Below are 72,089 nucleotides of genomic sequence, written 5' to 3' on the forward strand. Positions count from 1 at the left end.
ACTGTTTGGCTCACTTCTGTTCTCAGCTGTACCCGTTACAGATCGAGCTCCCAAAATCGTCCCTGTGATTGTTACCACGTCCCATCCGTGCATTCCTCCAAATCCCTGTAAAGTCCTCCCATTCCTAAAACCCTCAGTGTATATGTCACCTGTTCCAGCTTCCACAAACCACCCTATCTCTGTAAGACATCCCTCCCCCACAACCCCAACCACCCATCCCAGTTGCTACAGCCCGCTGTATCACTAAATGCCAGTAGTCACTATAATATCAGAGTAAGTGTGAAAGCAGGAATACTGTACTGGGTTAGATGATCAGTCCTGATCATATTAAATGGTGGGACCGACTCTGTAGTCAAATGGTCGATACCTGCTCTTCTCTATAAACGTACGATCTATATAACCTCCTTCAGTCCCCACAGCTCTCCCTATGTCCATAAATTCCTTCAGTCCCCACGACTCTTCCTATCTATGTACCCTGAATCATTCACGACAAACCTCCCTAACTCCATAACCTCCAATATACACCACGGCCCTCCCTATCTCCATAATCTCATCCAGACCCGACGACCCTCCCATTCAGAGTAACCTCCTTCAGTCCCCATGATCCTCCTGATCTGTGCAACCTCCTTCAGGCCCAACAGCCCCCCAGATCTCTTTGGCCTCTTTCAGGCCCCACATCACTCCCTATCTCCATCATGTCCTTCAGTCACCACGGCACTCTCTATGTCGATAATCTCATACAGTCCACACATTACTGCCTATCTCCATAATGTCCTTCAGTGACCATGAACCTCCCGACTTCCAAAACGTCTATGACCTGTTGACCCTGTAAGCTACCTTTTTCAGATTGAGAAACAAGAACGCCCATAACCCTTTCTGCTATCAGTCTGAAACCAAACCGTGTTAGCCTGACAGTCAGTCGGGATCTGGAATGTGTTAGAAAGGGTATGTCAATAGAAACGCATTTAATAAAAAGTGAACGTGGTTTTGAGCCTGTTGGATTGTATTTTTATTGTTGTGAGTATAAATGGAAGAATAGATACGGTTGTCGGAGTGGCTGTGCCAAGGATACGGTTTATTTGAATTTTTGGAAACATTTACACAAGTTTCAAGAAGGGCTATCGATTAACTTGGTAGAGAAAAGGGCACCTTAACTATCGGAAGGTGGTTGAGAAATTAGACAAAGTAGTGTTGTCAGAATTTACTGTGTAGAAAGACATGGAAGCTCGGGGAAATAAATAGCGATGTCTTGGAAAGAATTGTAAGGATATTAGATTACTTACAGTGTGGAAACAGGCCCTTCGGCCCTACAAGCCCACACCAACCCTCCGAAGCACAACCCACCCATACCCCTAACCTAACACTACGGGCAATTTAGCATGGCCAGTTCACCTGACCCGCACATCTTTGGCTGGTGGGAGGAAACCCACGCAGACACCACACAAACTCCACTCATTCAGTTGCCTGAGGCGGTGAATTGAACCCGGGTCTCTGGGGTTGTTAGGCAGTACTGCTCATCACTGTGCCACCGTGCCGCTCACTAATCCTCAACAGAGAAGACAAATTGCAAGAATCTTAAAATAATTAAAGGTAGATCAATCCTCAATAGCTCATTCGATCTATCCTAGAATATTGTGGGAAGCTAGGGAAGAGATTGCAGTGTCCCTAACAGAGATATTTATATTATCAACAGACACAATGAGTTACCAGAAGACTGCAGGGCAGCTAATGCTGTTCCATCACTTCAGGGTTGCAGGGAAACCGCAGGAAATTACAACCCCGTGAGCCCAGTGCTGGATAACTTGTTGGTGGAGATTCTGAGGGAAAGGAGCTGCATGTATTTGGAAAGGCAAGCGCTGACTTGAGATAGTCAGCATGGCTTTGTGAGTGGGAAACCATGTTTCACAAACTGGATTGACTCTTTGAGGAGTTGGTCAAGCGACAGATGAAGGCAGAGCAGTCAATGTTGTCTATATGGACTTCAGCAAAGCATTTGACAAGGTTCCAAGGGATGTAAAACATCTCGTCAAGATGAAGAGGAACCAAGGAGCAGAAACAGGGCTTCAGCGAGTTACATGGGCCAGCACGGCGGCTCAGTGGGTTGCTCTGCTGCCTCACAGTACCAGGGACGCGAATTCCATTCCAGCCCCAGGCGACTGTCTGTGTGGAGGTTGCACATTCTCTCCATGTCTGCATGGGTTCCCCGACAGGTGCTTCGGTTTCCACGCACCAACTGAAGACGAGCAGGTTAGGTGAATCAGCCATACGTTTTTCAAGAAAGGGAATAGAGATAATCCTGGGAACTACAGACCTGTCAGTCTTCTGTTTGTGATGTGCAGATTATTGGAGAGGACGCTGAGAGACAGGATTCATGATTTCTTGGCAAACCATAGTTTGATTACAGAGAGTCAGCATGGCTTTGTAAGGGACAGATCATGCCTCACAAATCTTATTGAGCCCTTTGAGAATGTGACAAAATGCATTTATGGCTCATTGAAAAAGTACAGAGCGTGGGATACAGGGATACCTGTCTGTCTGGATACAGAATTCCTGGCCCATTGAAGACAGAGGGTGATGACAGATGGAAAGCTTTCATCCTGGAGCTCGGTGACCAGTGGTTTTCTATAGGGAGAGATCACAGGATCACAGGTCTTTGTGACCTTACGAATGACTTGGATGTCTGAGTGGAAGAGTGGGATAGAAACTTTGCCAATGAGACGAAGGTTGGTGGAGTGGTGAGTAGTGTGGAAGTCTGTTGGAGGTTGCAATGGGACATTGACAGGATGTAGAGCTGGGCTGAGAAGTGGCAGATGAAGTCAAATCTGGAAAATTGTGAAGTGATTCATTTTGTCGAATACGGTGAAAAATACAGAATACTGGATAGTGTGGAGGAACAGATCGATCTTGGATTCATGACCAGATATCTGTCAAATTTTCCACCCAAGCTGATAACGTTGTTCAGAAGACATATGTTTTATTGGCTTTAATTAGCTGGGGGATTGAGTTTTAAAGCCATGAGGTTATGCTGCGGTTCTAGAGAGCCCTGTTTAGACGCCACTGAGAATATTATGTTCAGTTCAGATCCCCTTATTACAGGAAGGATGTGGAAGCTTCAGAGAAGGTGAAGAGGTGATTTACCAGGATATTGCCTGGACTGGAGAGCATGTTTTATGAAGAAAGGTTGAGTGAGCTTAGGGTGTTCTCATTGGGGTGAAGAAGGGTTGAGGGGCGAATTGGTACAGGTGAATAAGAGGGTGTGAGGCAAAGATAGAGTGAATAGTGAGAAACCTCTTTATCCCATGGCATGCATGGTACAAGGGGGAATAATTTTAAGGTGATTGGAGGATGTGTATGGGGAGATTTCAGATCGAGGTTCTTTACACAGAGAGTGGTCGATGGGTGTAATGGTGCATTTGATAGAATCTTGGTTAGGCACATGGATGATAGTAAAATGAAGGGTGTGTATGTTAGTTTGATCTTTCAGTCGGGTAAAAAGTTGGTATGGCATCATGGCCGAAGGGTCTTGTGCTGTACTGTTCTGTGTTCTATGTTCCGTATGGTAAACTGGATAATAAGCTGGGTAATAAATTCCTGAAGCAGGGCTCATGCTCGAAACATCGACTCTCCTGCTCCTTGGATGCTGCGCTTTTCCAGCAACACATTTTCAGCTCTGAACTCCAGCATCTGCAGTCCTCACTTTCTCCTTATAAGCTCAGATCAGTGTAAAAGGATATGGCATTCAGGAGGAGCTAATCAACTGGATACAAATTGGCTTGATGGTAGGCAACAGAGGGTGGTGGGAGACTTGTCGTTTTTCTGACTGGAGGCATGTGACCAGCGGTGTAGTGGGTCCAATATTGTTTGTCATTTGGATACAAAGTTTAATCGGGAATATTGGTTTCCTGGTAAGTAAGTGTTTTGGGTGATACTGCAATTGGTGGTAAAATGGACAGTGCAGAAGGTTGTCTGTGGTTCAACAGGATGGACAATACTGCTGGGATAGTGGGCTGAAGAATAGCAGATGGAGTTTAGTTAGATAAATGCAAAATGTTCCATTTTGGTAAAATAACCCAGAGTGGGATTTGTAAAGTTAATGTTCGGGTCCTGGGTAGTGTTGTCTGTCAGAGACCCATGGATGAGGTACACAGTTCTTTGAAAGTGGTGTCACAGGTAGACAGGCTGGTGAAACAGGCATTTGGGATGGTTACCTTCTTTGGGCAGAGCATTGAAAGTAAGAGCTGGGATGTCAAGATGCTGCCTGACCTGCTGTGCTTTTCCAGTACCACGATTATCTAGACTCTGGTTTCCAGCATCTGCTGCCCTTGTTTTTACCATGTTACATCTGTACAAGAGGTCACCGTAAAAGCATTGCTGATATGTAGAAAGAACTCATCAGGTTCACTTACCTCCTTTAGTGAAGGATATCTGACATTCTAACCTGGTCTGGCTAATATGTGACTCCAGACCCACAGCAATATGGCTGATCCTGTGCTATCTCTGGGCAATTCGCAGTGGGACAAGGAATGCTGGTCCAATCAGTGACACCCACATCCCATCAATGAATAAATTAAAATACACATGTCCCTCCCTATCTCTGCAAACTCCTCCATCTTCAGCAATCTGTAACGAATCATTCTCTGTAACACTCTCACCACCTCCAGCAACTTCACTTCTCCCTGTTCCTGTGGTATCATTAAACCCTGATCATGATTCCCATTCAAACTGCCCTCCTCCTGGTAGCAGACCCTTTGCAATCCCTTTAACACTTTCTCCTCAAATATTCTCTTACTTCATGATGTTAAGACGTTTTTGGTGATCGTCTTAGCCTCATAATCTAATATGATCCATTTTGCCCTGAGTGAGGGATGGGTGGGAATTTCTTGTTGAGGTTTCATGTTTCAATGGAATGTCGTTTTGTTGAGTATTTTTCACTGTCCCTCAAATGTTTTCCACTGTTCATTTACAGACACATTTGTCAGTTTGTTTAGCTTGTTTATCTTGGTCAGTTCTCCTCTCAACTTCATGTAACTGGCTATTTTTGTTTCTAGTTGTAATTTGTCCTTTCTGTAATTCACTTCAAAAGTTTAAATTCCTTTAAACTGCACTTTATCACAATTTCCCAGAGGATCTCACCAGGTGACATTACTTAGTCATTAAGTTCCATCACACAACGGTCGATCTGACATCGTTACATCCCTAGCCAGTTGCACAATCTGTTATTCAAAAACACACTGAAAAAAATCTCCCAACCCCTCTTCCAATATCACTGTTGTCAGTGTGATTGACAAGATTATTCGAAAATTGAAATTTCACTGAATGATCCCCTTGTACATCAGCAATGGTCTCACATTTATTTGTGGATTGTTAATTACTATTTTTAAAATTATTGAGTTCAAATTCCACCATTTCTGATGGTGGGATTCCAGCCTGCATCCCTTGAACTTTAGCTGAGCTTTTGGATACATGCTCTAGCAATAATACTACGAGGCCATCACTTCATCTGCTCACAGGTTGCTCATTCCTGACCGGTTATATCAGTGCATGATGAAGCAAAACCTGTTCTTCCAACACAGTTATGTTTTCCTGATATCTTCCAGAACTCTGGTGATATCACTTAGTATCTCACTCTTGCTCTTGCTCTCGCTTTCTCTCTGTCTCTCTGTCTCTCTTCTCTCTCTCCAGATTTTCCAGATCTCTATGTCTTCAATAATTTGTAACTCCTATAACAGTTCCTATCTCTGTAACCTCGTCCTAGCCCAATAGTCCCTCCACATATTTGAAATGTACTGCATTCCGGACTACCATCCCTTGTGCTGTAACTTGCTTCAGTGTTTACAACATTCCTTATCTCGGTAGTCTCCTCCTCCAATAACTGGAGACAGAGGCATGCAGCACGGAAACTGTTCCTTCAACCAACTAGTCCATGCTGACCAGAGTCCATGAACGAGTTGCGTTTCCCTGTATTTGACCCGTATCCCTTCAAACCTTCTCCTCCCCATGTACCTGCCCAACTTTTACATGATGTAATTGTACTGTTTTCTATCATTTCCCCTGGAAGCTCATTCCATAACTGCACCATTCACTGTGTAGAAAGTTTTCTCCTAAAATCTCTTTTAAGTATTTCCTCTCCCATCTCATATTTATGCCCACTAGAACACAGAACATGACAGCCCAATACAGCCCCTTCTCTCTTCGATTTTGCGCCAACCTGTAGACCCAATCTGAAGCCAATCGAACCAACACCATTCCAATTCTTGTCCGTATACCTACCCAAAGACCGTTTAAATGCCTTTAGAGTTGACCCCGACTGTTCTTAGTAAAGAACCTACCGCTGGCATCTATCCCATATCTATTTATTCATATTAATATCTGCCTCAATTTAAAGCTATCTCTCCTCGTGCTAGGCATCGCCATCCGAGAGAAAAAGCTCTCACTGTCCAACCCATCTCTCCTGCTGATTATCTTATATATCTCAATTAATTGACCTCAAACACATTCTCTTGAACAAAACAGCTTAAAGTCCCTCAGCCTTTCCTCATAAGACCTTCCCTCCATACCAGCTAACTTCCTAGTAAATGTCCTCTAAACCATTTCCAAAGCTTACACATCCATCCTGGATGACCTGAACAAATGTGGCCCTCGATCCCCCTCGATAATTGTATTCCCTGCGCACTATAACCCGTGTTCTATCTGGACTTTCATCAACAAACTTTTTAACAATGACTCCTATGCTCTTACCGAAATAATTTCTGTAAATGATGCATAACAGTGAATCTAGTAATGTTCCTTATTGCACACCGCTAGCGATAGGTCCGTTGTCTGCACAACAAGCCTCTCCCACCACCCTCTGTCTCCTACTGTCAAGCCAATTTTGTATCCAGTTGGATAGCTCTCCCTGTGATCTAACCTTACTAACCAGTGTTCCACGCAAAACCCTGTCCAAGGCTTTGCTGTGGTCAGTATAGACAACGACTCCTGTTCTGTCACCATGTATATTCTTAGTCACCTCTTCAACAAACTCATCGATGAGAAAGTGAGGTCTGCAGATGCTGGAGATCAGAGCTTAAAATGTGTTGCTGGAAAAGCGCAGCAGGTCAGGCAGCATCCAAGGAGCAGAAGATTCGACGTTTCGGGCAGAAGCTCGAATCTTCTGTTCCTTGGATGCTACCTGACCGGATGCGCTTTTCCAGCAACACATTTTCAGCTCTTCAACAAACTCAGTCAAATTTGTAAGACACTACTTGTGCAGGCTTCCAGCCCATCCCCCGTGGCTATCACTGATATGAATACCTCTTTAAGGGGCACTTCCTCCTGAGTTACCCCCAATGTCCTCAGATATACATGATTAGCTCCAGGGATTTGTCTATTTTTTACGCATTTTAAAATCTCCAACAACTCTTGTTCTGATATGCAGAGTCTTTTGAAGACTTTAATTCCCTGACTTCCCCAGTCTTTAAGTTCTGATGTGAAATTTTCGTCAAGGATCTCACTCATTTCTTCTGGCTCCACAAATGGATTATCCCATTGATCTTCAAGGGGACACAATCTGTGCCTAGTTTATCGTCTCTCGTTAATATTCATGTAGAATCCCTTTGAATTTTCCTCAGCATTACCAGCCAAAGTTTTCTCAGGTCTCCTTTTTGCCCTCCCGCTATCCCACTTCAGTGTATTACTGTACCCACAATGTTCTTTGAGGAATCCAGCTGGCCATATATGACATGGACTGCCTTTTTCCTTGACCAGAACCTCAATAACCCCAGTCATCCAGAATTTTCTACTTGTAATCAGCCTTGTCCTTCATACTAACAGAAATATCCTCACCCTGAACTCTCATTTTATCTTTCTTTTGAAAGCTTCCCACCTGCCTGAGGTCCATTTACCTGCAAATAATCTCCACAATCAACTGTTAAAAGCTCTTGACCAATACCTTCTGGATTGGGGCAGGCCAATGTTGATGTTTCACTTATGGACCAAGCCTGTCCTTTTCCATAACTGTTTTCAAACTAATATAGTTGTGGTCACTTTGTCAAAGTGCTCCCCAACTAACACCTCAGTCCCTTTCCCTACCTTGTTTCCCAAGGGGAGGTCGGATTTTGCCGTTTTCTCCAGAGGGAGGGCAATTACCCGGTGGTAATTGTGCACATCAGTACACATGACATGGAGGTCTATACAACATTCATCATCTCTGTAATCTGATCCATTCCCTAAATAGTCCCTGTCAGTGTAAACCAGCACTGTCCTCCCACTATCCTTATCCCTGTAAACTGCTCCATCCCCACCCCCCAACCTCCCCATCTCCATGAACTCCTGCGGGTCCTACAGCTCTCCACATTCCTGTAACCTCCTGTGAGCCTATGGTCCTCCCTCCCTGTCAAACCACCTGCAGTCCCCATATCCCTCCCAATCTGGCTCCTCTGCTCCAGATCAGACTATTGCTGTCTCTATGAACACCTCCACTCCTGACAACTCTTCCCATTTGTGTAACCTCGGTCCGACCCCATACTCTCCAGCTTCCTGAATCCTCTTCCTGCCATTGCATTCAAATTCATGTTTATGTAAAATTACTGAATCCTCCTTTTGGCACTGCAAGCCTCCGAATGCGTGCAAAATCCTCCTGTCCTGATATCCCTCCCTGTCTCTATAACCCCAACCCTCCAGTGCCATTTTGGGGAACGTGGCAGAGGAGGGAAGATTTGTAGATACCGGGCCATGTTACAGAGGGAGAGTCCTGGGAATTACAGATTTGGTCTAATGTCTGTGGTGTGCAGATTATTGGAGAGGACTCTGACAGACAGAATTTATGACTACTTGGAAAACCATAGTTAAATTTTAGACAGACAGCACGGGTTTGTGAGGGGTCGGTCATGCCTCACAAACCTTATTGAATTCTTTGAAGATATGACAGAATATGTTGAAGCTCATATAGAAAATAAGGAGGCATGGGATACAGGGAAATCAGTCTGTATGGATGCATGATTGGATGGCCCAGAGAAGACAGAGTATGGCAGCAGATAGACAGTATTGAGTCTGGAGCTCAGTGACCAGTGGTGTTCTGTAACAGTTGGCTTTGGGACTCTGCTCTGCTCTCTGTGATATTTATAAATGACTTGGATGTGGATGTTGGAGAGTGGGTTAGTAAGCTTGCCATTCTGGAAGGGGGAATTTGTGTACAGAATGCAGGGAGAAAGGCAGAATGCTTGGCTGTATGAAGGATCAGAGAGATTAAGGGGTCCATGTTCATAGATTCCTCAAAGTTGCCACGCACGTTGATAGGGTTGCTAAAAATGCATATGTTGTGTTTGCGTTCCTTAGCAAGGGGATTTATTTGAAGAACAGTGAGGTTTTACTGCATCTTTATAGCATCCTGGTGAGACCAGACTTGGAATATTGTGTTCAGTTCTGGTCCCCTCTATACAGGAAGGATGTGCAAGTTTTAGAGAGCGTACACAGGAGATTTACCATTTTGCTGCCTGGAATGGAGGGCATTTCTTATGAAGAAAGGTTGAGGGAGCTAAGACTTTTCTCATTGGCGTGAAGAAAGGGGTGGGCCAATGTGGTAGAGGTGAACAAGATGATGAGAGGCACAGAGAGAGTGAATTGTCAGAGACTTTTTCTCCTTTGGCATAAATGGATATTACAAGGGGGTGTAATTTTAAGGTGAATGGAGGATGGATAAAAGGAGAGAGAATGGTAGGTGGCTGGAATGCACTGACAGTGGTGGTAGTAAAATTAGATACTTTCGGGACATTTAATAGACTCTTGGATAAGCACATGGATGATAGTAAAATTAAGCTTATGGAAGTTAGTTTGATCTTACAGTCGGATAAAATGTTGGCATGGCATCATGGCCAAAGTGTCTTGTGCTGTACTGTTCTGTGTTCTACGTTCCGTATGGTAAATGGGTGATAAGCTCTGATCAGTGTAAAAGGATATGGCATTCAGGAGAAGCTAGTCAACTGGGTACAAAATTGGCTTAATGGTAGGAGACAGAGGGTGATGGGAGACATGTTGTTTTTCTGACTGGAGGCATGTGACCAGCGGTGTCGTGGGTCCCCTGTTGTTTGTCATTTAGGTAAATGGTTTCCTGGTAAGTAAGGTTTTTGGATGATACTGAAATTGGTGGTAAACTGGACAGTGATGAAGGTTATCTGTGATACAACAGGATGAACAGTACTGCTGGGAGAGTGGGCTGAAGAATAGCAGATGGAGTTGAATTAGATAAATGTGATGTGTTCCATTGTGGTGAAACAAACCAGGGTGGGACTTGTACAGCTGATGTTCGGGCCCTGGTTAGTGTTGTCAGTCAGAGACACGGGGATGCAGGTACACAATTCTTTGGAAGTTGCATCACAGGCAGGCAGGCTGGTGAAGCAGGCGTTTGGGATGTCTACCTTCATTGGGCTGAGCATGGAGAGTAGGAGTTGGGATGTCATGTTGTATCTGTACAAGACATTGGCGAGGCCACCATAAATGCATTGCTGATCAGTCGGAAGAACTCATCAGGTTCACTTCCCTGCTTTAGGGAAGGACAACAAATATTCTCACCTGTTCTGGCCAACATGTGACTCCAGACCCACAACAAGAGGGCTGACTGAGCTGTCCTCTGGGGAATTAAGAGTGGGGTCAAAGAATGTAAGTCCAGACAGTGACACCCACATCCCATAAATGATTAAATAAAAATACATTTGTCCCTCCCTACCTCTGCAAACCCCTCCAGCTGCAACACTCGTACTTAGTTTGAAACACACTTCAGGCCCTGACCACTCTCTGTAACACTCTCACTACTGCCAGCACCTTCACCTCTCCCTGTGCCTATTGTGACATTATACCCTCACAGGGATTCCTCTTCCAACTGCCCTCCTCTTGCTAACAGACCCTTTGCAACCCCTTCAAAACTTACTCCTAAAGCATACTCGCACTTCAGGATTTTAAGTACTTTTTGGTGATCTTCTCAGGCTCATAATATAATGTGATCCATTTTGTCCTGAGTGAGGGACAGGTGTGAGTTTCTTGTTTAGGTTTTGTCTGTTTCAATGAAATATCCTTTTGTTGAGTGATTTACACTGTTCCTTCAAACGTTTACCACTGTTCATTTACGCACACACATGTTTCAGTCTGTTTAGGCTGTTTACCTTGGTCAGTTCTTCTCTCAAACTCATGCAATTGGCAATTTTTGTTTTTAGTTGTAGCTTGTCCTTTCTGTGATTCACTTTAAAACTTTATATTTCTTTAAACTGCACTTCATCACAATTTCCCAGACAATCTCTCCAGGTGACATTATTCATTCACTAAGTTTCATCACGCAACGGTCGATCTGACAGAGTTACATCCCGAGCCAGTTGCACAATGTGTTATTTAAAGAAACACTGAAAAAAATTCACCGAACTTCCCTTCCAATATCACTGTTGTCAGTGTGATTGTCAAGATTATGCGAATTTAGAATTTTCACTGAATTTTTCGTGATGCCTTTATTAAAAATTCCAATGAGTTCTTGTTTAATGCAGTGATGAACAATGAAATGCTGTTCAGTGGCCTAAAACTGTTCTGTTGGTTGTGTCCTTGGCAAGTAGTAGCCAGAATGTACATTCAGACTGACTCTACTTCATGATCTGCGGCCAAATACTTTCTCTGTAATGCCTTTGTCATCAATTATTGTTAGCGATGTCCACTTTGCCTGAGTTTCCACAAAGTTGTGAACCATTTGAATATTTATGTCCACCTTTTTTCACCTGTAACCACGTCATCCTGGTGTCTAACTCTCTTTTATCTCATGTCACAAATCCATCTACCTTATGGCAGAGACTTTGTCCATTCCACAAAAAACATAATTTACTGTTTCCTACAATGTCCAGTCACAAATTGATTCGCTGACATTCAGTTTTAGTTAAACTTGGTCCCATCCTGTTCCTTTTTACTTGTCTTCAGCCACATCCCCATGCTGTTCCAAAGCTTCACCTTTTCTATTTGGATTTGGAAAGCTCCTTTCACCTGAACCCTGTCACTGCATCCTCTCTTTCAGTTTAAAGCCCTGTCCCTAAACCTACCGACGTGATTGGCCAGGACACTGGTCCCAGCATACTTCCAGTGGGACCATCCGAATGGTTTATTTTTATGGATGTTGGATGGGATGGGATGTTGGTGTCTCTGGCTGACCAGCCTTTCTTGCCCAGCCCTAGTTGCCCTTTAGCTGAGTAACTTGCTCGGCCATTTCAAAGGCAAACACTTTGCTGTGGGGATGTTGTACAGACCACGTGAGGATGGCAGATGTCCCCAAGTGTATTTTAGATGAACAAACATTGTTTTGGACATCAGCAATGATTTCGTATTTAGTCATGGATTGTTAATTGCAATTTTTAAAAAAAATATGATTGCAAATTCTGATGGTGAGATTTAAACCTGCCTCCACTGAACATTGGGTTAGGATTTGGATAGGTGCTCTCGCAATCATACTTCGAGGCCATCCCTTCACCAGCTCAAAGGTCGCTTATTCCTGAGCACTGATACCAGGGCATCAGGAACCTAAACCTGTTCTTCCTACATGATTGTTACATTATGAAATGTTCCTGCCCTCTGGTGATATCACTCAGTATCTCTCCATGTGGTATCCCTCATTGTGAGGGTCTAATTGTTGCCTCTGTCAGCGTCTCTCACTCTTGCAGCTGCTCCAGATCCTGAGCCAATTGAAGTCTTCACTCCAGAGAGACGCAGCAGCAAAGGCCAGGGATGGAAACAGGGTTTTTCAGGTCTCTGTTGGACTTAGTGTCATTATCCATGTGTACCCCTCACGGGATCAGTCTAATTTCCCACACTGTCTATTCCTCTGTCTCCTGTAGGTATTAGGAAGGGCCTGACTCAATAGACTTCCCAGCTGCTGGCTGTTTCGTCCATCGAAGATGGTTGATCAGCCAGGGAGACAAAGGGAAGGGAGATTTGGAGTCTTCAATAAATTCTGCAGTGAGGTAAGATCACACACAGAGCAGAGAGCAAAGAAAGAGCTCCAAATATCGGCTAACAACACATGATATAGATACAGTGCTGGAAGGGGAGCACAGCACGGACACACCCCAGGCTCAATCAACACCCCTATAGTAAGTTCTGCTGTGCTAAGACTCACTACTCTGCAACACTCTATCTATGGCATGTCTTAGTGACTAGTGTCTTCAATAATTTGTAACTCCTGTAACAGTTCCTGTCCCGGTAATCTCCTCCCTTCCCTATACTCCCTCCACATATTTGAATTGTACTGCATTCCAGACTACCATCCCTATCGCTGTAACTTGCTTCAGTGTCTATAACGTGCCTTATCTCAGTAGTCTCCTCCTCCAATAACAGGAGACAGGGTCATGCAGCACGGAAAAGATACCTTCGATCCAACTAGTCCATGCTGACCAGAGTCCCTGAACGAGTCACATTTCCTTGCACTTGACCCATATCCGTTCAAACCGTCTCCTCTCCATGTACCTGCCCAAATGTCTTTTACATGTTGTTATTGTAATTTTCTCTGCCACTTCCCCTCGAATCCCATTTCATACCTGCACCATACTCTGTGTGGAAAATCATCTCCTCCAAACCCTTTGAATTTTTTCCTCTCCCATCTCCTACTTATGCACTTCAGAACACAGAACATCGAACATGACAGTGCAGTGCAGGCCCTTCGGCCCTCAATGTGCGCCAACCTGTGGAGTCAATCAGAAGCCCATCTAATCTTCCCTATTCCATTCTCATCCATATGTTTATCCAATGACCGTTTAAATGCCGTTAAAGTTGACGAGTCTACCACTGTTTCAGGCCATGCATTCCATGCCTGACAATTCTGAGTAAAGAACCTACCTCTGGTATCTGTTCTATATCTATTAATTAATATTAATATTGATTACTACCTCAATTTAAAACTATTTGCCCTCATGCTAGGCAACGCCATCCGAGGGAAAAGACTCTCAGTGTCCAACTCATGCCACCCTCTGACTATCTTCTATGTCTCAATTAATTGACCTTTTCCTCAGTTTTCCCTCAATGTCTGCTGTGCTCTTTCCTGATGATTCTACTTAAGTTCCTGTCTTGAAATTCTGTCCCAGCCTCTACTTTCAGACCGCAGCCTGGCACCAACCACCTTACTATGGACAACACCCTCACCTCTCATGTCATTTGCAAACCTTCTGCTTTCACATCGGAGTTATTAATGTATATAATAAACAGCAATGGCTCCCGCACAGATCCCTGTGGTACACCCGTTGGTGAAAGAATTTCAATCATAAAACAGCCCTCCACCAGTTGTGGATCCTGTTTGCCAAATTGCCTTGGATCCCATTGGTCTGTTGGAACAGCCTTCTATGTGATACATCGTCAAATAATGTAATGAACTCTTTGTAACCCACATCATCTGCACAGCCCTCATCAAAATCCTCAATCGTAATTTCAAATAAAAATCTCAGCTGAATTTGGGAAAGGATCTTACTCTACCAAATCTATGATGATTATCCCTAATCGATCTCTGCCTTTCCAAATTTTGATTCATTCTGTCCCTCAGAATTGTTCCCAATAATTTCCCTCTCCCTGCTGTCAGACGGTCTGCTCTGTAATTACCTGGCCTATCTCTGCTGCCCTTCTTGAGCAAAGGAACCACATTTGCTATCCTCCAGTCATTCGGCACTTCACCTGTGGCCAGCAAAGTATTAAATGTCTGCTGTGCTCTTTCCTGATGTTTCCACTTACATTCCAGCCTTTACCTTCAGACTGCAGCCTGGCACCATTCACCTCACTAGGGACAACACCCTCAGCTTTCATGTCATTTGCAAACATACTAACGATACCTTCTGCTTTCACGTCAGAGTTATTAATGGATACAATAAACAGCAGTGATCCTCCAGTCATTCAGCACTGTACCTGTGGCCAGCAAAGTATTAAATATCTCTAACAGGGCCTCAGCAATCTCCTCCCTTACCTCCCATAGCAGCCTGGGATACATTTCATTGGGCACTGGGGATTTCGCCACCTTTAAGCCTTTGGGAACATTTAATACCTCCTTACTGATCTTAATATGTTTGATAAACTCACCATACCAACTGATATTGTGGGGATAACTGAGACGTGGCTTCATGTGGACAGGGCCTGGGAAATGAATATTCAAGGCTACACGTGCTATCGTAAGGACTGACTGACAGGCATAGGGGGTGAGGTGGCCTTGTTGGTAAGGAAGGATATTCAGTCCTTGCGTGGGGAGACCGAGAGTCAGGGGAGGTAGAGTCAGTGTGGATAGAGCTGCCAAATACTAAGGGTAAAAAGACCCTCTTGGGAGTCATCTACAGGCCCCCAAACAGTATTCTGGATGTCGGATGTAAGATGAATCAGGAGCTGAAATTGGCCTGTGGTAAAGATGTTACTACAGTTGTTATGGGGATTTTAACATGCAGGTATACTGGGAGAATCAGGATGGTATTGGACTTCATGAAAGACACTTTGTGGAGTGCCTCAGAGATGGATTCTTAGAGCAGCTTGTGCTGGAGCCGACCTGGGAGAAGGCAATTCTGGATCTGGTATTGTGTAACGAACCAGAATTGGTCAGGGACCTCGAAGTGAATGAGCCATTGGGAAGTAGTGACCATAATACAATAAGCTTCTATCTGCAATTTGAGAGGGAGAGGTTACAGTCCGAAGTGACAGTACTTCTGTTGAATAAAGGGAACTATGGAGCTATGAGGGAGGAGCTGGCCAAAGTTCAATGGTGCAATACCTTAGCAGGGATGACAGTGGAGGAACAATGGCGGATATTTCTGTGTGTAATGCAGAAGTTGCAGGATCAGTTCATTTCTAAAAGGAAGAAAGATCCCAGGAGGAGGCATGGGCGGCCGTGGCTAACGAGGGAAGTTAAGAAACATATAAAGCTAAAAGAGAAAAAGTATAACATAGCAAAGATAAGTGGGAAAACTGAGGACTGGGAAGCTTCTAAAGAGCAACAAAGGATTACTAAGAAGGAAATACGCAGAGGAAAAATAAGGTATGAAGGTAAACTGGCCAATAATATAAAGGAGGATACTAAAAGCTTCTTTAAGTATGTGCAAGGCAAAAAAAAATGGTTAGGACTAAAATTGGGCCCTTGAAGACAGAAACAGGGGAATATATTACGGGGAACAAAGAAATGGCAGAAGAATTAAATGGGTACTTCAGATCTGTGTTCACTGGGGAAGAGACAAGCAATCTCCCTGAGGTAACAGTGGCTGAAGGACCTGAACTTAAGGGAATCTATATTTGTCAGGATTTGGTGTTGGAGAGACTGTTAGGACTGAAGGTTGATAAGTCTCCGGGGCCTGATGGTCAACATCCCAGGGTACTGAAGGATGTGGCTCGGGAAATCGTGGATGCGTTGGTGATTATTTTCCAGAGTTCAATAGATTCAGGGTCTGTTCCTGAGGATTGGAGTATAGCTAATGTTATACCACTTTTTAAGAAAGGTGCAAGAGAGAAAGCAGGAAATTATAGACCAGTTAGTCTGACCTCAGTGGTGGGAAAGATGCTGGACTCTATTATAAAGGATGAAATTACTGCACATCTGGATAGTAGTAACAGGATAGGACAGAGTCAGCATGGATTTATGAAGGGGAAATCATGCTTGACTAATCTTTTTGAATTTTTTGAGGATGTAACTCTGAAGATGGACGAGGGAGATCTAATAGATGTTGTGTACCTGGACTTTCATAAAGCTTTTGATAAAGTCCCACACAGGAGGTTAGTGAGTAAAATTAGGGCTCATGGTATTGGGGGCAAAGTACGAGATCTGGATTGAAAATTGTTTGGCTGATAGGAAACAAAGGGTAGTGATAAACGGCTCCATTTCGGAATGGCAGGCAGTGACCAGTGGGGTACCGCAGGGATCCATGCTAGGACCGAAGCTTTTTACAATATATGTTAATGATATAGAAGATCGTATCAGCAATAACATTCGCAAATTTGCTGATGATACTAAGCTGGGTGGCAGGGTGAAATGTGGTGAGGATGTTAGGGGATTACAGGGTGACCTGAACAAGTTAGGTGAGTGGGCAGATGCATGGCAGATGCAGTTTAATGTGGATAAATGCATGGTTATCCACTTTGGTGGCAAGAACAGGAAGGCAGATTACTACCTCAATGGAATCAATTTAGGTAAAGGGGCAGTACAGAGAGATCTGGGTGTTCTTGTACACCAGTCAATGAAGGCAAGCATGCAGGAACAGCAGGTAGTGAAGAAGGCTAATAGCATGCTCGCCTTCATAACAAGAGGGATTGAGTATAGAGGAAAGAGGTGCTTCTGCAGCTGTACAGGGCCCTGGTGAGACCACACATGGAGTATTGTGTGCAGTTCTGGTCTCCAAATTTGAGGAAAGACATTCTGGCTATTGAGGGAGTGCAGCGTAGGTTCACGAGGTCAATTCCTGGAATGGCGGGATTACCTTACACTGAAAGACTGAAGCGACTGGGCTTGTATACCCTTGAGTTTAGGAGACTGAGAGGAGATATGATTGAGACATATAAGGTTATGAAAGGATTGGACACTCTGGCAGCACGAAACATGTTTCCACTGATGGTGAGTGCCGAACCAGAGGACACAGCTTAAAAATACGGGGTAGACCATTTAGGACAGAGATGAGGAGAAACTTTTTCACCCAGAGAGTGGTGGCTGTGTGGAATTCTTTGCCCCAGAGGGCAGTGGAGGTCCAGTCTCTGGATTCATTTAAGAAAGAGTTGGATAGAGCTCTCAAAGATACTGGAATCAAGAGTTATGGAGATAAGGCAGGAAGAGGATACTAATTAGGAATGATCAGCCATGATCATATTGAATGGCGGTGCAGGCTCGAAGGGCTGAATGGCCGACTGCTGCACCTATTGTCTCTTGTCTATTGAAATCTCCAGCTACAATGCCTTGCTCCTGTGTGAATACAGATGGGAAGCATTCATTGACGACCTCACCTACTTCGTCTGGCTCCATGTTCCGATTGTACCTTTGGTTTCTAACAGGCCCCACACTTTCCCTAGTAACCCTTTTATTCTAACTATACTGCTAAAATAGCTTGTGGCTTTTCCTTAACACTATCTACCAAGGATGTTTAATGGCCATTGTTTGTCCTTCATTTTTTAAGGAGCCCCCTTGCACACTCTATACTTTCGAATGGCTTCACCTGAGTTTATTGCACTGTATTTTCTTTATCAAACTCACGTTATCGCTTAACCAGTATTCGCTGGACTTGCTGCCTTTACTATTCCTTTGTCAGGACCACACTGGCCATGAATTCTCACTGCATCACTTTAACATATCGGTCCACATGATAAGATTAGTCAAGCGGATGGGATCCTGTGAAATATGTACAAGAAGTGAGGAAAGAAGTTAAAAAGCAGAACCTCAAGGACTGTGATCACCGGATTACTCCCAGTGCCATGTGCCAGTGAGGATGGAAACAGAAAAATAGGCCAGATGGAGGTGTGGCTGAGGAGCTTGTGGAGGGGTAGAGTTTTAAGTTCTTGGATCATTGGGATCTCTTCTGGGGTAGAGGTAACCTGAACAAGGGGAAGGGGGGGAGCGGTTTGACTTGAACCAGAAGGGCACCAGTATCCCTGGATGGAGATTTGCCTGTCTTACCCTGGAGTGTTTAAACTAGTTTGGCAGGGGTTTGGACTCTGAGTAAGAGAGGTACCATCAACCAGTCAGGGGAAAATACATCAGCCATCGAGAGCAAATTTCCTATCCAGGATATCCGGGGCACAGTATAGGGAGGGAAAAGACTTCTGGTTTAAAGGACATTTATTTCAACATACAAGGCCTGACTGATAAGGCAGACGAGTTCAGACTATGGATTGGCTCTGAGGACTGGGATATTATAGCCATAACATTAACATGGCTGAGAGAAGGGCAGGACTGGCAGCTCAGTGTTCCAGGACACACGAGGTACAGGCGTGACAGAGGTTCAAGTAAGTGAGGAGGGGCAGCTGCCTTATTGATAAGGGAGGACATAACAACCGTGCTTAGAGAGGATATTCTTTCGGGGTGATCAAATGAGGTCATATGGTTAGAAGTTAGAAACAAAAACGGTATGGTCAGTCTACTGGGATGGTGTTCTGGACCCCCAAATAGCCAGCGGGTACAAGAGGAGCAGATGTGAAGAGAGATTGCAGGTACCTATAGAAATAATAGAATAGTATTGGTTGGAGATTTTAACTTCCACTGTATTGATTGGACCATCCAGAGTGTAAAATTCCTGTATGGGTTGGAATTTGGCAAATGTGTCCAAGAAAGTTTCCGAGATCAATATGGAGAGGGCCCCACTCTACGCAGGCAGCTGAAAACGAGACCTCCCCTCAGAAAACGAGGTCAGACAAGTGACTGAAGTGTCAGTCGGAGAGCACTTTGGGTCCAAGTTATGGAAAAAAATCAGGCAGTACCACAGATTAGGGTCTTAATCTGGAGCAGGGCCAATTTTGGGGCTCTTTGGCAGGATCGAGCAGAGGTCGACTGGGTGAATTAAAATCACACAACACCAGGTTATAGTCCAACAGACTTAATTCAAAGCACCAGCTTTAGAAGTCCAGGTGATCATTCTGAAAGATGAAAACTTAAACTAAATTTGTTTGGTATTAATTTCCATCACACTGCAATCCTGTTGCTATAAATTCTGGGCCTGTTTATTGTGCTTGACAACCACCTGATGAAGCAGCACTATGAAACCCAGAGCCTCCAAATAAACCCGCTGGACTGTTAGCTGGTGTTGTGTGATTTTTAACGTTGTCCATCCCAGTCCAACACCAGCTCCTCCACATCATGCTCCCATCCACTGGGTGAGTGTGTTTGAAGGAAAAGGAATGACTGGCAAATGGGAGGCTTTTAAAAGTGTGAGCTCAAGGATCCAATATGTACTTGTTAGAGTGAAGGGAAAAGCTGGCAGGTTTAGGGATCCCTGGCTGATGGGGAATATTGAGGCTCTGTTCAAGAAAAAGAAGGCGGCACACATTGTCTTCAACGTTTCCGTATCTATGTAACCTCTTCCAGTCCTAAAGACACGATCACTCGGTGGAGACACAACAATCCTCTCCGGTCCCTGCAGCACTCCCGATCTGTATAACCCACTGAAAGCCTGTGAATCTCCTGATCCAGTTCTGACGAGACTCACTCTCTGTGTAACATCATCCCATCGCTAACACAGACCCTTTCATTGTAAGCACCTCCTGTATCTCCATCCATTTACTCATCTCCACAACCTTCTCCCGCTCTTACGCCCCTACCTGTGTAAACTCACCCTCCCCTACAACCCTTTCCACTTTGACCAAACTGAAGGAGGTTACTAATGCTTCCTTTTCTGTGAAACTGTCTCCAACCAAAATTACTGCCCTTCTGGATAATCTGTAAGACTCCACACACTTCATATCCAAATAAGTTGCAGAAGTAAAACTTCCTATATCTACAAACCTCTTCAGTCACGACTATCCTCCATATTTGTATATGGCCGCCAGTTTATACAACCCATTTTATCCCTGCCATCTGCTCCATTCACCAAAATTCCTCCCTGTCTGTGTAAACCGCTCCATCCTACTAACACCCTTCTCCCTGAAAACTGCTCCATCCCTCCCAACCTCTCCATCTTCATGAACACATGTAGATCGTACAGCTCACCACATTTCTGTAATACCCTGTCGTTCTATGTGCTCCCTGTGAAACCACCTCCATTCCCCACAACACTCCCAAACTGTGTAGTTTTCTCCAGATCAGACCATTGCTGGCTGTTACCTCCGACAATCCTAGTCAACCCTTCCTAATGTATTTATTCATTCAGATCCCATCCTCTTCAGCCTCCTGAAACCTCTTCCTGCCATTGTAACCCTCCCTATTTTGAACACAGAACAGTACAGCACAGTACAGGTGCTTTAGCCCTCAATGTTGTGTCAATCTTTTATCCTACGATAAGATCAATCTAACCTGCAGGCCATTGAAAGAACAAAGAAAATCACAGCACGGGAACAGGCTCTTCAGCCCGCTAACCCTCCGCTGATCGAGATTCTCTGTCTAAACCTGTCACCTATTCCGTCGCCTATTTGGTGAGGATCTGTACCACTTTGCTCCCTGCCCATTCATACATCTGTCTGGATACATCTTAACTGACGTTATAATTCCCGCCTGTACCAGCTCCGCTGGTAAAGTGTTCCAGGCCCCCATCACTCTCTGCCTAAAGATCTTTCCACGCATATCTGCCCTAAACCTTTCCCCTGTCACTGTGAACTCGTGACCTCGAGTAATTGAGTTCCACACTCTGGGGGAAAAATGCTTCTTGCCATCCACCTTGTCTATACATCCATGAGTTTGCAGACCTCAATCAGTTCCCAGTCAACCTTTATCTATCTAATGAAAATAATCCAAAACTATTCAATCTCTCCATATTGCTAGCACCCTCTATACCAGGCAACATCCTGGTGAACCTCCTCTGCACCCTCTCCAAAACATGCACATCCTTTTGGTAATGTGGAGACCTGAACTGTACGTAATATTCTAAACCAAAGTCCTATACAACTGCAATATGACTTGTCAGCTATTATACTCAATACCATGTCCAATGAAGGAAAACATGCCATCTGCCGCCTTGACCACATTACTGACCTGCGTTATCACCTTCAAGGAACAATGGATCTGAATACCCAGCTTTCAATTTTCCCCAGGACCTTCCCATTTACAGTATAATTCACTTTTGAATTGGATCTTCCGAAATGCATCACCTCGCATTTGCCCGGATTGAACTCCATCTGCCATTTCTCTGCCCGCCTCTCCAATCTATCTATATTCTGCTGTATAATCTGACATTCCCCTTCACTGTCTGCTGCTCCACCAATCTTAGTGTCATCTGCAAACTTGCTAATCAAGGAACCGATACCTTCCTCCTAGTCTACCAACATTCCGCTCCTCACCACCACCACCCTCCCCCTTTGCAGGGGAAGGATCCTAACCCTAACAACCCACGAGAGACTGACTGACCGTGTCCAAGCTCCCGGACTGGGATCTGAGACTACGCTTGACTCACTGTGCTAGGCACCGTGACTGACTGTGGATAATGATTCCTGGGTTTGTATTTGCACTAAACCCGCAGCAGGCGGGTGAGCCTGGTAGCTCTAGCTGAGGGGTAACACTGCTAAAGGCAGGGTGAGGTAAGGCAATACTTATGTGAGCATTCATGTCAGCTCAAAGTGAATGTGTACAAACACGGAGTGAGCAGCCCAGAGGGACAGTCCATGACCTGGGTGTGTCCCTGAGCACAGTGTCCTTGCAGCAGCATTGCAATGAGAGCTGTCAGTGCAACCTGAGTTGCAGCATTGAAGTACAGAAACGTACTGTCAGTGGGTCAGAGATCTGCTGGGATGGCATGGTGAGGCTGACATATGTTAGATGCCAACATTGGAGGATATGTAGTACATGCAGCTTTGGTCTGTGCAGTGTCCCCTGAGACGCTGGTGTCCAAGACAGAAGGCCACAGGAGCGAGGGTCACGATGGCGTCACCAGATACCAGCTCTAACATTCATGTCAAATTGTCCATATGGAGTTTCCCCACAGTGGGAGGGAGGACATGAACCTGAAAATTAATGAGGAGAGATCTGCATGAATGTGGCTCTGATCATCAGGAGTTATCCAATCAGCAACTGGTCACTACCTTGCTGAAATCTTGTATTGAACTGTACAGCACAGGGACAGGCCCTTCGGCACACTAAGTTGCACTGATACTTGATGCCTTTAGAAGTTATAAAATGTTGTATGTCATTATATTCCCTGCTAACTCATGTCCATGTCATGATACCATCATTGCTATTGTATCTTCTTCTACAGCCTCCTCCATCAGTGCATTCCAGTCACTTCCTCATTCTGTTTGGAACACAGCAAAAAAAATCTTGCTTCTCATATCTCCTTTAAACTTCCCCCAATTACCTAAAACTTATGCCCCCTAGCAATTAATATTTCTACTCTGGGAAAAAAAATCCAACTGTCTATTCTATCCATACCTCTCATAATTTTGTAAACTTGTAACAGGTTCCACTTATGTCTAATATCCTCCAAACCAGACAACATCCAAGTAAAAGGTTTTCAAACCCTCTCCAATACCTCGACATCCTTTTGCTGATCTGGTAATCAGTCCTGCACACAATATTCTAAATGATGCCGAAATACAGTTCTATCCAGCTGCAACATTTAACAATGTTTCCCTGTGTTACTACTTTCAGGGAACTATGGACTGTATGCCCAGCTCCCTTCAATGTTGAAGCTACTTAGAGTTCTTTCATTTATTGTATATTTCTCTCCTGCAGCAGACTTTCTCAAAGGTATCAATCGCAATTGCCCATTTTAAATTACATCTGATTTTTCTCCATCCAAGTCTCCAGCCCACGTATATCCTGGTTCATCATCTGCCAATCATCCTGACAATCTGCAACTTCCCCAATCTATTCACGAATATCCAGACCGAAATAAAAACCCTTCCACCACTACTGACTGCTATGACCAAGCAGTTCTCTGTCTATGTTAATGACTGACCGTTGATCCTATTTCACATCACCTGTACGAGCCTGCTGCAGGAACCAAATCGAAGGCCTTGCAGAGGTCCAGATGGCCAACATCCAGCCCCATGCCCTCATCAATCACTTTTGCCACTTTCTCAAAATATTTAATCACATTTGTGAGACATATTTTTCCCCACACAAAGCCATGTTGCCCATCGTGAATAAGTCCATATTTTTCCAAATGTGAGTCAGTCCTATCACTGAGAATCTCCAATATTTTCCCTACCACTGATGTAAGGCTCTCCGAGCTGATATTCCTGGAATTATCTGTGTTTCCCTTCTTCTACCAAGGAGCAACATTGGCTTTTTTCCAGTTCTCTGGAACCTCTGCTGTCACTGAAGTGCATACAAAGTGTGTGCAGAAGGTCCCAGCCATTTACTACCTCGATCCCCTCAGTATTCTGGGATTAATCCCATCATATCCTGGAGACTTGTCGACCTTAATATTTTTCACATCACCCAATACAGCCCCCATATTTAATATCAAAATGACATCGGATATCAGCATATCCATCTCTTGACTCACCACCCATTATGTCCTCCTCCTTTGTGAATACCAATACAAAGTATTTATTAAGGACTTCACCCCCTTCCTCCAGCTCCACACATTAATTCCCTCCTTTGTCCTTGATCAGGCATACTCTTTCCTTGGCTACTCTGTTCCTCCTGATAAACTGCTTTGGCATTTTCCTTAATCCTGTTTTATAAAGACATTTCATTGTGCTTTTTCGTCCTCCCAACTCTCTTTCTTTATGTTGTTCTTGTCGTTTATCATGTTTTTTCGAGGCTTCTGAGTGTCTTCAGTTCCCAAACTCTTAGATGTGCTTCCTGTTTCTTTTTGACTGAACTGACAATTTCTCTTGTCATTAGACTTTCCCAAATCTTACCACCCTGTCTCCATGACCAGATCTCACATCCCTGAATATAGTAACACCAAGAAGGGTCTGATGGGCTTCTCAGGCAATTCTCCCAGATTTATCACAATAGCCCACATTGTTGAGGTCTTTTAAGCTTTAATTGAAACTCAGAACCATATACAGACATTCGACAGTTTCTATTGCTTGCGTTTTATATTCCTTATTTTACTTTTCCTTCTCTGCTCTGAAAAGAAATCTGCTAAAGATGGCTTGATATTTCTTGACAGCATCATTTCACAAACAGTTTGCTTTCTAATTTCGGTTTGGATCTCACTCCTCCACATTCCGCACTCCTCTCGTCATTCTGTAGTATTACGTTCCCGTTGTGTGAGGTAAGGTTTGCTGTTCTGTCTTTGTATTCCTAGATTTCAAGGGGGCTATGGATTTAGCTGCCTGACCTTTTTGACTTTATGAGAACACATTTTCTGAGAACCACTTTAATCTCCTCTCAGACTACAGCCACTGCTCTGATTCTGATTTATCTTCTAACTACTTGTTTCTGTTTACTTGAAGAAATAAGGTTAGACAGTGTCTTCTTAGTCTAGCTTTGTCCTTTACAATACTTACGTTAAAATCAAATGAATTATGATCACTATTCCCTAAATATTGTCCTTTTCGTTCCTGAGGGCAATGGTAATGACTGCAGATGGTGCTAACTGAGGAAATGTCAATGTACTCATACCTGTTGCTGAGTGTCAGTGGTGGACGGAGGGAGTCGTTGTGGATGGAGACCATTTCTTTCGGCTGCTCAGTCTTTAATCGTGTCAAAATGTCTGAGTACTTCTGGAGTTGCAGACATCAAACAAGTGGAGATCATTTGATTATATTCCTGACTTGAACCTTGGAGATTTTGGACAAGCTTTGGCAAGGCAGGAGAAAAGTTACTTGCTGCAGGATTCCTAACTTCTGATCTGCTGTTCTCACTGCAGCAGGGAAATGGTCTGGGATTAACCCGAGAATGTTAGTGCCAATAGATTCAGCAATGGTACTGCTTTTGAATATTGAATGGCGATGATGAGAGGTTGAAGATGTTCATTGTCTGACATTTGTGTGGCACAGATGTCACTTGTCACTTGTCAGCCCCGAAGCCTGGCTGCTGTCCAAGTGTCGCTGCATTTGGACTGATTTTTGTGATCTGAGGAGTTGGTATTTGTAAGCTCATGAGCCAACCTCATCACATCTGATCGTATGAAGGAGTGAGCTTGCAGATTGTTGGTTTCCAAATTCCCTGCTGCCTTTGTTCTTCTAGATGGCCGTGAGTTTAGAAGGTACTGTCCAATCAGCCTCGGACCAGTAAGTCTTGTGGATGGTATACACTGCTATTGCTGCGCATCAGTGGGAGATGGGTGGATGTGATAGTTATTAAATTGGCTGGAATTTGACCTTAGATTACATTTCAAGAATACCCATCACAGGTTTTGGTGAGTTAGTAGGTAAATTCCCAACCTCCGACCTGCTCTTAAAGGCAGTGTTATTAATATGGTTAGTTCAGGGCAACTCCTGGTCAATGATAGCACCCAGGATACTGATAGACACTGTGTTGGGGACTCATTGATGGGAACTCAGTGATGGGAATGCTGTTGAAAATCAAAGAATGATGGTTTGATTCGTTCGTGATATATTTGTCTAATGTTTGAGTGTCGTGAACATTACTTGCTGTTTGTCAGACAAAACCCGGATGTTTTCCAGGTCTTGTTGCATTTCAGCATGGCCTGTTTCAGGAATGGTACAATCAGTGACCATTCCCCCGTCTGACCTTATGATGGAGAGAGGGTCATTGCAGCAGCTGGAAATGGTTGAGCCTCAGACATACTTTTTCCTGAGGAATGACTAGAGAGCTTTCCTGGAGTTCCACTTACTCACACTGACAAGAGGCATTATTGTTGCTGGGGATAATTCCCACCAGGAAAGTACTTGCCCCAGATTCCGATTAACTGTAGATTTACTCGGGCTGCTATTGACACACCCTGTTAAATGGTGACTCGATGTTAAGAGTAATTACTCTTTGGAGTTCCATTCTTTTAAACTGAGCTTGCAGTGGGTTCAGGATCTGAGTGAGCCTGGCGGGGCACTAACTGAATGACGCTGAGCAGATTATTGCTGATTGATCTCATTATTGCTGACACTTTCTATCACATTTCCACGGTGGACCGTACATCGATGGGTCAGTGACTGGCTGCAATGCAGAGGCCCTGCCTTTTGATCACAGGACACACGTGGGCAGTTTATCACATTGTTGGTAGTTGTCAGTGTTCTTGCTGGAATGGAACAACTTGGCTAGAGATGTGCCAATCTTTGGAGTTAAATCACAGTTTTAAGTGTCCCAGCCATTTCTTGGCATTGAGTGGAGTGAATCGAATTGTCTGAAGATTGGGGTCAGTGATGCTGGGGCCTACTGAAGGAGGGTGAAATGGATCATCTCCTCAGCCCGCCTGGCTGAAAGTTGCTACAAATGCAGCAACTTTATTTTATTCCTGATGTGCTGGGCTCCCCAATAATGGGTGATTTCATTGTTGGAGATCAGCAGACTCCGCCTCCAATGGTCTCTTTCATTGTCCACTATCTTTTATAACTACATGTGGCAGGACTGCAGGGATAGATCTGAACCATTGATAGTGGGATTACTGAGCTCTGTCCATCACTTGCTGCTGGTGCTGTCGGAATACAAGTCGTCCCGATTTGCAGCTGATGGCAGTAAGCCAGGTTGTCCCTCGTCTCCAGGTCTGGCTGGTGCTGCTCCCAGCATGTTCTTCTGCACTCAACACTGACTCAGTTACTGTACAGTGGGAGATATGTTGGGCCGAGACGGTTACTGTAGAGTGGGAGATATATTGGGCCGTGATGGTTAATGTAGAGTGGGAGGTATGTTGGGCCATGATGGTGGCTCCAAATTGGGAGGTATGTCGGGCTGTGACAGTGACTCTACACTGGGAGGTATGCCAGGCCGTGATGGTTATTGTACAGTGGGTGGTATGTCAGGCCGTGATGGTTACTGTACAGTGGAAGGTACGTCGGGCTGTGATGGTTACTGTACAGTGGGAGGTATGTCGGGGTGTGACAGTTACTGTACAGTGGGAGGTATGTCAGGCTCTGATGGTTACTGTACAGTGGGAGGTATGTCGGGCTGTGACAGTGACTCTACACTGGAAGGTATGTCAGGCCAATATGGTTACTGTACAGTGGGTGGCATGTTGGGCCGTGATGGTTACTGTACAGTGGGAGGTATGTTGGGCCGTGATGGTTACCCTACACTGGGAGGTATGTCGGTGTGTGATGGTTACTGTACAGTGGGAGGTATGTCGGTGTGTGATGGTTACTGTACAGTGGGAGGTATGTCGGTGTGTGACGGTTATTGTACAGTGGGAGGTATGTCGGGCCGTGATGGTTACTGTACAGTGGGAGGTATGCCTAGCCGTGATGGTTACTGTACATTGGGAAGTATGACCGGCCATGATGGTTACTGTCCAGTGGGAGGAATGTCGGGCCCCGATGGTTACTGTACAGTGGGAGGTATGTCGGGCCGTGATGGTGACTGTACAGTGGGAGGTATGTCGGGCTGTGGCAGTGACTCTACACTGGAAGGTATGTCGGGCCGTGATGGTTACTGTACAGTGGGAGGTATGTCGGGCTGTGGCAGTGACTCTACACTGGAAGGTATGTCAGGCCAATATGGTTACTGTACAGTGGGAGGTATGTCGGTGTGTGACGGTTACTGTACAGTGGGAGGTATGTCGGGCCGTGACGGTTACTGTACAGTGGGAGGTATGTCGGGCCGTGATGGTTACTGTACAGTGGGAGGTTTGTCTGCCCGTGATGGTTACTGCACAGTGGGAGGTATGTTGGGCCGTGATGGTTACCCTACATTGGGAGGTATGTCGGTGTGTGATGGTTACTGTACAGTGGGAGGTATGTCGGTGTGTGACGGTTACTGTATAGTGGGAGGTATGTCGGTGTGTGACGGTTACTGTACAGTGGGAGGTATGTCGGTGTGTGACAGTTACTGTACAGTGGGAGGTATGTCGGGCCGTGACGGTTACTGTACAGTGGGAGGTATGTCGGGCCGTGATGGTTACTGTCCAGTGGGAGGAATGTCCGGCCCCGATGGTTACTGTACAGTGGGAGGTATGTCGGGCCGTGATGGTTACTGTACAGTGGGAGGTATGTCTGGCCGTGATGGTTACAGTACAGTGGGAGGTATGTCTGAGGTTACAGACTGTATGAGCTGTACAGACTATGATTCTGCTGCTGCCGATGGCCCACTGCACCTCATGGCTGCATCATCATTGGTTATTCAATCTGAAACGTCTGTACCATTCAGTACTCAAGGGGCTACATATCATAGTGAGGAGGGTCCACAAAATATGATGATAGCCATTGCTCCCCACTGTGCAGTGACCATTCTTCCTGATATTTGAAATGGAGAGGTGTATCTGCAGCAGGCAGATCGGTGACGATGTGGTCAATGATATGTTTCCCTTTTATTGGTTCCACCATAACCTGCCACAGAGCAGTCTAGCAGCCACAGGATCCAGCATCAATGCTGAGCACTATCATTAGATTGGATTCCCTACAGGATTGGAACAGGCCCATCGCCCCAACCAGTCCACACTGACCCTCCAAAGAGCAACAGATACCTCTCTGACTAATGCACTGAACACTTTACCCAGTTTACCATGGCCAATTCACCTGAGCTGCACATCTTTGGACTGTGGGAGGAAACCCACGCAGACACACAGAGAATATGCAAATTCCACACAGGCAGTTGCCCGAGGCTGGAATCAAACCTGGGATCCTGGTGCTATGAGGCAGCAGTGCTAACCACTGAGCCACCATGCCACCCAATATTGACAACATACCAAGCCTGGCTGTGTCCTGTTCATGGGCCAGAACCTACCAGAACGGGTGGTGATGTTGCCTGGGACATAGTCCTGTTCAAAGAATCCTTCTTTACAGACAATACCTGACTGCTGCTTGATTAGTCCATGGGAAATATATACCAGGTCAGTTTCATATTTTCTGTAATGAAGAGTTAATATCACTTTATTTCTTACATATTTTAAGATAAACCAAACATCATTGTTTTTCAGTTGAAAACAATTGAAGTGAACGATAATTGAAGTACCAGAGCGCACAGCTAACTATTACACAATTCAGTGACTGTAGTAAACAGCTAATTCATGTTCAGATCAGTGACCACACCATTTTGCAGGCAGCTAAGCTGTTGAAAATGATTTTGAGGAAAAGCCTGAATTCAGACACAGTGTTACTGGCCCTCACCATGACCTCCAAAATACTGGCCATCTCCAAAATCTGTCCGGAGAGCTTCCAAACTGGAGCTTGGCAGCTACTCATACAATCCCTCACAATAGACTGGTTAGAGATATACCTGAACAACAGGGAGATGTGTGTGGGGCAGACTGGTCAATGGACTAGAACATGGCGCTGGTCCAGACGCAGTTCAATATTTATAATAACGACCTGTGAACAACCATGTCTTGCAAGTATATCTCTTCCTGTGTGCCACCTACACTCTGTAATTCTGTACCTTGGACCCGACCCTGAATGAAGGTGTTATGAAGGTGATGGGTTCCTGCAGCACATGGCATCTTACATTGAATCCCTCATAAACCATATCCAGTGTATGTTAGCCCCACAATGTCAGCATCGAAACAGAATTGTGCAGCTCCACTGATGGCCTGGGTGATTCCAGCCCAATGTCCTTTTGTGTGACTTGAGCTGGAAATCTCTGTGTAAATGTTTGCAGCATTGTTCTAACCATTAACAGCCATTAAGTAAAGTCTCTTTACTGAAGGTCCGATATCCTTTCATAACACCAACCTTTAGATTGTCCAATGAGCAGAAAATCACCCACTTATTCAGTACACTGTTATAACAACAATATGATGAAAACTCACAGTAAGTAGCATTGAAATGATGAGTCTCATTGCCACACCCAAGACCACATTATTATTAAGTACAAGGACTCTGAAATATACAATTATTTTCCCTTGTATGAATATTGTTAACTAATAGTCGATTCTCCTGCTCCTCAGATGCTGCCTGAACGTCTGAGTTGTTTTTTTCAGAACCACACTTTTTGACTCTGATCTCCAACATTTACAGTCCTCACTTTCTCCCTGCTAATATTCAGTCATAATCATTTTCGTGGCAGCAATGTCACTGTGTGTTTAAAAAGATTCCAGCAGATATGAGTACATTTTCAGTTGCCTCTGTCTATCTCAGTGCTCAGTAATGTGGGATGAGAATGACAGTGTCTGTGTTTTGCTCGGTATGTAGGCCATGCCTCTGAGAGACTGACAGATTGTTTCAAACAGCATATCCCTTCAAGTGTTCACAACAAGTAGCGTACTGACTGAGCTCACAAAACCCAAAACAGTGTCCAGCATTGTACAGGTCCAGACAATTTTTTAAATGTTAATTTATTCATGAAATGTGATTGGGACAGCATTTATTGATAGATAGGAAACTTGAAGCAGTGACACTGAAGGAACAGCAATATACTTCTCAATCAGGATGGTAGATTGTTTGGAACAGAATGCGAACATGGTGGGGATCCCGTGTATCTGCTTCCCTAGTCCTTCTTGATGGTCGGCAGTTCAGAGGTACGTTGTAAGGAGTCTTTTAATTGTCTGCAGAGCGCCGTGTAGATGTCAGGTATTGCTGCTACTGAGCGTCAGTGGATGACGGGTGAAGCTGCATCACACAGGCAAATGGAAGTATTTAATCACACACACATTCAACATGTGTCTTAGCAATAGGGGACAGGCTTTTGGAAATTTTGAGGTGAGTTATTCCTGCAGAATTTCTAACCCTTGACACATTCTTGTAGCCAATGAAAAAGTGGCGCTGGAAAAGCAAAACAGGTCAGGCAGCGTATGAGGTACAGGAGAGTCAATGTTTTAGCATAAGCCCTTCACAGGAATGGATAATGAAATTATATGGTCAGTCTAATTCAGGCTAACGGTAATCCCCGCGATATTGCTTGGTCTGTGTTCATTTATGGTGGTGGCATTGAACGTTACAGGATGTGGTTCAATTTTCCATTGTTAGAAGTAATCGTTGTCTGGCACATGTGTAATGGAAATGGTATTGTCACTGTTAAGCACACACCTGCATATTTCCAGGTCCTGGGACATTTGGACAAGGACTGCTTCAGTATCTGAATAAATCACGAATGGTGTTGAACACTGTCCAATCATTGGCAAACATCCTAATTTGTGATTTTACAGTCATTTATGAAGCAGCTGAAAATTATTGGGCCCAGGGCAGAGAGCACTCTGACAGCCCACTGATGCTGTCCCTCTCTCTGAGCTAGGAAATTGGTTTCTAGTTCCACCTGCTCCAGAGGTGTCTAACAACATATCTGAATGGAATAATATTACTGTATCTAACCGAAAGAGCTGAGCGAGGACTTGGTTAGCTCAATCAGTTGGATGGCTGTCTTGAAATGCAGATTATTGCTAACAGTGTGGGTTCAATTCTTCGGTAACTGCAAAGGGCTGTGCTACTCAATCTCTCCCTCACTTGAGGCATGATGAGTGTCCAGTTAAACTATCACCAGTCGTCTCTGTCTAACGATAGAGCAGCCCTATCATCCTGTAAGAGTATGGTGCCTTACTTTTCCAATTCTGATCTACAGGCTTACACAGAAACCCCGCTCCTGGGGAACTGTGGCAGAGCTGTCCTTGAGCTGAGGTGGCTGCTCTCCTCCAACCCCAGCAACCTTCCTTTGTACCAGGTATAACTTCAGCCAATGCTAACGTTTCCTATTTGCTCCAGGTTAGCCGTTAATCCTGGATACGACACTTGGTCAAATGCAGTTATGATGATGTTAAATGCAGTCACTGTCGCCTCACCTCTAGAATTCAGCTGCGTGGCCTCTTGTTGTACATCGTTAAACCAAGGCTTCAATGATCGCAAGGGATGAGAGCCCAAACTGAGCTTCAGTCAGCAGTTTGGTGTGAGGAAGTGCTGCTTGATCCCACTGTGGATGACATCTTCCATCCATTTAGTAATGATAGAGATGAGAGCAATGGGGCAGTCATTGATTGTATGCTTTGTCTGTGTGTGTACAGGACACACCTGGATAGTTTCCTACATTGACAGGTCAATGCCAGTGCTGTATCCCAGCAGGAACAGCATGAATAGAATGTTATCAGGGCCCACAGCCTTTGCATTCTCCAGTCCCTCCAGCCGTTTGGAATTACCACACACCGTGAATCAAATTAGCTGAATAGTGCCATCTGGAGGAGACTAAAATATATCCTCCGATCTATACTTCTGTGTGAACATTGTTGTGGCCGTTTCAGCCTTAGCTTTTCTATTGTTGTGTCGGGTTCTTCCATCATTGAGGAAGGTGATATGTGGGGATCCTCCTCCTTCAGTGAGTTGTTTGATTGACACCACCATTCAACCTGACTGCATGTGACAGGATTGCTGAGATTAGGTCAGATTTGTTGGTTAGATCTGTCTATCACTAGCTGTTTATGCTATTTGGTGAGTAAGGGTCCTGATTGATAACGCCACCTCATTGTGAGGTGTACCTGGTGCTGCCCTTGTTCCATTGAACAAGGGTTTATCCCCATGCCTGATGGTCAGGGGAAAGTGCAGCATATGCCAGGCAGTGACAGTGAGAATTGTGCAGGATTACAATTCCGCTGCTGATGACCTGAATCACCTCAGACAGGCCAGTGCTGAGTTCTCACAATTGTGTGTACACACACACACACACACACACACACACACACACACACACACACACACACACACACACACACACACTAAAAGTGGGACTTTGTATCCAGAAATACTGTGTGTGGTAATCACTGTTCCCAATGTGGTAATCGATTAATGTCAAGTATGTTTCTCCCTGTCAGTCGCTTCCACCCCATTCAGTGAAGAACCCGTCTCGCAGCTATGTACTTTTGGACACGACCAACTCGATCAGCAATGCTGCTGCTGAGCAGCCCCGGTGGTGGGTTTGAAATGGCCCACCCACAGTAGACATTCTCCAGCTCATTCACTCTGTCAGTGCGTGCTCCAAGTATTGCTCAATGTAGAGGGACACTGATTCATCAGCTGAGGGAAGGCAGTCAGCAGGAGGTTACCATGTCAGTGTTTGATGTCACACCGTGAGGTTTCATTATGTCACATTGTTGCTTGAGGAGTCTGTAGGATATCTCTCCTACATCTGCCCCTCGTCCCAACATGTTAGGAAGGAGGGATTTCCCGTGTCTGCAGGGCTTTTAATTTTTTTGTCACTATCAATCGAATGGTCTCTTCTGTGCTGTATGACAGTCACTCTATAACTCTTGTGATTGGACAGTCCAAGGTCTGACTCCTTCAGTTCCACCAAGTGCCTTGTCTATTCCACAGATTTCTACAATATTTTCTCTATTAAGACATTGCACAATTCCATTTTTAAACTATCTATGTTTGTCTCTATCTTTCCCTATCATCTCCTCCAGCCGCTCCATCCATTTGTGTCTCAGTAACCTTCCGTATCACTACAATATTTATCTCATACTCCAGCCCCATCTATCACTGTAAATTCCACCAGCCCCGACACCCCTCCTCATCTTTCTAAACTACAGATGCTTCACCTTTCTCCATATCCTGTGAATGAATTTAAAAATATCTCACTAACCTATTGTAGCATGCACAGGCCGCTTTCTCTGTAACATCTCCAGCCTTGCTTTCCTATCTCTGTAACAACTGCAGCCTCACTTTCCTATCTCTATAACGTCTCCAGCTCATGCGTTCCTGTTTCTGAAACATCTCCAGCCTTGATTTCCTCTCTCTGTAACATCTCCGCCCTTGCTTTTCTTCACACCTCAGTGAAATGTTTTTTGCATACCTCAGTGAATTGGTTATATATCTGCTCCTGTATTTTCATCTTCTTCTATAAAACATCTCCAGCAGTGTGTCTGTCATTATCTGGACCCTAACCTCGACCCATGAAGCCTCATTTGTAGATGCGTCCAAGGTATGGTCCCTCCTCACTGCAGTTACTGTTCCTTAATTAATAATGCAACACCACCTCTTCTTTAACGCCCTCTCCTGTCCTGCCTATAGCTCCAGTACAAGGGAGTATTGAGGTTTAGAACTGACCTCTCTCAAACACGTCTCTGAGATGACAAAATGTTCCAACTGCACATGTCAACTCATGTCATCATCGCATCAGTCTGTCTGATAATACTGCCAGGATAAATGTAAACTGGAATACTCTGTACCTCAGAGTTCTTCAATAATTCACTCTTTGTTATCAGGCTGCCCAAACCATGAAGCAAAAATGTAACTCTGGGACTGAATAAAACTTCGTTGAATTGTAATTTCTTTTAAAAATAAATGTATTAATCAAGTACAACTTTCCAAAACCGAGCAGTCAGCTCCACATGCAATGTGCTTCTGATGCTTAGTTCCCCACTTAGTGTGCAGAGGGGACAGTCCTCTGTAATAGAGAAAATGAGGACTGCAGTTGATGGAGATCAGAGTCGAAGTGTGAGGTGTGGGAAAAGCACAGCAGGACAGGCAGCATCTAACAAGCAGGACAGTCGTTAGTTCGGGCATGTGCTCTTTATCAGGAAGGCATTGGTGCATTTTTTTTTTGGATTCCGTAATTCGCAGGACATGGGGAAATGTACTTTCTCAGGAAGGAAGCACTGCATATAGCACTGGAAATGAAAGCAGTAAATCAATTGGTTGGACAGAGTTTAGACAAGTTGAGGGGAAGTACAGACTGATTGAAGTAAAAACATAAGGATAGATAAATCCCCTGGGCTAAATGGGGTATACACGAGGTTACTCCAGGAAGTGATGAACGAGATTGATGTGCCTTTGGTGATGATCTTTGTGTCTTCACTGTCCACTAGAGTAGTACTAGATGTTTGGAGGGTGGCAAATGTTATTCCCCTGTTCAGGGAAGGGAATAGGGATGATAGAACAGTCAGTCTTACATCAGAGGTAGGCAAAGTAGTGGAGACGATTCTGAGACACAGGATTTACAATTATTTAGAAAATGGTAGTTTGATTAAGGATGGTCAGCATGGCTTTGTGAGGAACAGATCATTCCTCACAAACCGTATTGAATTCTTTGAAGGTGTGAAAAAACATGTTGATGAAGATAGACAAGTAGATGGGGTCAATACGAATTTCAGAAAGGTGTCTGATAAGGTTCCCCATTATTGGCTCATTCAGAAAGTAAGGAAGCATGGGATGCAGAGAAATGTGACTGTCTGGATATGGACTTGGCTGGCCCATAGAAGACAGAAGATGGTAGCAGATGGAAAGTATTCAGCCTGGAGCTCAGTGGTCAGTGGTGTTCCACGGGGATTGGCTCTGGGGCCTGTGCACTTTGTGATTGTTATCAATGATTTTGATGATGAAGTAGAATGGTGGGTTCGTAAGTTTTGATGGGGTTGTGGATAGTGAGGAGGACTGTTGTAGGTTGCAACAGGACATTGACAGGATGCAAACCTGGACTGATAAGTGGCAGATAGAGTTCAACCTTAAAAAGTGTAAAGTGATTTATTTTGGAATATTGCGTTTGCATACAGAATATAGGGTTAAAGACAGAATTGTTGGCAATGGGGAGGAACAGGGGCGCATTGGGGTCCAAGTCCATAGATCCCGCAAAGTTGCCACCCTCGCTGACAGGGCTGTTAAGAAGGTAAATAGTATGTTGTCTTTTGTTATCAGGGGGATTGAGTTTAAGAATATTGAGAGTAATGCTTATCTCTATAAAGCTGTAGTTCAACAATGCTTGGAATATTTTGTTCTGTTCTGGTTGCCTCATTACAGGAAACACGTGGAAGCCTCAGAGAGTGTGCAGAGGAGACTTATCAGGATGCTGCCTGGATTGAAGGACACGTCTTAGTAAGAAATTTTGAGTGAGCTAGGGCTTTTCTCCCTGGAGCGAAGAAGAATGACAGCTGACTTGATAGAGGTGTACAAGATGTTGAGAGACAAAGTTTGGATAGCCAGAGTCTGTTCAACAAGGGGAATTATTTTAAAATGATTGGAGGAAGATTTAGGGGAGATGTCAGAGGTAGGATCTTTACACAGAGAGTGGTGGGAGAGGAATGCACCGCCAGCGGTGGTAGTAGAGTCAGATACATTAGGAATATTTAAGAAGTCTATTGAATAGGCACATCGAAGTTAGTACATTGAAGGTTACATGGATTAGTCTGAGCTTAGAGGAGGATAAAAGGCCGGCAAAACATTGAGGGCTGAAGGGCTCTGACTGTGCTGCACTGTTCTATGTTCCAGGTCTCATCCACCTTGTGGATTCTCATCAATTGGGGAATGTGTGAGGGAGTGAGGTGTGTGAGGTCAGGATGCTGGGAGTGCCATTAGGCCAAGACTTTCACTTATGGTGTCTATGGTTAATGTCACCTGAGTGTCAGCACAATATGTGCGGTTCCCTAGACCAAACAAAATCCACCAAGTTCAGTTACTAAAGTGATTTGCTGATTGCTCCTGTTTGCTTCAGATACATTCTGTTGGGTGACCCATATATTAATATCTGACCATCCACAGACATATACAATTTTATTTTGATACTGGCGAATGTGAAGGCACATTTATTGGATACAATTTCAGAGGGTCATTGTGAGACACGAGATACTGCAGAAGACTATCAAAGTGTGAATGTTTTCACCCACTGTCTGATCTCGGATGCGGGTGTATGGTGTCCTGGGGTCATGACAGAAGTCATCACCACAAGTAATTTGTGTGGTTTGATTCTGGCCCTACATGTCCATAAATCTGCTCCCTGGGCCAGGCTCTGACTGAAGATGAATTTTTAAGACCTGGCTCCTGTTCACTCATTGGTATCTAAATGAGACAACATTTGTACCTGCAGTGACAGCAGTGAGAGCCTGTTGGCTAGTTTCCGCCTGCCCAAAGTGGATTCCGAATGATTTTCCGTGAAGGAATGTTTGAATGACTGCCCTGGCCCAGGTTGGAAATTCTCTGGACAGATTCAGGAGCAGGCCAGTGTCTCACTGAGAGCTACAGGCAGTTGTGAGGTCCAGTAGCACTGTACCCAAATTCAGGCTTTTTGGAATCCACATTTATTGTCGGTCATGATGCAAAGTGATGGGTTTACTGACCTGAACAATGATCCAAAGTTTGCCATGTTTGTGAATTGGGCAATAATAAGATATGAGCTACAATTATTCAACTGAACAATATCTGCATCAACTCTGAAAAGAATGGATTCGATATTTATGGAAGTAAAATATAAATACTGAAGAACCTTTTCCGATACAAAAGTAAAGAATGCACATTTTGTTTTGTACCAAACAAAAAACTTGTTTTCGTACTGTTTTGGTGATCACAATTACACATTGAACCTCAGTATTGAAATACATACAATGTCGCTCTGTCATTTGCAAAGTGGTTGACCTCTGACTGATTGCATCTTCAGTGAACCAATGATTGAACAATCAAAAAGATTTTTAACTCTTACACATTTAAGTGTATTCAATCAATTTAATTTCTCACTTGAAATGTGTGAGCTTCAGCTATTTGCCAACAATTCTATTTGTTTTAAAATAATGATGGAAAAGGATAGACTAGATCAAAAAGTTGAAGTTCTAAATTGGAAAAAGGCCAGTTTTGACGTATTAGGCAAGAACTTTTAGACTGATCGGGGCCAGATGTTCACAGGTAAAGGGATGGCTGGAAAATGGAAAGCCTTAAGAAATCTGATAGCCAGAGAGCAAAGAGGGTATATTCTTATAAGGTTGAAAGGAAAGGCTGGTAGATATAGAGAATGCTGAACGACGAAAGAAATTGAGAGTATGGTTAAGAAAAAGAAGGAAGCAAATGACAGTTACAGGCAGGATAGATCGAGTGAATCCTTAGAAGGGTATAAAGGCAGTATGAGTATACTAAAGAGGGAAATCAGGAGGGCAAAAAGAGGACGCGAGATAGCTTTGCCAACTAGAACGATGGAGAATCCAAAAGGATTTTACAAATACATTGAGGACAAACTGGTAAAGAGGAAGATAATAGAGCCCTCAAAGATCAACAAGGCAGCCTTTGTGTGGAGCGGCAGGAGATAGGGAGATACTAAAAGAGTACTTTCCATCAGTATTTACTCAGGAAAAGAACATGGGAGATATAGGTATACAGAGAAATAGATGGTGACATCTTGAAAAATGTTCATATTACAGAGTAGTAAGTACTGGATGTCTTGAAACTCATAAAAGTGGATAAATCCCCATGGCCTGCTCGATCGGGTGTACACTAGAATTCTGTGGGAAGCCAGGGAAGTGATTGCTGGGCCTCTCACCAACATACTTGTACCATTGATAGTCACAGGTGAGGTACCAGGAGATTGGAGGTTGGCGAACATGGTGCCACTGTTTAAGAAAGGCGTTAAGGACAAGCCAGAGAACTATAGGCCAGTGAGCCTGACGTCACTGGAGGGCATGTTGTTACAGGGAATCCTGAGGGACAGGATGTACATGTATTTGGAAAGGCAAGGACTGATTAGGGAGAGTCAACATGGCTTTGTGCGTGGGAAATCATGTCTCACAGACTTGATTGAGATTTTTGCAGCAGTAACAAAGAGGGTTGATAAGGGCAGAGTGGTGGACGTGATCTATATGGACTCCAGTAAGGTGTTCGATAAGGTTCCCAGTGGGAGACTGATTAGCAAGGTCAGATCTCATGGAATACAGGGAGAACTAGCCATTTGGATGCAGAACGGGCTAATGGTAGATGATAGAATGTGGTGGTGGAGGGTTGTTTTTTTCAGAATGGAGGCATGTGACTAGTGCTGGTCTCACTACTCTTTGTCATTTATATAAATGATTTGCATGTGAATATAAGAGGTATAGTTAGTACATTTGCTGATGACACCAAAATTGGAGGTGGAGTGGACAGTGAAGAAGATTACCTCAGATTACAATGGGATCCTGATCGGATGGGCCAATGGGCTGAGAAGTGGCAGATGGAGTTTAATTTAGATAAATGCGCGATGCTGCATTTTGGGAAAACAAATCTTAGCAGGAGTTATACTCTTAATGGTGAGCTCAAAGGGAGTTTGCTGAACAAAGACACCATGAGGTTCATTGTTCCTTGAAAGTGGAGCCACAGGTAGATAAGTTAGTGAAGAAGGCATTTGGTATGCTTTCCTTTATTGGTCAGAGCATTGAGTACAAGAGTTGAGAGGTTGTGTTGCAGTTGTACAGGACATTTGTTCAGCCACTTTTTGAATATTGTGGGCAATTCTGGTCTCTTTCCTATCGGTAGGGTGTTGTGAAACACGAAAGGGTTCTGAATAGATTTACAAGCATGTGGCCAGGGTTGGAGGGTTTGAAATAATAACTGGAAATGAATAGGCTGGGGCTGTTTTCCCTGGAATGTTGGAGACTGAGCGGTTACCTTATAGAGGTTTATAAAATCATGAGCTGCATGGAAGGGAAATGGACATGATATTTTGCTTGGTGTGGTGGAGTCCAAAACTAGAGGGTGTAGGTTTAGGTTGGGAAGGGAAAAATAGAAAAGAGACGTAAGGGGCACCTTATTCACACAGAGGATGGTGCGTGTATGGAATGAGCTGCCAGAGGAAGTGGTGGAGGTTAGTACAATTGCAACATTTAGAAGGCGTCTGGATGGTTATATGAATAGAAAGAGTTTGGAGGGACATGGGCTGAGTGCTGACAGGTGGGCCTAGATTGGGTTGGGATATCTGGTCGGCATGGACGAGTTGAACAGAAGGATTTGTTTCCATGCTGTACATCTCTTTGACCCTGTGACTGTAATTTAGAAATGACAACAATTTAACAGGCACTATCAAATAAATAAATTGTTTATGTTATTTAATTGTAGCATACAGTAAGTGGCAAACTTGCTATTTTTAGAATGAATGATAAAGAACAAAGAACATTCCAATACATGAACAGAACCATTGGCCCTCCTCGCCTGCGCCGATTCAGATCCTTGTATTTTCTAAACCTGCCACCTAATTTCTAAGGGCCGGTATCCCTCTACTCCCTGCCCATTCATGTATCTATCAGATACATCTTAGATGATGCTATCATTCCTGCCCCTACCACCTCTGCTGGTAACACGTTCCAGGCTGCCACCACACTCTGCCTAAAGAACGTCACACATGTATCTGAACTAAACATTTCGCCTCTCACTTTGAACTCATGATCCCTAGTGATTGAGTTCTAAAATCTGGGAAAAAGCTTCCTGCTATCCACCCTGTCTATATCTCTCTCGATTTTGTAGACCTCAATCAGATCCCCGTCAACCATCATCTTTATGATGAAAATAGTCTTAACTACTTACCCTTTCTTCATAACCAGCACCGTCCATTCCAGGCAACATCGTGGTGAGCCACTCTGAACTCTATTCAAAGTATCCACATCCTTTTGGTAATGTGGTGACCAGAACTATATGCAGCATTCCAAATGCGGCCAAACCAAAGTCCTATCCAACTGTAACATGACCCGCCATTGCTGGTACTCAACACCTAATCCAATGAAGGGAAGCATGCCGTATGCCACCTTGACCACTTTACTGACCTGCATTGCCACCTTCAGGAAACAATAGAACTGAACACTCAGATCTCGCTGTACGTCAATTTTCCCCAGGACGTTTCCGTTTTCTGTATAGTTTGCTCTTGAACTAGATGTTCCAAAATGCATCACCTCGCATTTGCACAGATTGATCTCCGTCTGCCATTTATGTACCCATCTCTCCAATCTATGTATATTCCGCTGTACTCTCTGACAACCCCCTTCACTATCTGCTGCTCCACCATACTTGGTGTCATCTGCAAACTTGTTAATCAGGCAACAGATACCTTCTTCCAAATCATTGATATATATCACAAACAACAGTGGTCCCAGCACGGACAGCTATTGCACACCACTGCTCATTGGTCTCCATTCTGAGAAATCATGTCCCGGTACTACTCTCTGTCTCCTGTTGCCCAGCCAGTTCTCTATAATCTATATAGAACACCCTGGACCCCATGCGACTTCACTTTCTCCATTAGCCGACCATGGGGAACCTAATAAAATGCCTTACTCAAGTCCCTCAGTATCTTCTCCAGCAACTTCCCTACCACTGATGTCAGGCTCACCAGTCTACAAGTACCTGGATTATCCCTGCAATCCTTCTTAAACAAGGGGGCAACATTAGCAAATCTCCAGGCCTTTGGCACCTCACCCATGTTCAAGGATCATGCAAATATATTTATTAAAGCCCCAGATATTTCTTCACTCACATCCCTTAGATGGTAGATCCCATCCAGACCTGGGAGCTTGTCTACATTTATACCTTCCAGCATATCCGAAACTTCCTCCCTCTTTATGTCGACTTGACCTAGAGTACGCAAAGACCTATCATTAACCTCAACATCCGTCATGTCCCTCTCTTTGGTGAATACAGATGCAAAGTACTCGTTGAGAATCTCACCCATTTTCTCTGGCTCCATGCATAACTTTCTTCTTTTGTCCTTGTGTGGGCCAAACATTTCTCTAGTTACCCTCTTGCTCCTTATATATGAAAAGAAGTCTTTGGGATTTTCCTCAACCCTGTTTTCTAAAGATATTTCATGACTACTTTTAGCCCTCTTAAATCCTCGATGTTTACTGTGAAATGTAGTTAGTGTAACGAAAATAAACAATTGTCCGTATGAGTGGGAACTCAAACCTTTTCGAAGTGTTTTATGCCATAAAGTATTTGAAATCCGTCTCAGTGCAAATATAACGCAAGAGATGAAACCTTTTGGGAAGAGTATTTTTCAGCCACTGTCCCCCCCAAAGTACTTCTGAGGTAGAAAAGAGTGAAGGTTTGTAACAAGGGCACAACAGTAAGTATGGCTGGTTTGAACATGCAAATTGACTCAATTAATCAACTTGACAGGGATGTCCTCGAATAAGCATTTGTGTAGTGTATGAGAGATTATTTCTGACTGCAGGATGTTATGGAACTAATCCGAGAATAGGCTAATTTAGATTTAGTACTTTGTGAAAAGGAAGGATTGGTGGATGATCGGGTATTTAATCATTGCCTTGGAAGGAGTAACCACAACATGCTGGAGTTTCACATTCAGATTGAAAGAGGGAAGACTGAGTCATATATGAGAGTTTTAGTGTTAGGCAATGATAATTATACGAGCCTAGGGAAGGAATTGGCCGTGGTGGACTGGGGGAAGAAAAGAACAGTCAAAGACAGAACAGATGAAGAAATTTGGCAAATACTAAGCGAGATACTAAAGAACGAACAGGAGTTGCATAATGGAGAGAAATCATTCATGTCTTGATAAGGAAGTCAACGATAACATGAAGGCAAATCCCAGGGCTTATCATACTGCACAAATTAGGCACACTGTGGAGGATTGTGAAAGTCAGTGGTCTCGTGGTGTTATCACTGAATTCTTATGTGATAAACCCAGATAATGTTCTGGTGACCTGACTTTGAATCCTGCCGCAGCAAATGGTGGAGCTTGACTTCAAATCTGGAATTAAGGGGCGGATGGTGGTTACGAATCTATTTCCAAGAAAAAAACTCACTTGCTTCACTAATGACCTATAGGGAAGGAAACTGTCACACTACCATAGATTCATCACTCTCAAGCTGAAGGCATTTCTCCTTATCTCCATTCTAAAAGATCTTCTCTTGATCTCAGGCTATGTCCTTGAGTCCTTTCTCTCCTAAGAATGGAAGCATCTTCCCAACGTCTACTCTGACCAGGCAACCGGTATTCTGTATGCTTCAATTAGTTGCCCCTTTATCCTTATAAACTCCAGCGAGAAAAGACCCACAGACGTCATATGTTAAGCTTTTCATTCTTAGGACCATTCTTGTGAAGCTCCTCTGAGCACGCTTTGGGTCATTACTTCCTTCATTAGCTATGGGGCCCAAAACGGTACACAATACTCAAATGTGGTCTGACCAGAGTCTTATCAAACCTCAGAAATCCATCCCTGCTTTCATATTCCGGTCCTCTCAAAATAAATGTCATCACTGTATTTGCCTTTCTGACCGGGTGGGTCACCTGAAAGAATAATCTTACGATGGGCAATAATAAATTAACCATGGAGTTACAAAAATGAACAATGATTAATGCATGCTGGGAAATGGATCCCAGCCTTGACTAAAGTCTCTGTGCTAATCCACATGCTGCAGAATCCAGACAGGCTGCATCTACCAACAGATGGTTTGCAAACAAACGTGAGAGCTTCAGGCCAAGAAATACCCACCTGAAATTGGACCTGAATGGGACAGTGGAATGTTGCCCTTGAGCCAATCCATGGATGAGTCTGATTGATCCGGGTAAATGAACCTTATCATTCCATTGACAGATCCTCCTTACCTTCCCAAAAGGGCGTGAAGACGTGGAAGGCTAAGGATCACCACAAAACCCCACACAGTGCAGTAAGTCTAGAATAACCACGGAAAGAGAGGACACCTCCAAGACCATCAGAAGAACAAGAAGACATCACCAAGTCGAGCCTGGTCAACTTCTGGTGGGGTAGTTTGCGATCATCCAAAGTTAAGTTAAAGCATAAGATAATTTTTAGTTTTTATTCTTTGCGTTATAATACGTTTTACTGTTCTAATATTAATTGTGTTCAACAAACAAATATTGTTTGTAAGAGTTAACTCAGTTCTTTTGCTGAATACAAGATTTCAAACACACTGTGCGCCAGATACAACACCTTCCTAATTGCTGACTCAACCTGCAAGTTTACCTTGAGACAATCCTGGTCTCGAACTGCACTTTAGACTTCTGATTTTTCTCTTCCCTTATAACGTAGTCAATGTTTGTCTTCTTCCTAATAATGTGTATCACCTCGCACCTTCCCAAGTTGTACTCCATTTGCCACTTTTTGCCCACTCTCTTGATAGTTATTCAGTTTCACATTATTTGGTCCACTTGACCAACTCTCCTGCGTCATTTTCCAGTGCCCAAATATCCACTTCCTCTTCTCTTTTGCATATAATATGTCTTAAAAAAAACTCTTACAGTTGTCCTTTATATCAATGGATAGCTTAACCTTTTATTTAATCTTCTCCATCCTTATTTCTTATTTTGTTGCCCTCTGTTAATCTTTGAAGGCTTCCCAATCCTCTGGTTTCCCACTGCCACTTGCTATGGTATCTGTTTGCTATTTTTCTTTTATGCTAGCCATGACTGTCCCAGTTATCCATGGTTGCCTCATCCTCGCTGTACAATGCATCTTTTACTGCGGGATAAATATCTGATGTGACTCCTAAATTGCTCCAAGAATCTCCCACCATTATTGTTCTACTGTCTTTCCTGCTTGGCTCCACCCCTAGTCAGCTTTCCCCAGCTCCTCCCTTGTGTCTTTGAAGGTGTCTATATTCAGCTGTAATATTAACTCTGATTCTACTTTCTCTCTCTCAAATTGAAGAGTAGGTTCAATCATATTATGATCCCTGCCTCCATAAGTTCCTTCAAGTTAAGCTTCCTTATCAAGTCTGCCTCACTGTACAACACTAAATCCAGTATTGCCCGTTCCGTCGTTGCCTGCAACATAAGCTGCTCCAAAAAGCCATCTTGTAGACATTCCACAAATACCTTTCCTTACAAACCACTACCACTGCTTTTCCCAGTCCACCTGCATATTGAAATCCCCCACTCACTATAACTTTGTCTTTCCTACATATCATTTCGATCTCCTGGTCTATCATGCGCCCCAACTCCTGACTACGATTTGTAGACATGTACATAATTCCAACTATGGTTTTTCACCTTTACGGTCCCGCATTTCTATCCACACACATTCCACACCATCTGACTCAATTTTAAGTAATGGAACTGAGTGATGCAACTGCAAATCACTTTATGCAGCTTGCGTCTGTGCAGTGGGTGCTGGGTGTCCTTGTGCATGAATCATAGAAGTTGCTCTGCAGGTGCAGCAGGTAATTGACAAGGCAAATGAAATTGTGTTCTTCATTGCGAAACGGATTGAGTTTAAACACAGCCAGGTTATGTTGCTGCTTTCCAGGGTGCTGGGAGGCCACACCTACAATATTGTGTGCAGTTTTGGTCTCCCTACTTGAGAAAGCATGTCACGGCACTACAGTGAATGCAGAGGAGGTTCGCTAGTTTGGTTCCAGAGTTGAAGCAGTTGGCTTATGAGGAGAAGCGAAGGAGTCGTAATTATATGTTGAGTGGAATTTGAAAGAATGAGGGAGAATCTGGTAGAAACAGGTATAATTATGAAGGGATTAGATAAGAGAAAAAAAAATAGAGAAGATGTTTCCAACAGCAGGTGAGAATAGGACAAGAGGACAAAATCTCAAAGGTAGGTGGAGCAGATTTAGGATTGAACTGAGAAGGAACGTCTTGACCAAAAAGGTTGCGAATCTGTGGAATTCCCTGCCCAGTGAAATAGTTGAAGCTTTATCATTGAATGCCTTTAAATGTCAGATAGATCCCATCCCAGCTAATTTAAACCTGCAACACAGAAAAGGTTTAACCTGTGCTGTAATCTGTTAAAATTCGGGAGGCCAAGAACCATCCTGAAGGTCACTATTTAAAATAAAAATTAACACCTTTTTTAAAGTCTAACAGAGAATAAATAACTAGCAGCTATTTGCAACTCCTTTCTCTGACCAATCTTTTATTTTCCCTTCTACAATACTGGTCCAATGAAAAAAAAAGATTTATGTAAATCATTCAAATTTCAGAACCAGAAAAAATCTTCTCTTTGTATTTTCCTCTGTCATCTTTTCTTCTCCTTCGGATTTCTTTTTCACAGGTCATTAACAAATAAAGGTACATTTAAGAGAGTTATTCTCTGGGCAGTGTGCAGATGTTGGTGGCTTGGTAGTTCTCCCCCAACTGTTCATTTGTTTTTGTTTTATACACCAAAGCATCGGTCATTTCATTTTTTTAACATTGTCACAATTCAAACTTGACTGGAGTTTAGAATCTTTGGGCATAATGTAAACTGATTGATCGAATTTCATTTCATTTTGGCTCATAGCGATCCAGGTACTGCCAGCTTCTGGACCAAATATTTCATTATAAATTTTCCAGAATTCGCTGTGCTCGTAAATCCTTCATCTCTCTTAAAGGTACAATACCCTTTACACCTTCATAACACCTTCCCTCTCAAAAAAGAACCACCATACTGAAAATATGATCTGATTTCTTTATGTATTCTTTACTATAACATACTGATAACTTAAATCCAATTTCACCTTAATTTCTTCCCATATACCTATATCTAACATGGATAAATACAAATCTTATCAGTTAAATCCGAGAGAACGCCTCTGAAATTATATTTTTATGACACGCTACATGTACAATTTTAAAATTAAAAGTCTGTAACATAGTCTCCAATGAAATATTCTTAAAAGCGTTCTAATAATGTAAGTAGATTGGGATCCGTGTGTACAATTGTCTCCAATGCATTGTGCGTGACTCACACATGAAAATGCCGTAAGGCTACTAAAAAACTTAATAGGTCTGTCTCAATCATGGAATATTTCCTCTCGTGGCTGTTGAGTTTCTTTGAAAAGTACAATTCCATCTCATCGTCCTGTAGCAATTCAGCACCAACTCCTATGTCACGAGCATCGAATGCAGCTTTGAAAGGTTTCGTCATGTTTGGTGCATCTGAAACTGGGTTGGAGGTCAATATTATTTTTAATGGTCGAGGGCCTCCTGTCATTCTTCTGCACACCAAAACTTTGTGTTCTTCTTCAGCAAATCGGTTAACGGTGCCACTACACTGCTGAAGTTTGGAATAAACCTTTGAATGAATCCGCTGAGTCCGACGAAATGAAACACTTTTTCAATTGAGGTTGGTCGTGGAAATGCCTTGGTAGTTTTTATCTTTGCATTCCATGGAGTCAAGAACTTGTCCCAAGAACATCACGTCTGCTTTCACAAATTCAGTTTTCTTTCATTTTACCACCAGTTTTGTTTCTTGTATTCGTTCAAAGAGCTCTGCCAACTGTACCAAGTGATCTTTCCAGGGCTTACTAAAGATCACGACGTCGTCCAAATGGACAGCACAGTTTGTTAACCCAGGCACACATCTGTTCTTGAGTGTTTGGAATGTGTTGGTTGCGTTCTTCATTCCAAAGGTCATTAGTTTTAATCGATACAGCTGATTTGGCGTTAAAATTCAGAAATTTCTTTCACCCTCTCTGATAAAGGTACCTGCCAGTAACCACGCATTAAATCCAACTGGGTGATGTAACTGACTTGTCCAAATTTCTCGGTCCAGTCCTCCAATGTTGGTATTGGATATTTCTGAATTTGTGATAGTGTTGATCTTCCAAGAAGAATTATTGATTCCTGTCCAGTTTGGGAGCATTGGCGAGCTCCACTCGCTCTGGCTTGGTTTGATGATGTCGTCATTGAGCATGGCCTCCACCTCCTTCTGGACCTGTCTGGCTTTGAGAGGATTAATCTTCGAGGAGAAAGTGAGGTCTGCAGATGCTGGAGATCAGAGCTGAAAATGTGTTGCTGGAGAAACGCAGCAGGTTAGGCAGCATCCATGGAACAGGAAATTCGAAGTTTCGACATTTCCTGAAGAAGGGCTTATGCCCGAAACGTCGAATTTCCTGTTCCTTGGATGCTGCCTGACCTGCTGCGCTTTTCCAGCAACACATTTCCAGCTTTGGGAGGATTAAGCCAATATGGATGCTGTTTTATCAGAACAGTATTCCCTACGTCAAACAATATTATGTACAATAGCATTAGTTCTCCCATATGATTCTTAGATATGGCCTCATACTGCAAGAACAAACCATTCAACTTTGTTCTATGTTCATGAGACAGACAGTTTAAGAACTTTTCCGACTACAGAAGGACCTCTGCATTTTTGAAATACTTTGAGGAACACCAAAATCCACAAGATTTGGATGTGATTCCTCACTCACCGCGACAATAACTGACACCTGTTTCTCCAGTTCTTCTTCTCCTCTACTTTTCAGGAGGGGACCTACACAATCATATATAACCCACATGAAGGGGTCTTCGAATGCAGCAATTGGCAACAGAGGTCATAGTTTCATTACTGCCTTTGGCCTACCTTCCATTTGGCATGTATGATATGTATGTCCAAAGTTAACCAAAAGTTAATCAATAAAAATGATATTTTTCCTTAGCCTGAGTTTTTCGTACCCCTCGGTGACCTCCTATAGGTAGTTCATGTGCTACCCAAAATATTTCCTGTCTTTATGCTATCGGCAACACAATCTGGTGCACTTCGGCACATTTCTCCTCTGCACTAACTTGAAGTGGTCTCCATTTCCGTCTTAAAATTCGATCTTTCAGATGATAATCCTCACGAATATCTTCTGCCTCCTTTTCAGAATGGACATCTACATATAAATATTTTATCATCTTCTCAGTCTGTTGCAAGTCCCATATTATTTCAGGACTAAACACATCTGTCTGATCCACTACCTGTTCAGGTTTTCTTTGCATCATTTCTCCCAAATTCTATTCCTCACAGGACGAAACTGTGGCCGGAAGCTTGTCGTATGCAGCAACATATATTCATCTGCTAACTCTCCTGCCCTTCTCAATTCCTGAACTTTTTGTTCCTCCACGTGCATTCTTATCATTTCTGGAAGTGAGTTTTTAAACTCCTCCAGCAGAATAATCTCCCTTAGAGCCTCATAGGTGTTAGCTATCTTTAAAGTCCGCGCCCATCTATCAAAATGCCAATGTGTAATCCTTCGAACTTAACATAAAGCTCACCTGGTTCCTTCCTTAATTTTCTGAACTGCTAACTATATGTTTCCAGTGCCAATCCGTATGCACTAAAAATAGCTTGTTTGACGTCTTCATAATCTCCTGAACCCTCATCTGTCAGTGCAGCAAATACCTCACTCGCCCTGCCTACCAGCTTAGTTCTAAGTAGCATTACCAATAGATCCTTGGACCACTCCAGCTGCCTTGCCAAATTTTCGAAAGGAAATAAAGAAGGCTTCGACACCTTTCTCATCAACAAGTGGTAGAGTTTTGACACAATTGTATATATCAGTAACGACCCTTTTAATCTCCAACCTATTAACTTGGCTTTGCTGACTAAATCGCAATTTCTCAAGTTCGAATTCTCTCTCTCATTGCTAAGCTAAGAAATTTCCTTCTCTTTTTCTCCCTCTGTCTTCTCTGTTTAATCTGCTAAGAATCTTCTCCTCTCTTTCTTCTCTCTTTTACTCACTCCCTTTGTTTATCTTTAAACAGCTTTTTTCTTCAATTGTAATTTAAGTTTTTGTTTTCTAAATCTCCTGCACTTGTCTGTTTCTCTGACGCACCTCAGTGTCTCAGTAATTTACTGACAATTTCTGCTTTACTCTTGTTCTTGGTTAGACCAAAATCTAAGTTCTTTGCTACTTCTGAAAGTTTGGCCTTTATCTTTCCTACTAAACACACTCAGCAAATGTGAGAATCATCTTCAAACCCCAGAACCTCTCTTACATTTTTAAGAGCCATTTCTCTCACTTTTAATTTAAACAACCAGAAGTCAACAAAATTTAACAAACTGTCTCACCGACGTTTAATTTAAAGCTCTCGGACAATAATGTGCAAATAATTAAACCTACTGTGCGTTTTTCAGAGCACAAACCTGTTAAAATCTGCCCAGATCTCTGACTGGATCTGTCTAAACCTGTTCAAATCACAAATGAAAGCCCGCAAACTGTTACAACACAGGGTAGACCCATCTCCTAATTTAAACGAAACACAGAGAAAAGGTTCACCTCATGCTGGAATCTGTTAAATTTCGAGAGGCGAAGATCTATTTCCAGAGCTCACTACTTAAAGTAAAACTACAATTTTGTTAGTTAAGTCTAACAGAGAATATTAAAATGAACAACTATTTAGAACTTATTTCGTTAAACCTGTCTTATACCTACCACACTGCAATACTGGTCCGATAACAAAAAAAAACACCATGATTAATATTTAATCAAATATATATCGAGTTTCAAAACTGGTCAGCTTTTTCAATTCTCCTTTGTAGATTTTGCTCTGTAGATTTTTTCTCTAGGTCAGATTCGATATTCTGCTGTACCAACCTAATGGACCGGTGCCTTTTAGAAAGCTCTTCAGCTTGCTCTCTATCTTTGTGGCCGTTCTTGGCAGTTCTCCCCCTAAATTTTCAAAATGAGCGGTTTTAGACCTCAAAATAGTGGAGCATTTCATTGATTTTGAAGTCATAAAATGCATTATGTTTCAAACTCGATTAGATTTCAGTGTATGTGGGCATAATTTAAACTGACTGGCCCAATTTGAATTTGTTTTGGTTCCATGGCAACTCAGCATCACTGTTGATTTCATAGTCAAATTCTATACTTTAACTTCTTTCAGAACAATGTACACCTCTACACTTTCATAACAATATCTTTATTTTCTGTAAATTTGATGATCTTAGTAAGTTCACATAATAGCATATTTTGTTCCATTTTGAGCTTTCTGATATTAAAAAAGGTGCAAAAATCTCCTTTATTCCTGATTGGAAAGTGAGCAGATGATGTTCATTCAAAGAACGGAAGTAATGTAATGAACATTTACTGGAATTATTGAAAAATAAAGAAATATTTGTTTTCTCCTGAAAGTTTAAATTCAGCATTTTTCAAGTCTGAGTTGCACATGTTCTTATCAATATGTCATCGTCATCAGTGACAAAAGCAGAAGTTGCTGGAAATGCCCAGTTCCGGTAGTAACTGTTGTGAGAAAGCAGATTCAACATAGGGTAGCGAAATAGGCCTGGGATGTTTGCTTTTCGCCAATAGTGTTCAGCAATGTACTGGTTAGATGAATTAGACAGTGGTAAATGCAGACTAACAGAGTAGAGGGATTGGTCTGGATGCGTTACTCTTTGGAGGGTCAGCGTGGTCATGCTGTGTGAAAGAGCCTGACTCCCCACCGTAGGGATTATGTGATTATATGAATTCTATATACAAGGGCGGTTAGTGCCAGAATCAAGAATGTCTTAGAACGTGTTCAGGGCATAGTGAACATGTGGTTCACTGTGGTCATGGTACACGTTAGTGCCAATGACATAGGTAAGAAGAGTGAAAGGTCCTGCAAAAATGCTCAGGGAGCACGCATTGAGTTTAAAAGCAGCATATCCAGGATTGTAATCTTGGGATTGTTCCCTGTTCCACCTGGAAGTGAGACCAGGAAGAGGAAGATAGTCGAGTTGAATATGTGGTAAACCTTTTAACTAAATTTGTGCATTATTTGGAGTAAAACGAATGAGCTGACAGCATAAACAAAGGTAAGTAAATATGACCTTTGTGGAGATTACTGAAACGTGGTTACAGGAAGGTCAGGACTGGGGTGTTAAATGTCCAAGGAGACTCTATTCAGACAAGAAGCAACAGCAAGTGGAATATCTATATTGGTTAAGGATAATGTCAAGGCTGTATTAAGAAACGATACTACCACGTGGGACGATAATGATTAATCAATCTGGTTCGAAATAATGCACATGGAAAGAAACCCATTGGTAGGAGCATTTCCAGCCCACAGGGTCCCCCCCCCCCCCACCCAGCAAAATACTTTCAAAGTAGCAAATAGCATGAATCAGGGAATATTGATGGCTTGAGACAAAGGCACAAGGGTAATCATCAGTAGTTTGAGCATTCATATTTACTGGACTAATGAATTTCGCAAGGGGAGCCCCAGAGAACGATTCACCAAATGTATGAAGGATTATTTCTTAGAGCAAAATGTAATCTGACCAAACAGAGAACTGGTTTTCATATTACGTAATGAGGAGGGCGGGATAAATCATATTCTGGTACTGGATTATTTTAGAAAGAGTGACCAGAGCATGCTGGGGTTTCACATTCAGATTGAAACAGGAAAGACAGAGTCACATATGAGAGGTTTAGTGTTGGACAATCATAATTTTACTGGCCTGAGGAAGGGTTTGGCATGAGTGGACTTGGCAAAACATTAAAGGGCAGGACAGTTGAAGAACAGTGGCAACTACTTAGGGAGATAATCAAAACCCCTCAATTAAAGTGTGATGCTGAGTGGAACAGGCATTGTGAAAAGGTGAAAAGTGATCCATGTCTTAACAATGAAATCAATAATAACATGAAGGTGATAGCCTGGTTGTATTATCACCGACTACTAATCCAGATAATGCTCTGGGGACACGGCTTCAAATGCCACCATGGTAGATGGTGGAAGATAAATTCAACATAACCTGGAATTAAGAGTCTATCAATGATAATGAATCCACTGCTTACTGTTGGATGCACTCATCTGTCTCATGACTCTCCTTTCGGTACAGAAACCACAATCCTTACCTGGTCTGACGTACATGTGACGTCCAACCCACACAAATTTGGTTGACGCTTAACTGCCCTCTCGGCAATTAGGGACGGACAATGAGTGCTGTGTAACCCAGCGACGTCATCATCCTGTGAATGAATTGAAGAATAACGTTTACATTGTCAGCAAATGGTTACAAAAAAACAAAATCAAAGTGGCTAAGAAGGAAAACGAGTATAAATCATAACAAATGATAAAGAACTCTTCTCCGAGTAGACAAAAAGGAAAATAATGCTGTACCGAAATGTTGGTATTTTATAGGATAAAAACGGCAAGGTAATAATGGGAAACTCAGAAGTGGCAGAGGCAAAACCAACATTTCTATTTTCACTGTGGAAGATAATTTATTCACAAAATGTGCAACAATTGTAAAGGATCTTGATGGAAGTACAATGATGAGGAAGAAGATACTAAATACATTGATGGGATTAAAGTCAGGTCAGGCCCTTGGCCTGCACTCTATCAATTTAAAGGAAGTAACAGCAGAGGTACTGGATGCGTTAATTACGATTTTCAAAATATCTCTGGATTCTAGAACAGTGCCGAAGTATTGGAAAATTAATAATGTGGCACTAGCATTCGAAACAGGAGATAGGCAAACACATCACAAACTATAGACAAATCAGTTTAACTGCTGTGGTGGGAAAGTTTCTTCAACAACCATAAAGTAGGAAATAACTGAAGACTTGGAAAAACAAAAATCAATTCACCACTGTCAGCAAGGTTGTGCTTGACAAATCTGTTGGAGTTCTTGAAGAATGTAACCAACAATGTGGATAACTGGGATGCAGTAACTGCTGTACATCTAAACTTCAGAAGGCATTTGACAAGAAGGTGAATAAAGGACTGATCTAGAAGGTTAGATTCCAGGGCTGAAGTGTAGAGTATTGAATTGGATAGTGAATTGGCTGACTAATAGAAAGCAAAGCATTGGGGTAAATCGTCTTTTCTGGCGAAGTGAAACTACTGAGGTGCTGCAGCGTTCAGTTTTCGGACCTCAATTGTTTGCAATCTGCCCAAATGACCTGGAAGGAGAGACTGAGTTCAGTAACTAAATTTACAGATGGTATAAAACTAGGTGGTAAACCAGGCTGTAATGAGGAGCTGAAGAGTTTACAGATGAATGTTGATAGGCTTGGAAAATGAGGCAGATTGCTGTATCTGGCCGATGGTGTTTAGTGTGGATCAGTGCACACTTAATTTTCCTACCGCGAATTTTAACGTCTATGATCTTATGTTGCTCCATCTACAGTTCTTTTGATTTTATTAATCGTTGGTGGCTGAGGTAACAGGAATAGTGGGATTTTGGTTGAGAGGGAGATGCAGTTTGCTCTGTGTGGGGGGAGCATAACATTAATGTGGAGAAAATATTGCAGTCAGGCCTTGTTGATTACCACAACAGGCCTGGCAACCAGATGGCCTATCCTTGTTCTTAATAAACCAAATCACACTGTTGCAGTCAGACAGACAATCCATAATTAATACACCCATTTCATAATAAAGGGACAAATGGTCATTTAGATCGGAAGTAAGATTTGGCAAGTCCTTTTAGATTTAATGGCGATTTGAAACTGCATGCTGAGAAGCGGGTGACGGGACAACAATACACTTTAACATTGTTGCAACTTTATAGTTTAGATATTGAGTAAAAATATTACATTATCAACATTGTTGGAAAGTGTCCATTATCCACGTCTTATGAACAATATTTTGAATGTTTCATGGGAGAAGACAAGCATTGAAATGGTTAGAAAAGGAAAATGTGAAGAGTATATAGGTAATTTAAAGAGGTCTGGGCATGTTAAAAAAAAGGGTAAGTATTGGACTTTGGATCATAGTTGGGAAAACGTGCCTGTTTTGTTAACTTTGGCGATTTGAATTGAAAAACAGTGTATTTTTCGGAAGGCAATATAAATCTTGAAATATTTTAAAGCCAAACACGTTGAGAAATAGGAAAGTTTTTCTGCAGTTTACGCATTAATCATGAGACCCGTTTCACTTCATAGTTACAGTGTGTCTCCTTATTATTGAGCCTTAGAGTAAGGGGAAAAGCTGTTGTCTCTTCACCCTGTCCATACAACCACACGAGCGACCGCCCCCCCCACCCCACCCATGCTGTTAAACACCTCCATCAGGAGCACACCTGATCCTTCCTTGGTTCAAACTAAAATCAAATAAATGGAGCCTCCCTTCAGTTTGAGTTCTCTCTTGTCTTGTTACTTCTGAAATGTATCACATTTATCAGAGTAAAATTGCATCAGCGATTGATCTGGCCACCTAAACAATAGTTTTATACCCTCCTGCACCATCACAAGTTCTTTCTAACTGTGAGTCGCCATCTCATCTTTGTGTCATCAACAACATTATTTATCATTTCCCCCAAACCCCTTCCCTCCAATTTTTATCATCTTTTATGAAGTTCTCTATATAGCCTTGATTTTCTTCGTGTTCTTCAGATGTAATACACAGGAAAAGAACTGAGAATTCCATTCTCTTGTTTCCCCCCCACCCCCCCACCCCCCACCTCCCTATTTCGATGAATGTACAGCATGATGCAGTTGAGGTTTTTTCCTATTTTGGACTAATAGTATTTTGGACATGGGGCTCAATTCCACTTTTATACTAAACGTCTATGCAAGTTTTCTTCATAAAGCTTGTACATAATTAATATTGGATTAGGTTTAGATGGTTTTCACTGCAGCATTTGTGTTTTACGTGGACCTGGACAATTTAGTTTCTATCGTTCCCTGCAACAGTCAGAGCTGAAGGAACTTTCCATTTGTACGATGGACACAGATTCATAATTTTGTTTGAAAGAGCTCGAGAAATGATGATAAAGATTCAATTAAATTCTACATATATAGCCTCACGGCTGGAGATCAAATTGTATTACTTTATATTATATTATTCAAATTTTATTGTATCACTTTTCTTCATATTGTGGAAACAGGCCCAAAAAATGTTCTTACAGCAGCATGGATCTTACAGCTGCTCCTGGGATTGCAGGCAGTCAGATATGTCATGTGGTTTTTTTTTGCAGTTGATATAGTTATCATAGTTTATTAATTTAACATATGTTTTCTATTTTGTTTTATTAACACTCAATAACAATCAAAAAAGCAAAACAACTCACGACTTTCTTTGCAACGAATATTAAAAAAAAATCTTTTTAAGGCAGTTTACGAAAAAAGAAATGTCTATATATGTTTTTAAATGTTTCTTTTATTACGCAGCAATAGATGTTTTAGTTTTGAAAAGTTAATCAATTTTTTTTACGCAAAGGAGTTGTCCCTTCATTCTGGAGAGTTCTACACATGCTCAGGTCCGGAGAAGACTTTTCTTCACAGAATTTGTTGAAGGGAAATACTTTTATTGAATTAATTATCTAAGTAGTTGATTTTATTTAATTTTTGTATGTTTGAAACGTATAAGTATATATTTTTCCATTGTCTGTAGGTAATTAAAGGTAACATAGCGTGTAGTAAAAGGAAATCCAGTTTTTAAGGTCACATTTAAGAGACAGAGAGGATGGCTGGTAGATTTAGGAACAAATATCCAGCAAATCAATCAGATAGATGGATGGCAGTCAGAAAAGATAGGAATATAGTTCAAATTCACTTGTGGCTATATCTCTAACAAAATGATTTACAGTTTTTTGAACTACTGAAGGGAATTGTGTCTCTGAGGAAAATGGAAGAGTCATCAGTTATTGGACACTTGGAATGATTCTTATGTTCAGCAGCATTTGACAAGATTTAGTAGAACTATTGCTACAGTGAGCTCTTCTGTCAGGGGCGTCAACAGGAGATTTTATGGCAGTGACCATAGATTTAGGATGATTTGTTGCTTTCCCTGTGCTAGGATTAAGAACGTCTCTAAACTTTTCAAGGACACTATTAAAGATGAAATTGAGTAGCCAGAAATTATTGTACATCGTGGTAGGAATGGTATTTCAGGGAAAGGGTAAAGCAGTACAGAATGAATTTAAGAGAGGAGGTCGAAGATTAAAAATAAAGCCATAAAAGTAGTTATTTCTGATTTACTTCCAATGCCAACCCAAACCAGCAAGGAACACAAAGTTAAAGAAGAAAAATCAATGGCTGAAGAAGTATTATGTCGTTGAGGGATTTCGATTTTCGGGAAATAGGAATCTATTTTAGAATAGAAAAGACATGTTCAGAAAAGAATGATCAAATCTAAACTGGAAAGCAACCAATATATTTGCAGAAAAATTAGCTCATTCTTTGTAGGGAGACTTTATATGGATAGAGACAGCAAGGGGGATATTCCAAGTAGCATAACAAATTGTAGGATGAATGGAGAAATTTATGATTGCGAGGATAACATGTCAATTAGAAAAGAAAGACGAGAGAGTCAAGAGTATATAGTAATTCTGAAGCACTCAATTGCATTTATTTAAATGTAAGGGGTCTCACAGGGAAGCTGATGAACCCAGAGCATGTTTAAGAACATGGGACTGGGACATCATATTTATTACAGAAAGTTGGTTGAGAGATGTTCAATTCGAGAGTGTAGTGCTGGGAAAGCATTGCAGGACAGGCAGCATGTGAGAATCAGGAAAATCAACCTTTTCGGCAAAAGCCGCTCATCAGGAAGGACATTTGCCTGAAACGGCGGTTTTCCTGCTCCTCAGATGCTGAACCCGGTTATATTTGGACAATATGCTCCATTCTTGTTCCCATTACTTGTGCCAGTGACGCATGTATCACACTAGATTCTGTTTCTTCATTAAGTTCTGCAAATACATGCGTGGATCTCATTAAAGTGATTTTGATTTAAAAGGCCTTTTAGAGGCAGCTACGTTCGAAGAAAAAATAGGTTTAGTTCATTAATTATGACATTGTGCGTTTTATGACTCACATTGTCACCTCAGTCGCTGAATATTTTCAATATATTTCTCTGAATAATTGGACCTTGGTGAGGGCACTGTTGGAGTATTGCGTGCAATTCCGGGCTCATTCCTATCATAGATATGTTGTGAAACTTGAAAAGGTTCAGAAAAAATTTCCAAGGATGTTGCTAAAGTGGGAGGATCTGAGCTACAGGGAGAGGCTGAACAGGTTGGGGCTGTTTTCCCTGGAGCGTCATAGGCTGAGGGGTGACCTTATAGAGGTTTAATAATTATGAGGGGCATAGATAGGATATATTGTCAAAGTGTTTTCCCTGGGGTCGGGGAGTCCAGAACTAGAGACCATAGGCTTAGGATGAGAGGGGGAAGATATAAAAGAGACCTAAGAGACAACTTTTTCGTGCAAAGGGTGGTACGTGTATGGAATGATCTGCCAGAGGATGTGGTGGAGGCTGATACAATTACAACATTTAAGAGGCAGGCATTTGGATGTGTAAATGAATAGGAAGGGTTTGGAGAGATATGGGCCGGGTGTTGGCAGGTGCGACTAGATTGGGTTGGGATATCTGAACGGTATGGATGTCTGTTTCCATGCTGTACATCTCTATGACTCTATGGTTGTCATGCAGCCCATCATCTCTGTACCAGCTCGATATGAGCTGTATCCTCACTCTAACTCTGCTGAAACTCGCTGTAACTCAATACATTTTGCTATCTGTGTCTGTTTTTATTTCGGAATTTCCCTTCTAGATAGAAACAATCTTAATAACCTGTATAACCTGTGATTAAACAGTATCTATATAAAATATAATTCTGTACATCACATTTAAAGATGACCTGTTCTGTTCACATTGTCGTTCAGCATTCCATTTCCAAAGGTCATCTGCTCTCTTGCTCTGCGTTTCATTTTATTCCATTTGTCCGAAATAGTGATGGTTGAAGACTCGTGACTGGGACTGTACTCCCTTCAGGACTCTTCATCCTCTGGCCCCAGTCCTTTCTGTCTCATAGCCAATATAATATTCATTCCTTCCCATACACATTAATTCATGGCATTTAATGAACAAGGTTTTGGTACCTTGTTATGGAGCAAAACATTTTTAAACCAATAGCACAGACCGCAATATTGTTATTTGTTGAAGGTAAGTGTATTTTGGATATTCACAGACTGAATTATCTGGTCCGACTGCCGACGTTTAAACAAACAGAATTTAATTATACAAGTAAGGAATGAAACACAACAAACTGAAAATCCAGTACCTGAATAATTCATCCGATCCGAACTTGACAGGCAAACACAATTTAATTATGTTGTTCCAGATTACTTGCAATAATCACAGTAAACAAATACCTGAGCACAAAAAGTAAAAAATACACAGAAAAAGCTTACAAAGGTTACAAAGTCAGAGGGCAGAAGGAGGAAGACAGCGTCTAGTTTCAACCATGATCCTGACTCAACTAACCCTCAAATTGTACTGACCTTTAATATAAACATGCAAAAATGCACAACTACATCCGGATTCAGCGTTTGGCATTACCATCACTTAGTGCCTCCATCTGTCATTCAAGTATTGGCAATGCATCAACAATCATGTTTTCAAGACCTGCCACATGCACAGTTTTCTAATTGAATGGCTACACCAACAGGCTCCAGCAAAACAGTCTCGCATTTTTGTACTTAAATTTCTCGAAAAACGTCAATGGTTTATGATCAATGTAAATGGTTGTCTCAGATGTCTTGCTGCTAGTATAAATACTGAAACGTTGTAGTGTCAACACAAAGCTCACAGTCACTTTCACAACTATTGAATATTTCTACCATGAAGCATTCAACTTCTCGGAAAAACACTTCATGGGTCTTTCTGTCTTCTCCTCGCTTTCCTGCAGGAGCCCAGCACCGACACCCACATCACTCACATTTAAAGCCACCTTGAATGGTTTTGCAGAATCAGGTGTGGCTGATAGTTGGGCAGTGGTTAATACATATTTCATGCCGTCAAATGCCTTTTGACAGTCCTCTGTCCACTGAAACCGCTCATCTTCCTTCAACAATTCAGTGAGTGGAGCAGTCACATTGCAAAAATGAGGCATAAACCTTTGATAAATCTATACAATTCCAGGAACCATAGTACTGCTCCTTTTGTCCACGGTATGGAAAATTCCCCAGTTGCCTTCACATTTACATCCCATGACACTGTTTATCTATGTCCAATAGCATGGTCCAAGGAGGTGATTTATGCTTTGGCAAAATCAATTTTTGCCAGGTTTACCACCAAGCCTGCCTTCCGAAGCCAATTAAACAAATCCGATAAATGCTGTAAATGTTCCTTCCATGACTGATTGAAATTCACCAGGTCATCAATGCACACAACACATTGGATAATCTGGTAACTTATTGGTTAGTCCCTGAAATGTGGCCGGCACGTTTTTCATACCAAATGTAAGTTGCTTGTCCCACACTTTCAACACAGTCTTCCAATCACGGAACTGGGCATAGATCAATCCTTTTACTTGCATTGACTTTACAGTACTCCACACATAACCGTTGGATACCATTTGGCTTTGACACCATGACTATGGGTGAGTTCCAGTCACTGTAACGCACGTTAATTATGTCATCTTAGAGCATGCAATCAATCTCCTTCTGAACCTGTGCCAACTTTAGAGGATTATGCCCGTAAGGATGTTGCTTAATCATAACAGCATCACTTATAACTACATTATGCACAATTGGGTTAGTACTTCAAAGTTAATTTCTGCTTATCTTCCCATGTAATAGTAATAACTCTTTCTCGTCATTATAACTTTTCTCAGAAAGGTAACACAATAATTTATCCCAATTTTAGACAACAACTACCTCATTGTCCTCTTTATTTAAGGAACGCCATAATCATTATCACCTTCTCCCCTTACTTTCCTTGCTTCTCTGTCAACAATACCTTTTGAGCATATTCACATGACAAACACTGCGAGATGGCTTTCTGTCTGGAATCCTTATCAAGTAATTACACCCACTCAATATCCTTTGTTAGTTTACAAGGTCCACTAAACACTGCTTTTCAAAGTTCACCTATCACTGTAAGTAACAGTAATAACTTATCCCGATAGCAAAATTGCAAATTTTAAATTTCCTGTCCGCTTCCTGTTTTAATGCATGTGCAATACTTTTAAATGCTGTCCAGCCAATTCCCCAGCGCTATTAATCGTTACCAAAAAATACGACATTGTCCAAAAATGTGAACTTTGAATTATGATTTACTACTTTCTCCTAAATCAATTTTAATGGCTCAAACACTAATTCAAATAGATTGAATTTGCTCCATTAACTTGGTGCATCCCTGATCACAAAAAGCGCAAATGGAACTTCCTTAACCGAATCATCTGGATAATCCTGATCATAAACCCTCAACATGGTCTATAATGTTTAATGTTACCTTTATCACGCTCCCTGTAATTTTGGATGGTACGCAGTAGATTTGATTTCCTTTATCCATAAGATATTATCGTGAGTAATTTATATATGTTCTTTGAACCTTAAATCTCACTGTAGCTCTATTGGTGGTCCTTATCTATTTTAAAAAGGAGTAATTCCTCTGCAATTCTTTTTGATGTGATATTGAATCTTGGGTTTGCTTCTGGAAATCGTGTCGATGCATCCATTATTGTTTACAAATACTAGTGCCCACTTTTTTTGTGTGTTCGGGGCCCAACCCAACAATTAAGACTCTTGTAAAAGGTGTCTCATATGCCAGAATAGTTAAGAAAGGTGCAGGTTTTATTATTGGCTGTGTTTTTCCAATTACCTGACTTGTATGACATGTCTGGTAGAATTCAATTACATCCTGTTGAAGTCCAGGCCAGTAAAATGTCTCTGTATTTCACCCTGTGTTTTCGTCACTCCAAAGCGTCCTCTAGTTGGTAGCTCATGCACTTCTCGCATCACCTCCTTTCTATACACCATTAGCAATATGATTTGATGAATCTCTTCCCATTTCTCATTTCTTTGACTGTGTGATTATCTCCATTTCCTTATCTGGACATCATTTTAGGTAATGACAATCAGGGATACATTCAAAATTCCTACCGTATATGCTTTTGATGCGACTGGTTTAATCTCTTATCTTTCTGCAGTGACTCAATTAGTTTAGCTGAACTCAAAATACATGCATGATCTCCTACTTGGTCCTGTTTTGTCTCAACTATCTGATGGAACAAATTCTCTGTTAATGCCACTTAAGCTTCCTTAGCTTTACATTTTTGATGTTGTCTGTTTCAATGGTGACACAGGGAACTTGTTACCCCACAATCTGGAAGGTTTCCAGGATAAGACACTTGCAAAACGTCTGTGGCCTGTGTCTCCACTGGCACTTCAACCAGAGTAGACAGGGCATATACCGGTGAATCAGCTATATTTCTGCAAGGATAAATTACATGCCTGGAGTTGAGAGTTTGCCCAATACCCCTCCCACAATTAATCCACATTTTTTCTGAATATGTTATCCTCGTTTTAAAAAATGATGCACTTTTTGCCTCAAGATGAAGTCGCTTTAGCAGTACACTTTCTGGAAATAGTTCTTCAGGAGTACATGTCTCCTCATCTTTCAGAAGCATAGACTGAGAGAATACGGAGTCCCTTAATATTGCATCCTCTTTACCTGCCCTATGTGAATAATCTTTCACTTTGCAGGTATATTTTCTGAGCAGATCTGTCACTTCCTCCTTAATAAACCTCCGATCAGTTTGTGCACTCTGATGTAGGTTTCTAGCTTCTACTGTGCTTTCTGTTACCACTCCTACAAAACTCACAGGCTTATCCCGTTTTCTTGCGTCTGTGTTTTTTTCCCCCTGAACCCAACAAGACAGTGATTTCATGTGTCCTAATTTGTTGCAATGAAAACACCATAGCTTGTTAGCGTCTTTGTCTCCTTCAAGTATTTCCTTTTTACCCTGTGTAAAGTTATCATTTCGATCTTCACCGAGATCTACCTTTCCCTTTCTACGTGAGGATTTCTCTTTGCCCCAGTTTCTATCAATCATGGACTGAAATTGATTCTGGAAGCCAAAACAAGTTTCATAATCATTAATCATTAGTCATAATCATTAGCCACTTCAGCGGCCAGTCTTCCAAATGAGATTGCATTATGTCACAAAGTGAATGTTTGAACTCCTCCAATTTAATTGTTTCTCAAAGAGCATTGTAGGTTTGCCCTCTTTTTAAAGCTCTTATACATCTAGCAAAATTACTTTGTTTGATCCTTTCAAACTCAACCTGAATTTGACCAGGATCCCTCCTTAGATTCCTGAAACATTGTCTGTAGGCTTCTGGCACAACCTTATATGCACATGTACCCTCCTCATTCACCCCAGATCCCTCCTCTGATAGTGTTGTGAATACCTCACTAGCTCTACTTACAAGTTTTGTTTGGGTCATCAAAGCCCACATGGTCACTGGTCACTGAAAATATTTAGCCACTTTCTTTCTCTAAGTGTCCATCTCTGAAGCTCAAATGCTCTCCCTTTTCCTTTCTCTCCTGCGAAAACTATTAGATTTTTTTTCTTTTTCCTCCACTAGACCTATTCGTCCTCTTTCTTTCTCTTCTAATGTTAGTCGTAGCTCAAACTGATTCATTTCTGCTTCTAACTCAAGCTGCTTCATTTGCAATTGAGGTTTAGTCATCTCTACAGATCCTGTTGGAGTTTCCAGCAAATTGGAATGCTGAGTTACTGCAGCAATCATCTCATCTTTCCTCACATTAGGAGGTGTCTTCAATTCCCTTCGTCTGCTAATTCTCGCTGCTTGGACTTAGGTGCATTTTGTAAAACCCCCAAGCTCACTTTTTCCAGCTCCAAAACAAGCTTGGTTCCTGCAAGAACCATCGCCATCTGAAGCTCTGTTTACTCGCCAATCAACACACGAAATAAGAGACACTAACACCTGCCACTCGCTATCTAAATACTGCAAAAAAACCCCAGTTTGTTTTGGACAAAACCCAACCCCTCAAAACATTTTAAGCAGGTAGCCCAAAACATAACTTTGCTGCTTGTTGAAGGTTAGTGTGTAGCTGATATTCCCAGAGTGAATTGGCTGGTGAGACTGCCGAGTTTTAAATATATAACATTTATTTACCAATTTACCAAATGAAACATAAGGAACCGAAAATAGAATTCCTGAATAACGTATCGTATCTGAAACCAGCAAGGTATCCCGGCTTAAGGATACTGTTCCAGAATGCTTGGAACAATCCCAATAAACAAACCCTTAGCACCAAGTGTAAAACTGACGCAACTGCTGACAGCTTACAAGGTCAGAAGTGTAGAAGGAGGTACAGAGTGTCCAGTGACCCTGACTCCACCATCCCCAGAACTGATTCAACTTGTCCAGCCAGAGAGCTGGCCACGTCCTCTTGATTATGCAGGCTTCCTTTTAAAGTCATGAAAGGCTTCTGGATGAGGCATTATCTGTTAGGCATAAACAAAAGGGCACACACGAACCTTTCAAAATTCTGACATATTAGAATCTTGGGTCAATCAGAGCCTCTTTAAAGAAATCAAGGACAATCAAGGACTGGTTTTGGGACAACATTCCACATTTGGTTTTGGACTGAATTCCAAGAATGTCAGTCTTACTGCTTTGAAGTTAATAAAGTGTATTAAGGTGTTCGTGAGTTTACAGAAAACAGTGCTTAATCGTATTGTGTGTTCAAGATTCAACATTGTCTTATTAGAGCAACGAGAGGAATGTCCAGGCAGATCCGCACTTCCTGTGCATGAACAGGGCAAATATGCCCACTGAAAATCTATTGCTGGGCACCTGTTCTTGTCGAGACGAAATCAGCATGTTAACAATATCTAGACTGTGTTTATTTTGGGTGGTCATGGTGGAGCGTTCAGGAAGTTACAGTATTGCAAATGGACAACAGAGCCGAAGCATCGAGCCTGCGACAAGAAAACATCCATCATTTTCCCTCACAACTAACTTCATGAAGGTAATTGCTGATGGAATATGTGACCATTGGCCAGCGATATCAACATTCAATTCAATCCAATTGTTATTGTGAACTGAAGGTAGCATACTGAAAGGAGTTAACTGGATCTGTTTGTTCAGTGACTGTGATTGATGTCAGTCTCCATGGATCCGAATTATGTCACTGGATGGTTTTCCTCTTCTATATGTAAAGGGCTTCTTGCAATGCTTTATCCCATTATAGCTGCGGATGCATCGTCTCCAACACTAACAGGGATCGGCTGTAGCAGAGACAGGGAGAGGAGATACCAGAATCTGAGAACCATAGACTGGAATGTTCCAACAATGGATCAGAATCTGAGAACAGTAGACTGGAATGTCGCACCAGCGGTTCAAAATCTAAGAAAAATAGAATGGAATGCTGGAACAACGGACAGGAGTTTATCCTGAGGCCTTTACCTTGTTTCCAGGTATTGGCACATATTACCAGATCGGATATATGGTGTACTGATGATTATTCAGGCTGGTTACTATCCCATGCTCGCTATTGTTGGCGTTCCTGGTAAGTCTCCCCATCTCTATCAATTTATTAATTCCACAAGTCATGGCGAACTTCAGTGATATTTCGGTTATCTATATTTAGTAAAGATCGAAACTTTTGTCTTCAGTATCAAATGCAAATCCATTCATTCTCCACAAATTTCAGAACTGCTCACACACCCGCCCTTACAAACATCTGAGAACAAGACTGTTCACAATCCCGAAGTACCTATTTGCCCTGAATTGACTTATGTCTTGGTATTCTCTCCATCACGAAAGCTCCCCACGACCAGCTCCATGATATCCCCAGACCCCAACTTGACGTCAGTGCGGATGCTAAATAAACCATTATCTATACCTTGGTAAAATTCAGACTTGATGGTTCCAGTTTTCTTCTAATCACTCTTTCCGTTACAAATGTTTCCATCACAAACTTGTTCTTGTCCATAAAGTAAACTCATCATAGGGACACTGTGTCAGAGTAGTAATGTCGCTGTTCACGTAATTCAGTGGCCCAGGGTACTACACTCAAGACACCGTTTCAAATCCTATTTCAGAGAATGATAGAACTTAAATTCAAATGACAAGAAGAGGAAATAAAAGCGAATTTTGCTAATATAATCCCAACAGTATTTCGTCAGTAAGTTTATCTATATCACTGTTGTCCTTTGTTAAAGATATCCAGCATTATCATCTGGTCTGGATTAAGACTGACGTCAAACCAACTGCCTTTAGGAATTACCTCACAGTGAAAGGCATTTAGTGAGGTCAAAATGTGCTGCCCTTGCCAGTGATGCAGACATCCCATGTAATAACAACATGAAAGGTTAAAAAAAAACAAAGAATGATGCTAGAGATCAGAAACAAAAAGAACGAGGAAGCGCCAGGGAAACTGAAGAGATTTGTCAGCCTCAGGTCGAGTGAAAAAAAGAAGTGACATTTCGAGTCCAACGACCATACATCAAAACTGAACGCAACTGGGAAATAGTGTGACTGATGTTGGTGACAGGGATGTCTGTTGTTGAGGGGAGAAGGAGGGAGTTGAATAGATAGAGAAAGAGAGAGATAGAGAGGAAGAAACAAGCAAAGGGTTTGCTGATGATCAGCTGGAATGGAAATAAAAATCCAGATTAATCTTATTTATTTTTCTCCTATTCCCATATTATTGAAATTCATGCCCTTGTAAGGTGTACATCAAAGTCCTGATTTGAAGTGAATTATGTCACTTTGTCTCTCTTCCGTGAGTGTGATCATCTTCCTTTATTCATTAATAGGCTGCTGGGCCAGTAATTAATTTCCTTTCCTCATTCTCCTCAGAAGGTATTGGTCAGCTGCCTTCCCGATGCATTGCAGTCCATGGGCTGTATGTAGTCAGTGCTAGAGATCCGCCCGGTTTCATTTCTTTGTAGACTTTGATGTAACAGAGTGGCTGGCTTGGCCATTTCAAATTGCAACTGTGTGTTAACCACAGTGCTGTGGATGTGGAGTCACATGTAAGACCAACCAGATGAAGATGTTAGATTTTCGTCCCTGAAGGGCATGAGCTAGCCAGGTAGGACAAACGCTGTGGTTTAATTGTTTCATTTGATTCTCAATTCCTGATATTTTATTGAATTCAAATTCCAACATTTGCCGTGGAGAGGTTCAAATCCGGGGTCTGGGTCATCACCTGCGTACCTGGGTTAATATTCCAGAGATAACACAGCTAGGCCATCATCTCCTCAGCATCTTCAACCATCTCCATGGCATTAGTGTTGTGCTGTCGGCGTGCTGTGCTTAAAGCATAGCGCTTTGCACGGCAATGAAATGATTTGACAAAACATACCATCCTTTTTATTTTGTATTTATGAGAAGGCGAGATGATGGGAAGTGCTCTAAGTGAAAAGGAGTTGGATGTCCTTGGTCATGAGCCACTGACAGAAGTCATACGGAGCAGTACATAATCAGCACAGTAAATGTGTACTGTCCTTTGGAAAATGATGGAAGTATAAGAGTGAAGACACTTTATTGAAGTTGTAGAGTGATATTGAGACAGTATTTGGGGCACTGTGAACAGATGTTCTCTCCTTTTTAAGGCATGATCTCCTTGCCACAATGAGACAGTGTAAAGGTGTTACACAGTTTAATCCATGCGGTGATGGTACCATGGGGAGATTGTGAAGGAAATGAGTATTTAACTTGTAATGCGACAGAAGAATAAAATGTGTTTGTAATATAACTTGAGTGTTATTAACCAACATTCATTATTTCCAAAACTAAACATTGATATCGTGAAATGCAACGTGTTTCCCGCAATACATATTTTCACATTTGGACAAATTTATGATCGGAAACGTTTAGAACGATAGGGGCAAAATGCAGGGAATGGAGTTAGCATGGATGAACATTTTAGTCGGAATGGGCCAGTTTGGGCTAAAGGACCTATTGAACTCTATTACTCGATGATAGTTTACTTATCTGTGTGGAGCCCCCATGTTGGTTGGTTGCCCATGCTCTGAACAAACTCTCACCATCTGAATGTACAGTTGGAGTGAGAGCCTGCAGTGAGCATCATGTTGTTCACAAACCTGTCAGCAGCCACACTCTGATAGAGTTGGCCATCCTCAGAAACTTCTGACATCCGTGCAGAAGATTAGTCTTTCTTCTCAGAAATGGAAGATCCTTCCTAGAGACATCGCACAAACCCCGTACCGCCTGATTCTACCTCCTTCCGAAGATCCATAAGCCTGATCACCCTGGCCGATCCATTGTCTCAGCATGTTCCCGCCCCACTGAACTCATCTCTACGTACGTCGACACTGTCCTATCCGCCCTAGTCCAGAAATTCCCAACATACGTTCCAGACACCACCCAAGCCCGTCACCTTCTCCAAGACTTCCGTTTCTCCAGCCCCCAACGCCTCATCTTCGTCATGGATATCAAATCTCTGTACACCTCTGTCCGCCATGACCAGGGCAACCAAGCCCTCCGTTTGTTTTCCTCTCCAGACATCCCCAGCAGTACCCTTCCACCGGCACTCTGAGTCATTTGGCTGGACTAGTCCTCACCCTTAGCAATTTTTCCTTCAAATCCTCCCACTTTCTCCAGACCAAAGGGGTAGCAATGGGCACCCGTATGGGCCCCGGCTATGCCTGTCTCTTTGTTGGCTACGTTCAACAGTCCATCTTCCGTAATTACACCGGCACCACTCCCCACCTCTTCCTCTGCTACATTGATGACTGCATTGTCCCCACCTCATGCTCTCGCGAGGAGGTTGAGCAATTCATCAACTTAACCAACACATTCCACCCCCACCTTAAATTTACGTGGACCATCGCTGACACCTCCCTCCCCTTCCTCGACCTCTCCGTCTCCATTAATGACGACTGACTTGACAATGACGTTTTTACTAAGTCCCATAGCTACCTGAATATTTCCACAGGACCCCCTTTCCCAAACCAACCTAGTCCCATAGCCCTACCTGCTGCAAAAAATCCATCCGACTTCCCAATTCCTCTGCCTCCGCTCCCTGGGGGACCAGTTCCACCACAGAGCACACCAGATGACCTCCTTCTTTAAAGACCACAATTTTCCTTTCCACATGGCTAAAGATGCCCTCATACGCATCTCATCCGCATCCCACACCTCCACCCTCAAACTCCATCCCTCTAAACGTAACAAAGACGGAACACCCCCCCCACCCCCGTGCTCACCTTCCACCCTATCAATCTTCACATACACCAAATCATCCGACGACATTTCCGCCACCACCAAACAGACCCCACCACTGGGGATATATTTCCCTCCTCAGCCATTTCCACTTTCCGCAAAGACCGTTCCCTCCGTGACTACCTTGTCAGGTCGAGGTCCCCAACAATCCACCCTCCCTTCTGGCACCCTCCCCTGCCACCTGCGCCCACACCTCCTCTCTCATCTCCATCCAAGGCACTAAAGGAACCTTGCATATCCATCAAAGTTTTATCTGCACATCCATACATATCATTTATTGCATCCATTGCTTCCGAGGCGGTCTCCTCTACATTGGGGAGACTGGAGGCCTCCTAGCAGAGCTCTTTAGGGAACATCTCCGGGACACCCGCATCAATCAACCACACCGCCCTGTGGCCCAACATTTCAACTCCCCCTCCCACTCTGCCGAGGGCGTGCAGGTCCTGGGCGCCGCTCCCTCAGCACCAGACGCCTGGAGGAAGAACACCTCATCTTCTGCCTCAGAAGACTTCAAACCCAGGGCTTCAATTTGGACTTCACTAGTTTCCTAATTTCCCCTTCCCCACCTCACCCCAGTGCAAACCTTCCAGCTCAGTACCGTCCTCATGACCTGTCGTACCTGCCTATCCTCTTTTCCATCGAAACACTCCACCCTCTCCTCTGAGCTAGAACCTTCATTCCCACTTGCATTCCCCCATTGGACTCTTTGCTATCTTCTCCCACTCTCATCCCTGACCTATCCCCTCCATCCCCACCCCATTTACCTATTACACTGTATGCTACCTTCTCCCCATCTACCCCCCACCCCCCCCACCCCTCTCATTTATCTCTGCACTCTGCAGGAAAGCTGCCTCTGTTCCTGATGAAGGCCTTTTGCCCGAATCATCGATTTTCCTGTTCCTCGGATGTTGCCTGACCTGCCGTGCTTTTCCTGCACCACTTTAATCTAGACTCTGGTTTCCAGCATCTGCAGTCTTTTTTTTTCCCCATGACTGCACAAGGTGTCAAGGAGACTGAATGAACTTGAACCTATTGGGAATCAGTTGTAAACTCCCCACTGGTTGGGCCATTCTGAACACAATGTGGCTGGTGGAGATCAATCCTCTCAGTCCCAGGATATCTCCGTGGGCGATCTTCCGGGTAGCTTCCTCGGCACAAACACTTTCCGCTGCTTCAGCAATGTCTGATCCTCCATAGTTCGATCAGAAGTCAGGATGCTCACAAAAGATCGAATAAAGCATCAAAACCTGCACAACATTCAAGCTCGTGCTGTTAATATGTAACAGTACGACTGGAACCTGAACATTTCCAAAGGACTAAAAACAACGAGCTCATTCAGCATCTAAAGCTTGTTTCACCGAAATATGAGAACGCCATTCAGCCCATCGCAGCTATTGGATAGGAAGAGGCACAGCTCGTTCACTCTCTCTGACCTATTACGCAAAAAGAGATGTTGGTTTAAAAATGCAAATGTTGGAATGCAGGAGGCTAAAAGAACACAACAAACCAGGTAGCATCAGGAGAAGAACTCCACTCCTTGGGTATAAACTTTCTTCGGGACTGGGGGTGCTTGTACAGATAAAGAGGCGAGGTTGGGGAGTCGGAGGATGCGGAATGGTGAGCTGGGGAACACAGGTAAAGGATACCACCGAGTTGCTCAATGGTAGGAATGAATTCGGTTGACAGCTGGACGCTATGTCCATAACTTTTGCTCATATCAAAAGGCCAAGGTATATGTGTGGGGACTGTTTCCTTCTCTCAGACAGTAGCGGCTGTTGGAGCTTCTCTATCCCAGACAGCTTCACCTCTGAATTGATTTGGGGAACAGGGAGTTGTTAATGGATTTTGACACATCAGGGAGTTGAGGGCTGCAAAGAATTGGACATGAAAGAGAAATTGCGGTCGAGAGAGATCAGCCCTGACCATACTGGAGGGAAGGACAGGCTTGGGGGTCTATATAGCCTTGTGTTAGTATACCCCATAGTCCAGTCACTTTGTTGCCTCTTCCATTACCTGTGTTACTGACTTCAAGTAGCCGAATAGTCAGATACTATTGCAGCATGATCTAAACTGGGTCTAGTTCTATCGACTCAAGGGGTTGATTGATCTCCTCCTGTAACTGTGTAACATGCGGCAGGGGCTGAGAAGCTTCATCCTGTTCTGGTTTAACTGAAATGCACTTTCTACAAGGGTCTACCAACCTTGGAGAAAGTGATCACTGCAGATGCTGGAGATCAGAGTCGAAAAGTGTGGCAGTGGAAAAGCCCAGCAGGTCAGGTAGCATCCGAGAAGCAGGAGTATCGATGTTTTATACATTCCTTATGATGGAATTATGCCAGAAATGTCGATTCTCCTGCCCGTCGTAAGGTGCCTTACCTGCTGTGCTTTTCCAGCATCACAAATTTGGACGTCTACTGGCCTGCCCTACTCGACCTTCCTGGTCAAGTCAGCAAAGAATTTTAGGAAATTCGTCAGGCATAAACTTCCATTCAAAACGCCTTGCCTACTATTCCTAATCAAACCCTGTTTTCCGAATGCATGCATGTCTTATCCCTCAGAATATTCTCAAGTAATACACCTACCACAGATGTTAAGGTGAATGGGCTGTCTTTCCCAGGTTTTATTTTTCAGTCCTTCTTTAATAAGTGCACAAGGTTTGATATCCTTCAGTCTTCTGGGATCTCACCTGTGGTAACTGATGATCGAAATTATCAGCCAGGGCCGCCACAAATTCTTCTCGAGCCCCTTGCAGTGTTGTTGGATATATCTGGTAAGGCCCATGAGATCTCTCCAACTTCAAACATTCTAGTACATCCAATACCTCCTCTACTGTGATATGGACTGTCCCCAAGTAATCATCACTAATTTCCCCAAATTCCCTTGTATTCATATCTTTCTCCATTGTAAATATAGAGGAGAAATATTTGTTGAGGACATCGCCTTTCCCTTATGACACTGCACATACATGTCCACTTTGGTCTTTGAGGGGTTCTATTTTCTCTCTCTAGTTAATGCTTTTCCTTTGATATATTTAAACACCTCTTTGGATTCATCCGATCTTCTCAGGCAAGGTTATCTCATACCCCCTATTCGTCCTCCTGATTTCCTTCTTCAGTAAACTCTTATTCCCCCTGTACACCTCCAGGGATTTTCTTGATTCTAGCTGCCTCTGCCTGAGTTATGCCACCACATTT

This window comes from Hemiscyllium ocellatum, unplaced genomic scaffold (assembly GCF_020745735.1).
Source record: "Hemiscyllium ocellatum isolate sHemOce1 unplaced genomic scaffold, sHemOce1.pat.X.cur. scaffold_103_pat_ctg1, whole genome shotgun sequence".
Lineage (NCBI taxonomy): Eukaryota > Metazoa > Chordata > Chondrichthyes > Orectolobiformes > Hemiscylliidae > Hemiscyllium > Hemiscyllium ocellatum.